The sequence below is a fragment of the Nicotiana sylvestris genome, chromosome 5, assembly GCF_000393655.2.
Source record: "Nicotiana sylvestris chromosome 5, ASM39365v2, whole genome shotgun sequence".
Taxonomy (NCBI): Eukaryota; Viridiplantae; Streptophyta; class Magnoliopsida; order Solanales; family Solanaceae; genus Nicotiana; species Nicotiana sylvestris.
Window position 1 is genome coordinate 78,453,501 of NC_091061.1, and position 72,089 is coordinate 78,525,589.

Consider the following 72,089-nt stretch of genomic DNA (forward strand, 5'->3'; position numbering starts at 1 on the left):
TTTTTAAGTAATTTGTCTTTTTTTTTTTCAATACCCTTTTGCTTTCTTGAGGAAGAATGCATATCTATATCCTGTAGGAGTACCCAAATGTACGATAGTCTCATGAACTGACCATCAAATGACCCCATTGAGGAATTGTCAAAATAAGTATGAGTAATTCATTAAGAGATATCCAGAAAGCAGGCTAAATTCCAAAACACTAGAAAGGCCAAAATGATAGCTATTAGACTGAACCTTCTAATACCACGAAAGAAGACTTTTCATCAGTATTTTCTTTTTAAATAAAAATATCAAAGCTTTTTATCTCTAGTATATATTCTTGTCTTTCTTCTAATAATCCAATCAATCCTCCTAGACATCCGTCAGTAGCTTTGATGCATTCAATTTGAACTTGTATATTTACCATCACCCCTTTAATTACTCCAACACAACTGTCCATTATATATATAACTACTGGAGTAATATTTATATCGCATGAAATGTAATTTCTTCTCCTTAATTCCCTAAACAAGTAGCTAGTAAAATGGATGAATATGCATCACAGTACTCAATGTGGATGAAGGGCAAAACAATTCCTCTGGGAGCTGGCTTTATATGGCCTCCAAGATGTTATTCATGTAGCTTTTGTAAGAGAGAATTCAGGTGTGCTCAAGCTTTAGGTGGTCACATGAATGTCCACAGAGGGGATAGAGCCAGACTCAAGCAATCCCTTAACCCACAAAACGAAGCTCTTTCCCAAAGTTTTTCAAAACAATCCCCAGCTAGAAATTCGAAAAGTGCTTCTTTAACTCTTTCTTCAAAATTCTCTCATCTTGCTTATTCTCCTGAAATCAAGGAATTAGCAGCTGGGCAAAAGATCATGTCATCATCTTCCAGTACTAATCAAGATTTGAGTAGATACAAAAAGTTTATTTTGTTGGATGATGATGGAAATTCTTCGTCAGTAGGCGTATCAGCTTCAAAGAGACAAAAAAGCTGCATGGTTTCATCATTGCCTATGCTCCATAAACCATGTTCGAGTCATGAAAAATATAGTTTCACTACTTCAGATTATAAAGTGGGGATCACGACCAGTTCCATGGAGGATATTGATCTTGAACTCAGGCTAGCTATAGGTGATCCACCAGCCAAGCAATTACTTACGCTAGGTTTAATTTAGGAACCAAGAAACATGACTAATCTATCTCTTTTCATCTCATCATATTTTTATTAGCTGGTTTTAGAATTTAGTAGACAAAATTTTAGTATGATGATTGGGCAAGTCATTCAGATCTTTTATGTGTTCACTTGTTATCAATATAATTTATTGTCTCTGTTAGATAAGATTTTGCGAACCATATCTCAAAGAAATGACCTTCTTTTTCCCTTTTATTATTTTTTTGGATTGTCCAATTACGAACCTCTAATTTTAATTTCTTATGCGTGTAATTAATTTCACATCAAAATTATGGGGCAAACATCCGAGTCGTCATTAGAAGAACTTGATCGATCACTTCATTGTAACGCAACCCATCGCCTCCCTCCTAAACTTCCAAAAGTAAAAGGGAAAATACATAAGTTGTACCCTAAACTTGACTCAAATGCATAGTTACATATTTTAACTATATCAGTGATCTTTTACTCCCCCTCTTCCCCGTTCTAATTTAAAATGAACTAATGCCACGTGAGAATATAATACTAGTCTCACAGTGTGAGGTGCTTTACATCACGATAGGGCCGCCTCAACTTCATGTCAAAAATCTTCTAAATTTTTATTTTTATTATTTTTCCTTTGTTTTTGTTTACTCACAAATTTTCCTTTTTCTTTCTTATTTATACACTAATTAGTTACAAATTAACCATTAAAATTCCTCAATAATTAAATCTTCTCCATCACCACAAACCACCTTACGCACCCCATCACTCTATCTAATCGGAAACAAATCACTCCACCCACCACTGATTCACTGACATTTAATCCCACCCCAGAAATAACAGCTAAAGAACGACGCCTAAATAATAATAAGCATTAACCTTTTTACCGCATGGGAGTATATATAAATTGAATGGTTACTTGACTTGTAGTTCCATTTTAAATAGAGTTTAATTTTTATACTTTTGCCTCATCTAAAGTTAACTGCTCAGAATAAGCGTAGTTAGAAATCTGGAAATTAAATAAGAAAAACAGCATACTAGTAAAAACTAAATTATCTTAATAGTGTAAAATTATCCTATAAGTTAAATCCTTTAAATTATCCCCTAATTAATTGGTTTCTAATAAAGTTCCAACATCAACTTTAAATAATATTGTAAATTGGACAAACCTCAATTTTCCTCTCTATGTAACTTATTGTCTATTTGGCCAACCTTCTCCAAAGCCAAAAACACTTTTTTTTCTTTCAAAAAAGTATTTTTTTTCTTCTAAAGTTGAAGTATTTCACCAAACTTGGAAAAAAGTGTTTTTGAGTAGAAGCAAAAGCATTTTTGGAGAAGTAGAAAAAATTAGTTTTTCTCCAAAAGCACTTTTGAGAAAAATACACATAGAAATACTATTTAAAAGCTTGGCCAAACAACAATTGTTGCATAGAAGAGCTTTTCAAATTAATTAACCAAACACAAATTGTTTCTCGCTGAAAGTACTTTTGTAAAAAGTACTTTAAAAAAAAATACTTCTCAAAATAAGCTGATTTTTAAAGTTTGGCTAAACATGGTATTATATTTTCTCTGTTTCAATTTATATGAACTTATTTAACTGGGAATTTAACAAATAAGAGAAGACTTTTGAACGTGTAGTGTAAAATGATGCACATATATTTGTGTGACTATAAATTATTATCTAAAGATAAATTATTTTCAAATATGAGAATGTGTCATTCTTTTTTGCACAAACCGAAATTTTTGGCACTTTTTTCGCTACTTTTGTTTAGATTTGCATGTATGCAATATTAGAAATATGCACTACAAAAGCTATAAAATGACAGTGGATTGCTAAGAAAGAAGCCAGCCAACTAACCAACCTACAACACCTATTCATCACAACCCCTACAAAATCATGGGAAAAAAAAAACAAAAATATCTATCAGAATATTGAAAAGGCCTATCATCATCACAAGTTAATACCGAAGGTTCTTACAGAATACACGGCGACTGCTCTCTTTCAGTACTGTGTCTTCTTCAATTCTTTAAAAAGATAATTGATGGAACACAGCTTTTGACTTAAGTGGGTTCTTGCATAGGTATTGAGAATGTAACTAAATACGGTGGAAATTTATTGATACCCCCAACAAAGCTTATTCTATAATTGGATGGGTTATTGATCAAGACTTTGGCTTCCTTTTGGCAAGTCTAGAAAAACGTTGCTAGCTCCTCTCACGCGGATTAATGAACTGAAGAAGGGAAATCAGAAGGTATGGAAGGGAATACTTCAGAATTTGGTGGGTGCAATAACAGGCGCATAAGTACATGAAGAGTAACTTAGCTTCTTTATTCATGTTTTCCATAAAAAGTAATCAAGTCGTAGGGTTCCATAAAAAGTAATCAAGTCGTAGGGTTTTCTTTGTTTTACTGAGGTGTCTGTGTTTTACTGAGGTGTCTGGTGTTGACGCTTTACAGGTACATCGTCACAGACTTGCACATGGGGCTTTGCAATGTCTGCAGAAATTCATTGCCCCTCTTTTTTCTCTTTTAGTTTCTTTTTGTGGACTTAATTCCTTTTCTTGTTTAATTTCTGAAAGTGCCTAATTTATTTTACTATATTCCAAAATAAATGATATATATCTAAATTCGAAAATAATTCAACTTTAAACTAGTTATTGTACTCATTTTGCTCTTAATGAGAAGCTTTTATAATTCAAAGAAAAGAAAAATTAACTAGAAAATTCTCCTTCTAACCCAATGCTCTCCGGCGCACGTTAGTACGACGTCCGACCACCGTGGATATGGCTCGGGGAAGAGGTAGACCTCGAGGAAGACCAAGGTTGCAACCTTTAGCTGGGGGAAGAAACCTAGCTGAAACTAACTTGCAACTAGAGAAAACTCCAGTAGCTACTATGGCGAATGTTACTGTTCCATTGGAAGATAATCAATAGAAGCAGCATGCAAGTGATGGAATGAAGCAAGCTGCAGCTAAGAGATTGGATCTGAGTGTTAGTCCAATCTTAAATGGCCAAAGTGACAAATCAATTGAGAAAACTGCAGATCTAGCGAGTACGAACAAGGATCTAGCGAGTACGAGCAAGTCAACACAAGATCTAGCACTAGTAAATGAGGAAAAAGGGGAGAAAGCAGCATGAACTTCACTCTTTGCAGGTAATCGCAGCTCTGAAAATGGTTTGAAACTGAGTTACATACCACCTAAAATCGTAGAAGGTAAGACAGTGGTACAATTTGAGAAAGAGGATGTGGAGAAGGAAGTTAGGAAATGGAAATGTGCTCTAATTGTGTATGTAATTGGGGAAACACCAGACTATAATTACATGTATAGATTTCTAAAACAGAGTTGGGATCAAGTTTCAGAGCCGGAAGTATTCTATCATGATGAAGGATACTATATTGTCAAGTTTCAATCAATGAATGATATGAATGAGATACTATACTCGAGTCCATACACAATGAACAATAAGCCACTTATTTTGAAGCCATGGACTGTTAATTTTGATTTTACTAAAGAATTTCTAACTAAAATTCCACTGTGGTTGATACTACCTAAGCTACCTATGAGTTGCTGGGGAGGGTAGTCTTTGAGCAGAATTGCAAGTGTTATTGGCAAACCATTGTATGTAGATGAATGCACCTAAAAACAAAAGAGGATCTCATATGCTTGGATGTTAATTGAGATTAATGTTACTAGAGCATTGCCGACAAGTGTCACAGTATGGGAACCAGATGGAAGACAGTTTGAACAAGCAATAGACTATGACTGGAAACCAAAATTCTGTGAAGAATGCCTGAAGATTGGTTACTCTTGTAAGACAGTTGAGAATGAGCAAAACCACTATGAACAACCTAGAAGAAGAAGGAGACCAGCTGCACCACTTGTTGCACAGGAAGGCCCTCAGCAAGCAGAGAAAGTGGTACAAGAGTGGAGAGTTAAGAAGACTAATGAGATAAATGATCTTCCTACTGTGGTAGTAGGAGCAGATCAAGAAGTAGAAAAGACAACTGACAAGCAGCCTATTGATCAAACACAATAGCCTATGGATCAAACACATCAGTCTCTAGCAAGAATTGGAGATCAAACACCTGGAAGGGAGATACAAAGCACTCAAAAAAGCCGTGAACTGAGTTGTATCAGGGAGTTCCCAGCTCTGGCTACTAGTATACTGAGAAGGAATAGAACAGGGGAGTACACAGGTGGAAATAGTGGGCCACCTATTAGAGTTTAATGACTTGGGTGATATGGAATGTGAGGGGAATAAATAAGAGATATAAACAAAAAGAATTAAAGATATATGTACAGAATAAGCAAATAAAGTTAGCTGTTTTTTTGGAAACTAGAGTCAAGAAGAACAGAGCCAATAGGGTATTCAAAAACATCCTACCAGGTTGGGCAATTCAGAACAATTATCGAAATGCAATTAATGGGAGGATTTGGCTGACATGGGATCCTAAGGTATATTGTATTGATGTTGAAAAAATAGATGCTCAATTAATTCATTGCACAGTAAGGGGGAGAAGGGATGGATTTGAAGCTTGCCTTACACTAGTGTATGGTTTCAACACAGTTGAACAAAGGAAAGCTCTGTGGAGTAACCTAAATGATATTTCAACACAAGTGACAAAGTCTTGGATAATTGGTGGAGATTTTAATACTATGTTGTATACTCAAGACAGAATGTATGGCAATCTAGTAGCAATGAGTGAAATGGTAGATTTCTCAGACTGTATTCATAACCTGTTTCTAAATGAACTGGCATGGAAGGGAGAGTACTATACCTGGTCCAATAAATAACAAGGTGATGATAGGATACTAAGTAGAATTGATAGGGTGTTTGGTAATGACTTGTGGATGTCTAACTGGGGGCATGTATGTACTGAATATGATGTGCCATTGATATCTGATCACTTTCCTATGCTGCTGAACATCAAATCTATGAGATCCAATATCAAACCACCCTTTAGATTCTTTAATGTATGGACAGATCATAAGGAATTTGGAAATATAGTGAAGTCCATATGGAACAAAAGATTAGCAGGGGATGATATGGAGAATGTATGGAAGAAGCTCAAAGCTCTGAAGCTTTTATTCAAGAGACTAAATGCTGATGAATATAAGGGAATAACCAAGAGAATTGAAAATGCAAGAAGTGACCTTGTTACAATCCAACAAAAGATGCAAAAGCCAATATAGTGACAGTCTGCTAGAGCAAGAGAGACAAACTCTCCAACAACTAGAGAAGTGGTCTCTAATTGAAGAGAGTATTCTGAAGCAAAAATCAAGGGTCAAATGGATTAAACTGGGGGATGGCAATACCAAGTATTTTTCTGCTATTGTAAAAGAGAGGAGCCATAGAAAACATATATTAGAGCTGACTACAGAGGATGGAAGGAAGGTTAATAATCAGGTTAGCATTAAATAAGAGTTTATAAGGTTCTATAAAAACCTGATGGGGGATTCTACAAAGACATTATCAGCAATTAACAAAGAAATAATGAAGAATGACCCTAAGCTTACTCATGAACAACAGCTTAGTTTGATTGCAGAAGTGACAAAAGATGAAGTATATAAGGGTCTATGTGCTATACAAGAGGATAAAGCTCCTGGGGTTGATGGATATAATTCATGTTTTTTCAAGAAAGCATTGCCTATATTGAAGCAGGAGATTGTGCAAGCAGTGCATAAGTTCTTTATCACTCGAAGAATATACAAAGGTATTAACTGTACAACAATTACTCTTGTTCCTAAAGTGAATAGCCCAACTATAGCAAGGGAATTCAGGCCTATTGCATGTTGTACTGTTCTCTATAAGATCATATCTAAAATACTAGCAAGCAGACTGCAGGGAGTAATTGCTAGTGTGATAAGTGAAGCTCAGGTAGAATTCATTCCAGGAAGGACAATATTAGATAACATAATCTTATCTCATGAACTTGTGAAGGCATATACCAAAAAGAATTCTTCCCCAAGGTGTATGATCAAGATTGATCTAACCAAAGCTTATGATTCTGTAGAATGGATATTCTTGGAACAAGAAATGATTGAGTTGGGGTTCCCTAGTAAGTTTCAATAATGGGTGCTTACCTGTATGAAGAATGTGACCTATTTAATTATCATCAATGGAGAACCTACTGAGCCATTCCCAGCTGCAAAGGGATTGAGACAGGGAGATCCCATGTCTCCTTTCCTCTTTGCAATTGCTATGGAGTACTTGAGTAGAAGTTTGAATGGACTGAAGAAGGAAAGGGAATTCAAATATCACCCAAGGTGTACTAAGCTTGGCATAACTCATCTGAGTTTTGCGGATGATTTGCTGCTCTTTGCAAGGGGTGACATGGCCTCAATCACTCAGTTACAATACTATCTTAATCATTTTTATGCAGCTTCAAGCTTGAAAGCCAACCAGGAATAGAGTTTAATCTTCTAAGGAGGTGTTAGTCAGTTGGAAAGTGAAGAGATAGTGCAGAAATTTGGTTACTCTAGAGGTATATTGCCAGTTAAGAACCTAGGAGTTCCATTAACCACTAAGAAGATGTCCATAGCCCAGTGGCAACCACTTATTGAGAAAATAGCGGCAAAAATTTCTTCATGGATAGCAAAAAAACTCTCATATGATGGAAGAATTCAATTAGTGCAATCTGTCTTATTTGGTATTCAGACTTATTTCTCAACTGTTTCTGATTCCTAGCAAGGTCTTGAAGGCTATTGAAGCATACTGCAGAAGCTATGTGTGGTCAGGAGTCAATGTCATTACAACAAGATCTCTGGTAACATGGGATAAAATATGTACTCCCAAAAGTGCTGGGGGACTAAACCTAATCAATCTCAAACTATGGAATAAAGCAGCAACAACAAAGAACTACTGGGATCTAGCAAACAAGGGGGATAAGATGTGGATCAAATGAATACATGTATACTATATAAAAGGCCAACAGATATCTAATATGCCAATACCAAAGCAGGCTTCCTGGTTAGTTAGAGAGATGGTGGAGGCAAGAAACTCAGTGGCAACAATTCACATTCAGCTAAGGAAGAACAACAACATAATCAGACAACTATATTTGGCTATGATGGGGCAATTGCCAAGAGTAGAATGGAAAATGCTCATGTTTGGAAATGAAGCAAGGGCAAAAGCTAAATTCACAATGTGTCTATACTTCCAAGAGAGGATGCTAACCAGTGACATATTGAACAAATGGGGGATGCAGGTGGACATGAAATGTATTATGTGTAAAGTACATGATGAGAACAGGAAGCATATCTTTATTGAATGTGAGTATGCTAAGAGTGTTTGGACAAAATTGCTAAAATGGATGCAGAGGCAACCAATCTGGGCAACCTCATGGGACCAGCACCGGAAATGGGCAGCAGAGAATGCAAAAGGGAAATCAAGTAAGGCAGGAGTATTCAGGATGGTTTATGCAGAAGCAATTCATGAGATATGGAATGAGAGAAATCATACGATATTTGAAAAGCAAAGCAAGAAAGCTGAAGAGTTAGCTAGGAACATAGCATGCATATGTAATGTTAGAGCAACAAATCAGAATAGGCAACTTATACAAAAATTTCAGTTCTGATTGTAAATGATAGTAGAGAGGAGGTGAGTATAGCAGATATATGTATAATTTGGAGAGATAGAGCAAATAGGACAGTGGGCTGAGTTGTAAGCCAACTATTGATTTGTAAAGATTCAATGGTGATTAATGGAAATTTCTAATTACAAAAAAAAAAAGAGAAGCTTTTATAATCACACAAATGACATGGTCCCGCAAAGCTTTTACCCTTAAGCTTTTAAGACCATAAATTATAAAAGTATTATTTTTTTAAGCTCCGTGCAGAGTCAAATTATCTCATCTAAATTGAAACGGAAGGAGTAATTTTTTGATGTTTAATTTCTATACACTGATAATATAAAATGTCACATAAATATAACGATCCATAATAAATGAAATTAGCTACTTGCAAAATAATGTAGACAAACTGTTACGACATAGTAAATTATACAGTAGTGTAATAATTTTTTACCTTGTTAATGTACAAGTGAATTAGTTGGACAATAAAGCAGGCACAACCTGTTATGACAGATTGAATTACACAATACTGTAATTGTTTTAACTTTTTAAAGTAAAAGTTTAATAAAGCTTTATAGTTCATTAATGGCCCCGAGAATTTAGAAATGTAACGATAGGCGTCGACTTTAACTACTGAGATATCAACTATAGCGTTTCTGGGAAAAAGAAAAAGAAACAAAGCCCAGAAGACTTAAATTTAACTACAACTTTCGTATGCACGAGACTGCTTCGTTCCAGCCCCTCTAATTTCTTATTGTTTAGTCCAGGATGATATTTTCTTACTTCTATGGGGAGGTAGATAATGGATTGGACATGTGACGTCAGACATAGAGGTCAATGCGACTTGATGGTTGAAGATATATATTGAAGAAATCCAAACTGAGATTTTCAAAATACGAATTTGCTTCAAAGATATTGATTGTAACTGAAACTGGTGGCAGTCATGCAAGTCAAACTGTGGCACCAACTAATTTAGCATTTGACAAATAAACAAATTTTATTAAAAAGGAGAAGTAACGTATCCCTTTAACTGATCATGGCCATGCAAGTAACTAATAGTTCTCTGATCACGCCCAATTCTAGTTCTAAAAAAGATAAACGGTCGTTGCAAATATAATCCGGTCTAAGAGTCCGGAGTCGAATCTCACAGAGAGCTAGATCAATATCACTAAGAAGGCAAGCTCGAACAATTTCTAAGTTATAAAGATTTAGATTCTTGTATATAACTAATTGTCACGACCTAAAATCCAACGAGCCGTGATGACACCTAACCCAACCCGCTAGGTAAGTCAATTAACAACTATCCGAATTAATGAGATTTATCAAGAAAAGAAATGATAATACAATTGTTTTTATACAGGAATTTTCCAAGGATTGGTAGTATAAATCATGAGCTTCTAAGATTTAGAGTTTACAAAGCTAGTGTAAAATAAATACATCATCTGTCTGAATTATACATAAACAAAATTTTCATAAGTCGAGAGCTGCCATGAACAAGAGGCAGCTATAACCGAAATGCGGGTACGCCTTCAATACTAGCTCCCATCATTCACAACAACGTCAGCATCCAAATCTGCACGCAAGGTGTAGAAGTGTAGTATGAGTACAACCGAGCCCATGTATTCAATAAGTAACAAACCTAATCTTAGGTTGAAAATAGTGAGGAGCTGGAACAGAAGTCAGAGTCCAACACCAATAGCCAACAACAGTTTATAACAAAATAATAATAATGGTACAAGGAATACTCATATATAAGATGCTCAATTCATTTACAGTTCCGAAAAAATAGGAATGCTTTTCAAGCATATTAGTGAAAATCCAATTCTTTTACCGAAATTACCAAAATATGAGTAGGTTTGTAAAATTTTGATTTTTTCCAAAATATTTCAACAACAGATAAGATGTTTCATTATCAAATGACACGAGAAAAATACATCTTTGCGCCTACATGTCAATGTATGCATGCCAACTGTAATACCATGAAGTGATAAAACCATATGCATACTCTCGGTTGCACTGGTTCCTGTCAATCACTCAATCCTCACAGTCACTCAGTCCTCACAATCACTCGGCACTCGCACTCAGTAGTTACCTGTGCTCACTAGGGGTGTACAGACTTCGGAGGGGCTCCTTCAGCCCAAGCGCTATAATAAGCCATTCATGGCATAAATCAAATAAACATATTGCGCGTGTGCAGCCCGATCCCATCATGAATAAATAATACCTTGTCACGACCCAAATCGAAGGGGCCGCGACGGGCACTCGGTGCCTTACTCAACTGAGTACCAACGTAACATATCTTTCTTATAATACTATTATGGGTAAATGAGCTAGAAAACTCGTCATGAGATAACAAGAGTGAAACATAATGGAATACTTAACATATGACGACCCAACATGATATGCAAACTTATACATGTGACATATAGGCCTATAAGGTCGACATGTCCATTTGTAAACTCAAAACATAAGCCGACAAGGCCATACAAGTATCCATACACCTGACATCTGTCTACAAGCCTATAAGAGTACATAATATCATAAAGGTTGGGACAGGGACCCGCCATACTAATCAATACATATCCAAAGTATACTGACCAAATAGGTAACTCCGGAGCAAGTGGAATGCACCAACACCTTCCGCAGAGCTAATTGCCTACTTGGAGGACTGTCAACCTATCAATCGAGACCTGCTGGCATTAAGCGCAACATCCTCAGGCAAAATGGACGTTAGTACGAATAAAGTATTGAGTATATAAGGCTAGAAAACATAAACAAGAACAATAATGTAAAGAGAGATAGAAGAGATACAACCTGTAACATCTAAGTGCCTCTGAGGGCTACTAACATGAAATTCATAATACATATATATACATAAACTTTTAAAAAGCATACGCCTCTATGGGCATCATCATCATCATATCGTACCCGGCCTCAAAGAGGACTCGGTAAAAACGTACCCGGCTATCATAAGGCTCGGTAGAATCGTACCTGGCCACGTGAAGCTCGGTAATCCCAACTGATCAGTGGTTGCATAATGTGTGTCGTACCCAACCGACTATAGTACGACTTGGTAGAGTAAAATAGATACGTATATATAATGCATGTAGGACTCATTGGAATCATATTCTGAACCTTTTTAAGTGACGTAAGGTCGATGTTCTCTGTACACCTTATTAGGAATAACTCTTCATCAAGAATCTTATAAGAATCAGGAAGTACCAACAACATTGATAACATAAGGATAAGAGAAGCAACCTCAACATCAATTGTTCCATAAGAAGGGAAAGAATGTAAGTACTGCTAGCTTCTAAGAGTAGAGTACCTTTGGAAGCTCGTTCATTACATTATGTACAATCGAAGTCAGGCAAAAGAAGGAAAGAGATAGCCTCACATACCTTGTATATGTACTTCCCAACCTCAAGCTATGCAAATGTCACTTCTCCTTGGTCTATAATAAGAGAAATGATACTATCGTTATCGTTTAAGCATCGTAACTATTATGTATCGACCACAACCTATTTTACGATGAAACGGACAACACCTCCCCTATATATATGACTTCACACAAGTCAAAACAATCACAAACAGCCCAACATACCCCTATCACTTCATACACAACACGACAACTATAATAGTGTCAAACAATCCGAAAATATTACGACCAACGACCAGCAAATAACCCTGCCATTATGTGGTATTTCTCCACACCCTTACTCCTATTAACTACATAAAAATAGTAGAAAAAAAGACAACCCAATAGAAACAAGAAACAGCCCACAAAACAGTCCCCCAAGTTCAGCAACTCAAAATTAATTTTTCAGTTTACTTAAACACGTTTCGACTTGTATTTTCTTTCAAATTGAGAAACACAACAAAAAGTACATAATTATACCTCTTATCCAATAAACCAGCCGTGAATTCAACTTAAAAATAAGTTCACAACCAGCCAACCATGACACAAGAACAAACAACATACCATTCTTTCGAAAATTGCTAGGTCTTTTCTTTACAATCGAGTTACAGCTCGCAAATGCATATATAATAGAAGGAGAAGCATAACCTTACCTTCTACTGAGTATAACCCACGAAACGTGGTCCTTCTTCATCAAAAATCAGTTCCTCAATGTGGCTACAAGAAGGATAAAGAGAAACTAGCAAGCTATCTAGACTTTTCGGCACTAGAATCACGTCGCAACACCCGAAATACCCTAGGGTTTGTGTTGGATTTTTGGGGAAGAGTTGCAGGGGTTCAATTGAGTTTTCAAGGTCTGAAATATGGGTGATATAAATGAGTTTATAATCCCTTAAAATTCCCCTCTTGGCCGACTTTGGGGCTTTTAATTGCGTCCTCTCATTTTGGCAAGTAGGTGATGCACCTACTTGTCACCTACCAATCTGCACAGTCTCGCAAAAATGCAAATATCTCTATATTCTGAGATCTTATTGACAAATGGTTTAAGGCGTTGAAAACTAGACTCACAGATCTTCAATTTGATATGCAGATCATCCCTTGATTCCAAGTATATTAGGAGAAAAGTGCAGCTACATTTGACCTAAATTTCAGCACATTATGAATGCAACTTGTGATGGCCTTTGCCAACTTTTTGTTCCACAACTCGCTTGACTTAAAAACATAACACACGACTATCATAAGACTAAAATAAATCATAACTTAACTTCCTCATAATGTTAATCGCCCTAGTTTCACCCCAATAGTATATGTTATAACATTCCAAACTTGTCAACTTTCGATGAAACTTATTTAACGAACCGTGTCCACATAGAACAATCGAGCCCGCAACAACAAAAACATGTATACTTGTACCAGGTAATCAAAGAATACTTCCCAAAAGCATTTTGCATTTCAAGGAAGCTATATATTCTTGCAAAAAATGGCTCCAAAGCCGAAAGGCACCCCGAACACTCGGGGACTGTCGTCAACAACTCGAAACAATGCGACCCCCAAGTTGGAGCTCCTATCTCATAAGCTCTCGATGAGGCAACAATGGGATCACTCAACAACTCCAGAGCCAAAAACCTCTCGAACACTCGGGGACTGGCGTCAAAAACTCAAGGCTACACGACCTCCGTGTCGAAAACTCCAAAATCATAAGCCCTCAATGAGGCAACACCAAGTTCACAAGTAATGGCTCCCGAGCCAAGAAACCCTTGATGACTCGGGGACTGCCGTCAATCGCCATCTCCATCGACTTATCAAAACCCGAGGCCGTAAGGCCACATGCGGGCAACCTCGGTCTCATAAGACCTATATAAGGTAATAACAATATCTGTAAGACCTCAAAGGCATGAAAAACTTGTAAGACCTTACTAAAGGCATAAACCCGATCTCAAAGTTTTGGCTATATATCGAACTTGTAAGACCCCTAAAAAAGCATACCCTCGATATAGACGCCGAAACTACTTCACGCGGGACTTAAAGGCTCTGACCAAACATAAATTACTCCGGTCACAAAGATGTACCAGCCAAACTAATGCGACTCGGGGATGCCCGACCGTCGCTATAAATCACAGGCCTTCAATTACTTCGAATATACTTCGGAAATAACTGGTTAAACAAGCTATCCTCGATATAGGTAAAAGAGCTTTGACCATGTCAGCTCCTAAATACTGGCTTCAAAATACTCAGCCTCCGAGCCAAACCTCCTGAGGTGCTCGATCATCACCATATAACGACTCACAATTGAGGTTTTTTATTAAACCATCAAAGAGTCAGGCAAATACTATTTCAAAAAATCCTTATCGAGGGAAAAATAAAGCCTACATAAAAGGTCGCATCGACCCAAGGCGTAAGAGTCACTGTCTCCAGCCCACATATATAAAAGGTCATACCGACCCAACGCATAAGAGCCTAAGGGCCAACTTGCAATTCGAAAACTTGAGGGTCAAATGAGCTCGAGTCGAAAACCGATTCGGAGACTGAACCTAAAACAATTAACTAAATATGCCTAAGAGCAAAAGCGTAAGAGCTCAAACACCGACCTACATAAAAGTTCGCATCTACCCAAGGCGTAAGAGCCACTATCGCTAGCCCCCATATATAATAGGTCGCATCGACCCAAGGCGTAAGAGCCATTGTCTCCAGCCCACATACACAAAAGGTCGTACCGACCCAACGCGTAAGAGCCTATGGGCCATCTTGTAATTCGAAAACTTGAGGTCGAATGAGCTCGAGTCGAAACCCAATTCAGAGACTGAACCCAAAATAATTAACTGAATATGCCTAAGAGCAAAAGCATAAGAGCTCAAATGCCGGCCTACACTAAAAGGTCGCTTCAGCCAAAAATGTAAGTGCTATTGTCGCCAACCTAAAATTCAACAACTTGAGGGTCAAATGATCTCAAGCCGATGAACGACTCGGGGACTAATCCCAAAACAGTTGACCTAAATATTCCTAAGAGCAAAGGCGTAAGATCCATTGTCGCTAGTTTATACATAAATGTCACATCGACCAAGCGCGTAAGATCTTACGGTCCAGATCGATGAGCCTCAAGGCCATATAGAGAATCTAAGGATTACCCTCAACTCAAAGACTAGTTCATCTAGCTAAAATTAAGGAAAAAAGAAATGCAGGAGAAACAAAACCACGAGGTTTCCTCTTTATACATACATGCTGAAAAATACAAGCTCCATTTACAAATGTGCTTTGAAAATGCTATATACAGAATCGAAAAGTAAAATCCACTCCCCCTTGGGGGATATGGCCCGTCGTCCTCATCTTCGCTATCCTCAGTGTCAGACAGAAGTAACCGAGCATCGCGCCCGTTCGCCCTCGCCCGCGTCAACTCTTTCGAGAGGTCAAATCCCCTAGCACGAATCTCCTCATGGGTTTTCCTCCGAGACTTACACCGAGCATATTCTTTGATCCTATCTTCACGGTCAAGGATCTTTCTCAGCTTAGCTTGAGCATCTGCAAAGTCCTCCAAATAGACCGCTACATTCTGGTCAGCCTTAGTTCGGCTCATTACAGCTTCAGCCCAGGTATCCACAACCTTGGCCTTTATCTTAAAGAGCTCAGTCTCGAGCTTCGTAACTATATCTGTTCGAACCAAGATATTATCAGGAGCTAAGTGAAGTTGAACCTCAAGGGTGGAAGCTTTAGCTAGAGCACCCTTCTCCGTCGAAGCTTGAGCGTCCGCCTGAGCCTTTAACTCATCATACTTGCACTTGGCTCGGTCAACCTCATCTCGAAGGTACTCTAAGACCTCTGCCTTTTTCTGCAACTGAAATAAATAAAACATTAGCCTCAGGAGTTAGAAGGAGTTACGCACACTCGCTCGGAACAAAAACTACCTACTCCTTCAAGTATCGAGCTCCGACTCACCTCATACCGTAAATATGCCAACTCGACTTCCCTTTCATCACAAAATAGCCTAAGGGATTTCTCCTCATCCAGAGCTTTCTGCAGCTTGGCCTCACGGCGAAGCAGCTCAGACTTTAGCTTATCGAAGGCCTGCAAAGGAAAACTCAGTAAGGAAGGGAAGACGCCAAACTCGAAAGGCATGTGCCAAAAACTCACCACAGAGTGAAGCCGTTGTGCTTCCTTGAAGGTAGAGTTCACATTTGCTAACCTAGCTCCCTCAGCTCCAAAAGAGTCAACCCCGGCTGAGGCACAGTCGCTCGGTGCATATGATCTTGGGTTTCTAGTATCCCTCGAAGTACCTCCAATGGAAAAAGCTGCCTCCCCAAAACCAGAAATCATAGGCATGGCAGGCTTAGTCAATACTTCCACTCCGTGCCCTCGGTCCAGGTTCACCTTACTTTGAGCACCATCGCCCTGCAAAGGTATCTCTTGCTTATTGTTATCATTCAATAGCCTAGAAGCTAGCAATCCTTCTTCCCTCCCAAGAGGGTACGGCCTCGCCTCAGAAGGCTTCCCGATGCCTACAACAGGGTTAGTACGTAGAAAGAGAAAGTGCTTTTCCAACTAAAAGAATGGAAGGGAACAGATAGCACAGCACATACCGTGGTATTTTGCCTCCCACTTATCCTTAGATAAAGCTCGCCACTTACGGTCATTGTAAGTCGAGTGGGATCGCCAACTTACCCAATCCGGCAGATAGGGAACCTCGCCCGACATCCACAAAATCGCTGCAGAAAAAGAAAAGAAGGCATATTTACAGAACACCCCTTCGCCATGATTGAAAAAATGCGAAGGAACGAGTGTACCACTTACGTGTATAATTCCATTCCTCAAGGAATGGCATAAACTCCATGGGGATAATATCAATAGTTCGTACTCGGATGAATCGACTCATCCACTCCCGACCCCCGTCTTCTTCGTCATCAACAACGAAAGGCGTGGTCGATCGGCATCGTAAGGTTAGGAGACCTTGATGATGAAAGGGCCGGTATAGCTTGATAAGATGGCTAAACGTAAATTCAAGCCTTCATTCTCCATAAAGAACCTCACCATCAACACTATCCGCCAAAATGATGGGTGAATCTGGGCCAAGGTAACCTGATACTTTCGACAGAAGTCAAGCACAACCCTATCAAGGGGGCCCAGTGTGAAAGGATACGTGAATACATTTAGAAAACCCTTAGCACGATCCATAATAATCTCATTTGGGAAAGGTACCTGCAGTACTACCTTTTCCCCCTATCCACAGTCTTTCCTCACCGACTCAAGGTGTCCCTCTAATCGAAGAAGTAAACTTCAAGGTATGCTCCTGTTGGTCCTGAGCATCGGGGCACTTTTCTGATGAAGAGTCCCCTCCCGAAGCAAAATACCCCGAGCTAATAAGGCGAGAACCAGAGGCGAAACTCTCTCCTCCTTGGCTAACGGATCCCGATGTAGCAGTTATGATTACAACAAAATTAGAGAACTGGAGGAGGAATTTAGGCCAGAGCATCAATACTGAAATAATGAAAGTCCTAACGCTGGAAAAAAGGGCAACTTCTCAGAATGGTGGAATATCTAGAAGGGTGGAAGCAACCCTATATATGGAAAAAGCAGCGACGATCTGCCTGCCTTAGAGGCCGATTAAAATACTGGCCGAAATCACTTTGGGGAGATGTGCCGGTGGGATAGCCTCAGTCACTTTGCAGCCCCGTCATCCATTTGACGAACACTGTGTGATGTTTCGGGGTCGGAGACCCCCACACCAACAATTCCCAAGATGGTACCCGATCTCGAGGACCTCCATCAATAAGAAGTTAGGCTCCAGGAAGCCTTTGGCGTCATTGCAAGTCCTGAGATGGTACCTAATCTTGAGGACCTCCATAAAAAAGAAGTTAGGCTCCAAGAAGCCTTTGGCATCATCACAAGTCACAACATGTACCCGATCTCGAGGACCTCCATCAAAAAGAAGTTAGGCTCCAGAAAGCCATTTGCATCATCGAAAGTCTAGAGATGGTACCCAATCTCGAGGATCTCTCCAAGGGGCCATCTGTCACACCTCCTTTTCACTACACCCCGTAAGGGCATAAAGGAGTTTTTCCAATTAAAGGACAATCGGAACGGGATTTAGTTATTAAGATTTCAGAGTCAGCACTTGGGAGATTAATGGTGTCCCAAGTCACCATTCGAATCCCGAACCGAGGAAAAATATGACTCTGTTACAGTCTGCGAACCAGAAATCCGAGTATGGAATTCTGTTAACCCGGGAGAAGGTGTTAGGCATTCCCGAGTTCCGTGGTTTTAGCACGGTCGCTCAACTGTTGTATTTGATCTTATCTGATTTAAAAACATGTTCTTGCTTATGTTTTTTTAATTTCGAACCGCTTTTATTATTATTATGAGAATTGCAACGTCGCGAAAATGTGTCTCGAACCGCATCACAATCAATGAACCCGCGGTCGTTGACACATTTCGATTCCGTTGAGATTTGGATTTGGGTCGCATCAATGCGCACCCGAGTTTAAGAAGGTAATTTATTAAAAACGCTCCTAAAGTATCTAACGCGTTATTATCTTTAGGGAAGGCCGTGAAATTCTCTAAACGGCCCATTCCGAATTCTAAGAAATTAAGACACTATTTATCGAGGGCCCCGCAAATCGTAGTTTTATTCGGCGAGGCTCATCTCATTTTGTTATTTAAGGGTATTTAAACTAAAAAAAACTATTTGTTATCTACTATGGCTCGTCTCCAATAATCAATAGATCTAGTTAGTTAATAAATTAAGAGGGCTCTTACATTTTAATTGGACGCAATTGGATTCTGATGACCCACAGATCGCAAGGAACGCTGGTTCACTAGTTCTAACATTTAATGGGGCCTTGAGTGATTCCCAAGAGCCTATTGAAGGAATTTCTCATAAGCTGGGCCGTTAAAGGGAGGCCCAATACGAAACTCATTGCAAGCTAGACAAGGACCCAGGATCGAACCTGGGCAGGGATACCACCAGCTTACAAACACGCCACTAAACGATTCCCAATTGATCCTAACTAACAATGACAATTGTGATCACGGAGCTTCAAATTTTTAAATATAGAACCAATCATTAGCTAATCATCTAACTCAAACAACTATGTTCAACTTTTTAAACAAAAACAAATTAACGTGCATGATTTCAGTAACATTTCCCAACAACAATTAGCAATCTCAACTATGATTATAAATTCAATACATTAATCAACAATCCAAACACCTACTGGACTTAAATCTGATTGAAATGAACCTGGAAGAACACAAATCAATTAACAGTTCACTAAGTGTCACAAGCCTACTAAAACTAAATGAATATCCCATACTTAGCAACTAAACAGATAGTTTTATCTTCATAACAAACTGATCCAAACATCAATAATATAAAAAGAAACTACACAATGGTTTTAAAAAAACTGATTTGTTTATTCCAATTTGACTCATATTCACAAGTTTCTCCATATTCAAGCAAACTTCAGCTCCATCACAATTCGAGAGCATACCTGGATGTGAACAAAATAGGAGTAGGAGAGAGTCAGTCAACAACAACAAAAACAGTCATCAGTTGACAAAATTGTCAGTTACATCACAACCTCAAGCCCAGAATCAGTACCCAGTAAACTCAGAAGAAAGAGTTCATTCGAACAACAAACCAACAGATTTGGAATTGAAATTTTAATCCAGATTCAATTCATTTCAGCTTATCAACGAAGAGCTACTGTTTCAGACTTAAAAACAAGCCAGAAATCAATAAAAGCTCTAGAAAATTCAATGAATCACTCGAGACTTTCTTCAACTCAATGAAACAGTAGAACTACTTTTTTTTTCAGATTGGGAATCGTATGCTCACTATTTCAGCCCCCATTTTTGGACTTTTCTTCTAAAGTTAAGATTTGAGAGAATTTTTCTTGAATTTCAAAATTTTCAGCCCCTGTCCTCAAGGCATTTGATGCCCTTTTATAGGTGACAAAAGAGGGTAAATCAGATTTTAGGTTTCTTTTTAGTCCCTCCCTTGTTTTCAGTTTAGTCCCTTTATTTTTGACTTGCTCAACAAGTAAATCCCTCTATTGTGCTAACACCTACACTAAAGTACCCTTCTAGAAAGCCCTAGGATGCTCTTCTACCCCCACAATACCTATACTACCCTTACCGCTACTTTAAAATTACTATTCTTATCAGAATTACCCTTTTCCATGCCTAAACTACCCTTGAAAGCTTCTAAAAGTTACTGATTCTACCTATATTCTCAACAGCTATAACCAATCTCCTAAATTAATTCAAAACTAACTAGGACTGATTAATTAGAACTCAAAAATTACTCAATTGAACTAACCAATCCCATTTATTCAATCACCCAAACCCAAACAACTTAGAAAAACCAGGAGAACAGGATCAGTCACCATTTAAATGAAATTAAACTAGCTTTTAACCAATAAGCTCACAATTGACCATTCGAACATTAAATTCAGAACTAAAAAGCAATTTGAAATCAACCTAAACATCTAGCTAACATTAATGGACAAAATGGTATTGAATCCAAACTAATCAATTATGCCGATTCTGCAAGTAAAATTATGATTAACTAACAAATGACACATGCATCAAACTAAACTAAAAATGCGAAGATGCTTTACTGATTAAAACAGATGGAAAAAGGAACAAGGAACAAAAAAGATTTAAACTCTACTAATACACAAAAATAAATTGTAAAATTAACAGAACACTTTAATGAAATCAAAACTATAAATAAAACTTTAACTATGGAAGTAAAAAGAACAAGAAAGCTCACTGAAGCACGAGAAACTCCGGCCTGCTGCTATCGTCTGAATCTTTCCAGATTTTTGACACATAACATCCCTAACCATGTGTTTTTTACAAGATAACACATGGTAAAGGATATTACGGTCTAAAATCACAAAGATTTTGGGTTAGGGTTTTGGCCAGAAATTCTTAGATCTGAAATTCGAGCCGCTTAACCAAGATTCGAAGGAAGTTGGTCATGGATTTAGGTTGAGGGAAGTCTGGGGATGGTGTGGTATGATTTTGGGCCGGTTTGGATGAGTTTGCGACTTGGCCGGAAAACTTCAATCGGAGATTCGACGTGCTCTGGCAATATTCGAGGGAAACCAATAGTAGGAATGGAAAGAGGGATTCATGGGGGATCTATGGTGTTAATTTGGGGTTGAACGACGTAGGTTGCACTTGCCGCCGGCGAGGATTTTGGGGCGGCTGGGATTAGGGTTTGCAAGGAGAGGTAGGGTGAGGAAGGCGAAGGACCGGGGTGGGGGGGGGTAAGTTTTCGGACAGTTATATAGTTAGGAGTGGGGGCTTCCTGGCCGTTAGATCATGAGACCTCGACGTCTTGGATTAATCGACGCCAAACGACGTTGTTTTGATTTTAGCGTATTGGACCGGAGGGTTCTGGGCTGTTTGGGCGTGATGGTTTGGGCTGATGCTCAATTCAGAAGAGGCCCAATTGTTTCTTGTTTGTTTTGTTTTCTCTTTTATTTCTTTTATCTATTTTTGTATTTTGTTTTCCACTTTGTAATTTTGTATTTATTTTTCTGATTTTATAAAATTGCAACAATTTAAAATAAAGTCCTAATATATTTCAAAATAAACTAATTAAATTCTAAATTATTTAAAACCTATTTTACGCCAAATTTACGATTAAAACAATTAAAATGCGAAAGTGAGCTATTTTTTAATTTTTCATGTTTGGTTCTAAAAAAACTAACCCCTAATTGATCCTAAACATATAAAATTATATCCTAAATGCAAATGCATATTTTTTGTATTTTATATGAATTAACATGCACAAATAAAATGCAACCATTATCAGAAAATGATACCAAAATGCACAAAAAATTGTAAAAATAAAAAATAAAGAAAAATTATTTTGTTGGAATTTTGGGAATTATTCATATATAGGGCAAAAATCACGTGCTCACAGCTGCCCCTCTTTGCTTAGAAACATGAAATGTTTTCGGGCAAAGATAAGTGAGCAAATACGAGCGATTTTTGCCCGTTTGGAAATTCCGTGTGAAACATTTTTTGAAAAGCTTGACCGCACCCTGCTTCAGAGGTTGCCTACATATCCTAGGCTAAACAGGAATCAGGTCAGTGTAGTTTGGGAATGTCTGGTAGCTGGGACTACCAGGAGCTGTGATTTCACTGCGATTGTTGTTGCTGCTGCTTGCTGACTTCCCTTATTACACCACGTCAAAGATAAAAGAAGCTGAACTAACTATGCTCTATTAATTACAAAAGTCCTATCTAGATTCTTCAAACTTTGCTCTTGTACTTCCTTGTTGCCTTGTTGTCTTGTGTTTTCTTGTTGCATCATTGTCTCGTGTTTTCTCGATAAAATTCCTTGTTGCTACTTCAACTGGTCAACTGAGATGTTGTTCCCTCTCTCCAAACTGCTGAACTTGAGTAAACTTGAACTCGAATGTATTCCTCTGTTATCCAGGCGGGCTCCTGACTGCTGAACTTGAAATTGAAAATACTCCTCTATTATCCAGGCGGGCTCCTGACTTCACAGAAATAGACAAAACGAAGAAAACTTTCTGCCCCAGTTTGGAAACTGGGCACATGTTACCGGATATTAATAGGAATTTGACTAAATCTAGACTTGAAATACCTCTGTTGCACAGGCGGGCTCCTGCTTTCCGAAACTTGAATTGTATACCTCTGTTCTCCAGGCGGGCTCCTGACAGCGACTACCTAAAAATTTAGCACTTCCATTCTCTCAGCGGGCTCCTGACTTCGCCTACTTAAAAATTTAACACCTCCATTCTCCAGGCGGGCTCCTGATTTCAACTACTCAAAAATTTAACACCTCCATTCTTCAGGCGGGCTCCTGACTTCGACTACTTAAAAAATTTAACACCTCCATTCTCCAGGCGGGCTCCTGACTTCGACTACTTAAAAATTTAATACCTCCATTCTTTAGGCGGGTTCCTAACTCCAAAATGAACAAAGAAATTGATTGAAAACTAAATTAGAATTGTGTCACCTCTGTTCTTCAGGCGGGCTCCTGATTGCTAAAAATTTGAATTGTATGTCTCTATTCTCCAGGCGGACTCTTGATTGCTAAAATTTGAGATGCATGTCTCTGTTCTCCAAGCGGACTCCTGACATTTAAAATTTAAACTGTATGTCTCCGTTCTTCTGGCGGACTCCTGACATCAAACTTGAAAAGTATGTCTCTGTTCTCCAGGCGGACTCCTGACTTCAACAGAATAATCAACCAACGACAATTTTTCTGCCCCAGTTTGGAATCCGGGTGTATGGGTGAGTGCTAAACTGAATCACATATTACTAAGAATTGAAAGCTAAATCCTATTATCCAGGGAGGTTCTGACAACTCCTCATAATTACAAACCTAAGGTATTATTCTCACTACATCATGTTATCTTATCCGGGTATTTGAATTATGTCTTATTATCCAGGAAGGTCCTGACAACTTGCATTTTATCCTAAACATGCAAACTTTGCAACCAAATTATATTTCCCTAGGCTATTCATGATTATCTTTGTATTTAATCAAACCGCACTTTGCGGTCAAACCTGATTACTGCTTGCTTTCCCTTTATGGAGAATTCCTCCTGAACAACTAACTTTCTGCCCCTGTTCCAATCAAAGAAAATCTCGTTAGTTTAAAATGGTGGTTAGTTGATGGCTTGCTGAAAAAAAAAATCCTTTCCCTGTATTGCTTTGTGTTGACTGACTTCCACGCACTGACCCTGAACCGTTTGATTTTTTGACCAAGTTTTAAATTCCCCAACCTCTGGCGACCTAAATGTTTTACACCCATGTTGTTATTTCACTTTTCTACCCATTTTGTTTGAACCATTGCATTTCCCGTGACATTTCCCAATCATTCCACCGATGAAATTTCCGTTAATTCCCTATATTCCACTTGACATCAGGTTGTTTTTGACATGCTCTAACCACGTTGTGCTTTACAATTTCAGAAGCTGGTAGCGAGCCTTGAAATCCTTTCCCACTTGCTTTTGAACATCACTGACATTAGAACATTTAGACGAACAAAACCCCCCCAAAAGAGAATGAAATGCAATGGTTTTACGGGTTAGGGATAGGAAAAATCCCAAAATCGGATGACTACTAAAAATGAAGTGAAGAAAAGAAACTTATCTGACCGGAACAGCTGGCACCAATGGTCATGACATGCATTTCGGACTAATCGGCCCAACCGATCCAACTAAACAACTCCCAATTGCCATACCTCATTGCTCAGGACTTCCATCAATTATTTGAATTACCCATACCCTAACCTTGTTCATCCTGCGGTGCCTCGAAACAATTTTCCACCCGCAACCTTTTTGCCAAATAACCATTTTCAACTCACTTTCGCCTCAAGGTGCCCGCGAGGGTTTTCACCAATAAGACTCTCTCATTTATTTTTCTCTCAACTCCCGTCGCCTTAGGATGCCTGTGAAGGTTTTCACCGATAAGACTCTCTCATTATTACTTTATTTTTCTTGCTTGAACCAGAGTGTTGCCCCTATCGTGAGTTATTCCTACCTGCTCAACTTAGCATTTCTCAAAACTGATCAGAAGGTCTTTCTTTGGACCGTAATGTAGGCTTTTGGATTGGTTTAGAAGAAAGGTATAACAAGGCTCAAAACAATTCAAATGGGTTCAAATTACAACTTTCGGAATCCAACTGTTCACAACAATCACAACTTCTGCCCCAATTTCTTGCTTGGGGATTTTTCGGATTTTTATTTTGGTATGACTGAACCTCGGAGTAAGGCTGCCTACGTACCCTTTCGGGATCAAGTCAAACGTAGTTCACTGTATCATAATTACCTTTGTTGTTGTGTGTTTTTTCTTTTCTTTTCTTTCTTTTCTTCTTCTTTCCCTTCTCTTTCTCTTTTCCTTCACTTTTCATTTTTCTTCTTTTTGTTTGTTTTTTTTTCTTCTTTTTCCTTCTTCTTTCTTTTTCTTTTCTTTTCTTTTCCTTTGCTTTTCTCTTTTTTTTTCTTTTATGTTCGGCACCTGTGTTCCTTGATAGTGTCATTGATTCCGAAAGAGGGGTATGAAAAATAAGTAAGGCTCAAAGGGGATGACAAGGGATAAAAATGTTTGGATAGCAGGACAAAATGCCTTCGTCATTTCAATCTTTAAGATATGCCAAATACAAACAGATACATTCAGAAATAAAGAAATCATACATAATATCTCTTGACTGCATCGGAATTGATGGCCATTTCTATACATTTTCCTTCTACATTTGTCAAATACAATGCCCCGTTAGACAACACTCTGGTTACTACAAATGGTCCCTGCCAGTTTGGGGCAAATTTTCCTTTTGCTTCAGCCCAATGAGGCAAAATCCGCCTCAGTACTAACTGTCCGACTTCGAATTTCCTTGGACGCACTTTCTTGTTGTATGCTCTGGCCATTCTTCGTTGGTACAGTTGACCATGACACACTGATGCCAATCTCTTCTCGTCAATCAAACTCAACTGCTCAAGGCGGCTTTTCACCCATTCATCATCATCGATCTCAGCCTCCGCAATGATTCGCAGAGACGGGATTTCCACCTCTGCAGGTATTACTGCCTCGGTGCCATATACCAATGAATAAGGAGTTGCCCCCACCGAGGTACAAACGGTGGTGCGGTACCCTAATAATGCAAAAGGTAATTTCTCATGCCACTGTCTAGACCCTTCAACCATCTTCCGGAGTATTTTCTTGATATTCTTATTGGCTGCTTCAATCGCACCATTTGCCTTGGGACGGTATGGAGTAGAATGCCTATGGGTAATCTTAAACTGCTCACGTGTCTCTTTCATCAAATGGCTATTAAGATTAGCCCCATTATCCGTGATGATTACCTTCAGAATCCCAAACCGACAGATGATATTTGAGTGCACGAAGTCGACCATAGCTTTCTTAGTCACAGACTTGAACGTCTTAGCTTCCACCCATTGGGTAAAATAGTCTATAGCTACCAGAATAAACTTGTGCCCATTTGACGCTGCTGGATCAATTGGCCCAATAACATCCATGCCCCATGCGACAAAAGGCCATGGTGCTGATATCGTATGTAGTTCTGATGGTGGAGAGTGAATCAAATCTCCATGCACTTATCACTAATGACATTTGCGCACAAAACTGATACAATCACGCTCCATAGTGAGCCAATAATAACCTGCTTGTAGAATCTTTTTTGCTAGAACGTACCCACTCATATGCAGTCCACAAACTCCGGAATGTACCTCAGTCATGATAGATGTAGCCTGTCTCGCGTCCATGCATCTCAACAACCCGAGATCTGGAGTTCTTTTGTACAACACTCCTCCACTAAAGAAAAACCCGCTTGCCAATCGCCGAATCATTCTTTTCTGATCACCGGTGGCCTGTATCGGATATACTCCCGTCCTGATGTACTCTTTGATATCATGGAACCACGGCTTGCCGTTGATTTCCTCTTCTATCATATTACAATAAGCATGCTGATCACTGACCTGAATCTGCAACGGATCAACATAAGCCTTGTCTGGATGATGCAACATCGACGCCAAAGTAGCCAAAGCGTCGACAACCTCATTATGAATCCTTGGAATGTGCCTGAATTCTATAGCCTGAAACCGCTGACAAAGCTCATGCAGACACTGCCGGTACGGTATAAGCTTTAAATCCCATGTTTCCCATTTTCCTTGAATTTGGTGTACCAGTAGGTTCGAGTCACCCATGACCAAGACTTCCCGTACAAATGCAACGTGATGCAAACAAGCGTTCCTACTAGGGATCCGGCATGAATTCACGTTATTCTGTGTTCAAAAACCTGGGTCGGTGTTCTAAACTGTGTACCCGAGCGGATAACTCGAGTCGAGGAGGGGGCAACTTACCGGGAACCAAAAGGCCATCCAGCTTCGTAACTTGTCCGGCCTCTTTCTTATTTCAAGGTATGACACTAACAGAATAGGGAGTCTCAACCAGTAAGCACATCCCCGTAGGTGAAGAGAGAAGGGTGTCGGCACAGTTTATATACAGTTCAGATAATATGAAAGCGGTAACATTTAGCACATTCAGCACAAGACATGTAGGACAATCAGATACAATTAAATACAACAATATATCTAAGCTCGAATTCTGGTCTGCGAAACTAGAGATTCTGGGTTCGATCCCCAGCAGAGTCACCAGAGCTGTCACACCTCCTTTTCACTACACCCCCGTAAGGGCATAAAAGAGTTTTTCCAATTAAAGGACAATCAAAACGGGATTTAGTTATTAAGATTTCAGAGTCGCCACTTGGGAGATTAATGGTGTCCCAAGTCACCATTCGAATCCCGAACCGAGGAAAAATATGACTCTGTTACAGTCTGCGAACCAGAAATCCAAGTAAGGAATTCTGTTAACCCGGGAGAAAGTGTTAGGCATTCCCGAGTTTTGTGGTTTTAGCACGGTCGCTCAACTGTTGTATTTGATCTTATCTGATTTAAAAACATGTTCTTGCTTATGTTTTTTTTAATTTCGAACCGCTTTTATTATTATTATGAGAATTGCAACGTCGTGAAAATGTGTCTCGAACCGCGTCACAATCAATGTACCCGTGGTCGTTGACACATTTCGACTCCGTTGAGATTTGGATTTGGGTCGCATCAATGCGCACCCAATTTTAAGAAGGTAATTTATTTAAAATGCTCCTAAAGTATCTAACGTGTTATTATCTTTAGGGAAGGCCGTGAAATTCGCTAAACGGCCCATTCCGAATTCTAAGAAATTAAGACACTATTTATCGAGGGCCCCACAAATTGTAGTTTTATTCGGCGAGCCTCATCTCATTTTGTTATTTAAGGGTATTTAAACTAAAAAAAACTATTTGTTATCTACTATGACTCGTCTCCAATAATCAATAGATCTAGTTAGTTAATAAATTAAGAGGGCTCTTACATTTTAATTGGACGCAATTGGATTCTGATGACCCACAGATCGCAAGGAACGCTGGTTCACTAGTTCTAACATTTAATGGGGCCTTGAGTGATGCCCAAGAGCCTATTGAAGGAATTTCTCATAAGCTGGGCCGTTAAAGGGAGGCCCAATTCGAAACTCATTGCAAGCTGGACAAGGACCCAGGATCGAACCTGGGCAGGGATACCAGCAGCTTAAAAACACGCCACTAAACCATTCCCAATTGATCCTAACTAACAATGACAATTGTGACCACGGAGCTTCAAATTTTTAAATTTAGAACCAATCATTAGCTAATCATCAAACTCAAACAACTACGTTCAACTTTTTAAACAAAAACAAATTAACGTGCATGATTTCAGTAACATTTCCCAACAACAATTAACAATCTCAACTATGATTATCAATTCAATACATTAATCAACAATTCAAACACCTACTGGACTTAAATCTGATTGAAATTAACATGGAAGAACACAAATCAATTAACAGTTCACTAAGTGTCACAGGCCTACTAAAACTAAATGAATATCCCATACTTAGCAACTAAACAGATAGTTTTATCTTCATAACAAACTGATCCAAACATCAATAATATATAAAGAAACTACACAATGGTTTTAAAAAAAACTGATTTGTTTATTCCAATTTGACTCATATTCACAAGTTTCTCCAAATTCAAGCAAACTTCAGCTCCATCACAATTTGAGAGCATACCTGGATGTGAACAGAATAGGAGTAGGAGAGAGTCAGTCAATAGCAATAAAAACAGTCATCAGTTGACAAAATTGTCAGTTACATCACAGCCTCAAGCCCAGAATCAGTACCCAGTAAACTCAGAAGAAAGAGTTCATTCGAACAACAAACCAACAGACTTGGAATCAAAATTTTAATCCAGATTCAATTCATTTCAGCTTATCAATGAAGAGCTACTGTTTCAGACTTAAAAACAAGCCAGAAATCAATAAAAGCTCTAGAAAATTCAATGAATCACTCGAGACTTTCTTCAACTCAATGAAATAGTAGAACTACTTTTTTTTCCAGATTGGGAATCGTATGCTCACTATTTCAGCCCCCATTTTTGGACTTTTCTTCTAAAGTTAAGATTTGAGAGAATTTTTCTTGAATTTCAAAATTTTCAGCCCCTGTCCTCAAGGCATTTGATGCCCTTTTATAGGTGACAAAAGAGGGTAAATCAGATTTTAGGTTTCTTTTTAGTCCCTCCCTTATTTTCAGTTTAGTCCCATTATTTTTTACTTGCTCAACAAGTAAATCCCTCTATTGTGCTAACACCTACACTAAAGTACCCTTCTAGAAAGCCCTAGGATGCTCTTCTACCCCCACAATACCTATACTACCCTTACCCCTACTTTAAAATTACTATTCTTATCAGAATTACCCTTTTCCATGCCTAAACTACCGCTGAAAGCTTCTCCAAGTTACTGATTCTACCTATATTCTCAACAGCTATAACCAATCCCCTAAATTAATTCAAAACTAACTAGGACTGATTAATTAGAACTCAGAAATTACCCAATTGAACTAACCAATCCCATTTATTCAATCACCCAAACCCAAACAACTTAGAAAAACCAGGAGAATAGGATCAGTCAACATTTAAATGAAATTAAACTAGCTTTTAACCAATAAGCTCACAATTGACCATTGGAACATTAAATTCAGAACTAAAAAGCAATTTGAAATCAACCTAAACATCTAGCTAACATTAATGGACAAAATGGTATTGAATCCAAACTAATCAATTATGCCGATTCTGCAAGTAAAATTATGATTAACTAACAAATGACACATGCATCAAACTAAACTAAAAATGCGAAGATGCATTACTGATTAAAACAGATGGAACAAGGAACAAGGAACAAAGAAGATTTAAACTATACTAATACACAAAAATAAATCGTAAAATTAACAGAACACTTAAATGAAATCAAAACTATAACTAAAACTTCAACTATGCAAGTAAAAAGAAACAAGAAAGCTCACTGAAGCATGAGAAACTCCGGCCAGCTGCTATCGTCTGAATCTTTCCAGATATTTGACACATAACATCCCTAACCATGTGTTCTTTACAAGAGAACACATGGTTAAGGATATTACGGTCTAAAATCACAAAGATTTTGGGTTAGGGTTTTGGCAAGAAATTCTTAGATCTGAAATTCGAGCCGCTTCACTGAGATTCGAAGGAAGTTGGTCATGGATTTGGGTTGAGGGAAGTCTGGGGATGGTGTGGTATGATTTTGGGCCGGTTTGGATGAGTTTGCGACTTGGCCGGAAAACTTCAATCGGAGATTCGACGAGCTCCGGCAATATTCGAGGGAAACCAATAGCAGGAATGGAAAGATGGATTCATGGGGGATCTATGATGTTAATTTGGGGTTGAACGGCGTAGGTTGCACTTGCCACCGGCGAGGATTTTGGGGCGGCTGGGATTAGGGTTTTGCAAGGAGAGGTAGGGCGAGGAAGGCGAAGGACCGGGGTGGGGGAGGGGGTAAGGTTTCAGACAGTTATATAGTTAGGAGTGGGGGCTTCCTGGCCGTTAGATCATGAAACCTCGACGACTTGGATTGATCGACGCCAAACGGCGTCGTTTTGATTTTAGCGCATTGGACCGGAGGGTTCTGGGCTGTTTGGGCGTGATGGTTTGGGCTGATGCTCAATTCAGAAGAGGCCCAATTGTTTCTTGTTTGTTTTGTTTCCTCTTTTATTTCTTTTATCTATTTTTGTATTTTGTTTTCCACTTTGTAATTTTGTATTTATTTTTCTGATTTTATAAAATTGCAACAATTTAAAATAAAGTCCTAATATATTTCAAAATTAAACTAATTAAATTCTAAAATTATTTAAAACCTATTTTACGCCAAATTTATGATTAAAACAATTAAAATGCGAAAGTGAGCTATTTTGTAATTTTTCATGTTTGGTTCTAAAACAAACTAAACCCTAATTGATCCTAAACATATAAAATTTTATCCTAAATGCAAATGCATATTTTTTGTACTTTATATGAATTAACATGCATAATAAAATACAACAATTATCAGAAAATGATACCAAAATGCACAAAAAATTGTAAAAATAAAAAATAAAGAAAAATTATTTTGTTGGAATTTTGGGAATTATTCATATATAGGGCAAATATCACGTGCTCACACCATCTATGTCATTGCAAGACTCGAGATGATACCCAGTTTCGAAAGCTCCTCTCAAGGAGAAAGTAAGCACTTAAAACTCCACTCATATGGGCTTGGCCTCGGGGTACCATCTAAACCCGGGCAGTCCCTCATCTGGGATCTATCTACAATGCCTTAAGGCTATCTACACTAAGTTAAAAACAAGTTTCCAGACGGCCCGAGTTTGAGCAAACACCCACTCGGGGATTGTTCTCGAAAACCTAAAGGCAGTCTCCATTCTCGAGCTTCCGAGCGAATCCCCACTCGAAGATTATCGCAAGGTCTAAAGGCTAAGACTCGATTAAGGGGTTTGAATCCCTACTCTAATTCAACTCAAAGTTAGGGTCCCAACGACCAGAGTTTATCGGTCCAATTCAGGCTCGATCTAAGGAACGACAAAGGGTTCCGAGGGGAGCCATGTTAACTAATCAAAGGTCAGAAAAAATACTCACATCTGGGCTCGATATTTGCACCAACCGATGGAATCATGCACTTAGATTCTACACAAGCATAGATAAAGAGAAAATAGTATATATCAGAGACAAATTAAACAAATATTTTTTATTCATAAACATTCGATTACAAAATCCCACGAGGGGTCCTTGCATATGATTACAAAAGCCCATGAGGGATCCTTACACAAAAACAATAAGTAAAAGGGTACATATGCAAGATAATCCTAGAGTCTACTCTCGATGGTTGACCCTCGATGGTAGTATCGTCGAGCACCATCCCTCGGGTATGCATCCTCGGCGGCAGTATCTTCGACCGCCACCTCCTCAGGGGTCTCATCTCAGTTCTCTAAAATGGTATCTCCAAGGGGAAAGATGAATAAGAGGAAATTAAAGAGGCACAAAGGGATAAAAAAACGCCATAGCCCGCCAAAGAGCAAAGGTTTCGCCAGGCCAGGAAGATCACGGCCCAATAGAAGACTTGGTGGGCGTCAGCCTCACTTGCATGGCTACTTGGAGTCCACTTCATGGGAGATTGTGCCGTGCAAGCTACTGTCCAGAGGTACCACTTTACCCCACGAAAAGCGAAAGGGGTGAAGTGCCACACCAGGCCGGGGGTAGGAAGGTGAGCAGCGGTGTATAGTCCAAATACCTTCCCATAAAGGAAGAGATCAGCCTCCCTATCTCCTTGTCTTGAGCTAATAGTGACAACAGTAACAACAACATCAGCAGCAACAACAACAACAACAAGAAGAAGAAGTTGGTGTAATCTCGCTCGATAAGGAGGAGCCCCGGGAAAAGGCCATAGCATAACTGATGAGAACGCCACCAGGCAACTTTGAGGCCACAGGCCTCAGACATGGGAAATGATAGTGGATGAGGATGGAGAGGAGCAATGGGAGAAAGGCTGATTGAAGAACACTTGAATAAGGAATTGGTTCCAGAAAGCCTCCATTTATAGAGAAAGGGTAGAGTAACTGATGGGCACAATCAATACTCTTTTGAAAAATGCAACCGACGACGCCATCAATGTCCTCAAAATACGTATCGCCAGGCACAATTAATGCATTTTAGGAACTAAATCAGTGGCGATATTATCGCTTAGAAGGATGAAGATCGACAGTGCATTGAAAGGCGCTGAAAAGACAAGTCAGCGGGATGCCTCGGTTGCCACAGAAGCCTATGTCATGGGTATGACATCATCAGTATAACATTATCGTGGGAAATTTGGAAAGATGGTTATGAATGTCGTTTCTTATTTTTCTACTCTAAGAAACGCGAGGGCTATCTGTATATGGTAAATTCACGGTCTAGTTTTGTCCCTCGAGGGCCATCGATGCTCAACCTCGGGACAACATGAGACCGACGGTTACGGAAATAAAGTGGGGAGTTCCCAAGGCATGAAGTTAGAGCCGACAAAATTTGCTAGGCTAGTCTGAGTACGTATCGTGGCATTAACTAGGTATCCCATCTCCATATCTTTTATAATAAATGCGCTTGTACTATGTTGGGATTCCCCCTCTTATATAAAGGGGATCCTAGTCATTTTGTAGACATCTATCGCTCCATACTAAATATACTAGAACATTCTTTTTGCTCTCTAACACATTCTCTTGGTCTCATTATCTCATTTATTGTTCATATTTACTGTGTTCTATTTATTCTTCATCATTTATTGCTTAATATTGGCCATAAAGAGCCATTTTTGATTTATTTATAATTGTTAGTCTCCATCGACCACCTTCAATACCTCCCAACCGAGCTTTAGACTCGACCCTGAGGACCTCGAATAGACAATCTCGCGGCCCCAATTGACAGTGATTCGGTTTGATTAACATCTCGTTTCTTAGCTCTTATCTCATTTCTAAGTCTTTCATATAGCATCAACTGCCTAACAACTAACATAAAAATAGATCACATATTTTTAGAACCACTAAATCAAATTTAATTGTTATTACCACTTTCACGGTAAATAGGAATACAACTTCAATGTTGATGCTTCAGACATCGTATCCGCCATCAGTAAAATTAGAGATACCAGGTGGCCAAAACCTGTACTATCTGATCCGTCACAGAGGAACCCCAACTTAGTGTGTGAATTTCATGGCACGTACGGTCATAGGACCAAAGATTGCAGACAGCTCCGAGAAGAAGTATCCCGGTTATTCAGCAAAGGGCACCTCCGAGAGTTCCTTAGCGATAGAGCCAAAAATCATTTCTGGGAAAGATAGACGAACAAGAAAAATGAAGCAGATGAGCTGCAACATGTCATCCACTTGATCATGGGAGGAGTCGACATCACATAAGAAACCACTATCAGAAGAACAAAAATATCCATCACTAGGGAAAATCGAACTCGAGGTTACATACCCTAGGACGCTCTCACGTTCAACGATGAGGACATCGAGACCTTGTCTCAACCTCATAACAACGCATTGGTAATTTATTTTCTTATAAATACATTTCAAATAAAATGTGTACTTGTGGATCCAGGTAGCTTGGCCAATATTATAAGGTCAAGGGTCGTGGAGCAGCTCGGACTTCTCGACAAGATTGTGCCCGCCTCTCAAGTCCTCAACAGATTCAACATGGTGAGTGAAACAACGAAAGGGGAAATCACCCTCCCGATCAATATGGCCGGCACAACATAAAATGCCAAATTCCATGTCATCGAAGGGGACATGAGGTACAACGCCTTGTTCAGAAGGCCATAGATACACTATATGAGAGCAGTACTATCATGACCCAAATCGATGGGCCATGACGGGTGCTCGAGTCCTACCTTTCAAACACCCTTAATCATGCGTCTAAGATACAAACCTGAATAACATCTGCTGAATTACGAGAATAATATACATAAAGTAAATCTGCCCAAAAAGGCATACATACATATACATGCAACATATGTAGGGAGAGCTAACAAGGTTGCTATAGATAACTATACATCTCAAAACTGGAAGCCGGCAAGGCCACATACTATCCAACTAGACATACTGTCTACAAACCTCTAATAGAAATATAACTGTACAAAGACGAGATTGAGCCACGTCATACCCAGATATATATATATATATATATGTATATATATATACACACATACACAAATATATCGTACCAAAATCAAAAGCATCTCAGGATCAAGTGGAGCACACTAACTCTCGCTAATCAAGGATCCTAAGAAAGGGGACCGTCAGCTTGCCTACCTGCACCTGTGGGCATGAAACACAGGCCCCGTGAAATAGGGCGTTAGTACGAAAAATTTATTGAGTATGTAAGGCATGAAAATTAGTATGTAAAAGACATAGATGAAACATGAAATAAAGAAACACGTCTTTAAATCTGAATTACTTTGTAAATTCTGAAACATTTATAATGTCATGCACATGTGTATAAATGTCGTGCCATGCATAGGTATGGGTATACATAATATCATCAAACCACTGAGGGCATCCAATCATATCGTCTCGGCCACTATGGGCAACATCATCAACATATACCAACTGATCAGGTGGTGGTGTGTATATAACGCCGTAACCTTTTTCCATATCCCATATACATATATTTACATATATACACGTATATAACGTTATCTGGTCATGGGTCAATGCACATGTATAAATGAGTGAAATGCATGAAAAATACGTAATAATCTCAATATTCCTTCCAGATAAACTTTTTCAACTGCGTATTATTCTGAGACACATGAACGGAAGATAATAAAAATTCTCATGGGGAATCAAGAATATAGATACTCTTAGTATTTCTGTGAATAGAGTAATTTATAGAAACTGTGTGTTTGCTTATTTCTTCTGTATAATTTGGACTATGCCAAAAGAAAGAAGGGATGACCTTAACATACTTGGAGTAGGGAAAACTCCATATAATATTCTTGGCGAAAATTGCACCGTACTCTTCTAGAACCGCAAAATTCCAACAAATTCTCGTTGGAAGCTTTTGCTTTTTTGAAGCTTTTTGGGAATGAAAATTTGCTTCTGTTTCTAACGTTTTTCTTGAAGAAGATTACATATCGAAATGAGTTATGAATGTATTAGCTTCTGTTTCTAACGTTTCTTTTCGACTAAGAATGATCAACAATGATTCATGGTGTTCTGATCCTAAATGAGATAAGACTCATAATGAAGTCTTATTTTGGTTATTTTACTTTAACCTTAGGTGGCCACATGGACTAAATGACTAATAGTCATTTTTAGTCATGGTGGAATTGTGCCACGTTTTGGATGAGTGTATTTTATAAATTTTTATCCACTTATTAGTTAACTGGATAATGTCTCGTTACCTGGTAATTAACCAATTATCCGCATAATTTAGAAATTACCATAAAATACTTCAAATTCTACTTGTTTTTAATATACTTTATACTTTATACATTATACTAATGTGGTCATATGATACCTTGCATGGTACTCGTTCATAATCATCGGGTATTATCGCTCAACCCATATTTTATCCCAAATTGGTCACTTTCAACGAACTCGTTTTCTTTAATTCATGTACCCTTTATTCTTCATGAAACTTAATTATAACATGTTATAAATAGCATAAATACGTTAATATCAAGATAATCTCATCCCTGAGTCTATGGCAATTAACTGAAGATGAAACTTTTAACGTACGAAAACGCGAGATGTAATATCATTCCCCCCCAAGAAACATTCGTCCTTGAATGTTCAACTCCCCATGATCTATATAACTTTGGCAGGGTCGCCTTTTTAGCAACACTACTACCAACTCTCCCTGTAGAAGCATAATAATCCAACGCCACACATGACTACAATTATCAATAACGACAATGGCCTCACACGAGCAGCGATAATAACCAATAAAAAAATTTGTACACGTACCTTATGGTTATGATGTCTCAGTCGGACCCTTCTCTGGAGGAGGAAATAAGTAGGGATATCTAAACTTCATGTCTTCTTCGGCCTCCCAAGTCATTTCTTCCAAATTGTTGTTCAACCAAAGTAATTTCACGGAGGCTACCTCCTTATTCCGTAGCTTGCGGATTTGTCGGTCTAAGATGGCAACCGAAATTTTCTCGTATGACAAGTCCTCTGTAATCTGTACATTATCCATGGACACCACTCGGGTAGGATCGCCAATGCACTTCCGTAACATAGATACGTGAAAAACGGGATGGACAGACTCTAACTTCGAGGGCAATTCTAACTCATAAGCTACTTCACCCACTCTCCGAATGATCCTATAAGGCCCAATTTATCGGTGCGCTAAGTTTTCCTTTCTTTCCAAACCTCATTACACCATTCATAGGTGACACGATTAAGAATACCCAGTCATGAACCCCGAACTCTAAATCTCATCGCCGCACGTTAGAATATGACTTATGATGACTTTGAGCTGTCAACAGTCGATCCCGAATAAGCTTTACTTTTTCTATGGCTTGTTGAACCAGGTCTGGCCCATGTAACCCAGATTCTCCAATATCAAACTACGCTATAGGCGACCTACACTTCCGTCCATAAAGAGCTTTGTATGGAGCCATCTGAATACTGGAATGGTAGCTATTATTATATGCAAATTCAATAAGCGACAGATGATCATCCGATCTACCTTTGAAGTATATCACACAAGCTCGTAACATATCCTCTAGTGTCTGAATAGTACGCTCAGCCTGTCTATCTGTCTGGGGATAAAATGTTGTACTAAGACTTACTTGAGTCCCCAATCCTTTTTGGAAGGACCTCCAGAAGTTAGCTGTAAATTGAGCTCACCTATTAGAGATAATAGATACAGGGACACCATGTAGTCGTACTATCTCCTTAATATAAAGCCTTGCATAATTTCAATTCGTTTAGCGTCTAAGCTTTCCAACCCTTTTGGTACTTGTTATTCATGATCTTAAAGATTTGTAACCTCCAAGATAACATGATGAAATTACATTATGTACTTTAAAAAATGATCTCATTTCCGAGCTTACATCAATTAGCTTACAATGTACTCTCACGTATGAAAACATGGGATGTAACATCATTCCGCCCTTTGGAACATTCGTCCTCGAATGTTGACTGATGCATTTATCAGTCTCATAACCTGTAGCTCTTACGAATACTTTAATATTGTCCTTTCCATCTAGGCAACTATTTTGTTTTTAAATTCGAAGGCTAGGGATTTCCCCCCTTTAGGTCTCTTTCTCACACCAATGACTTGTCGTCGGAATTCTTCAAATCTCGTAGCTGTTGCGACCTTCTATCATGCAGACTGTATGTACACCTATGCAACTCTTCTCTCCTTCTTCCTTTAGCTTTTAGCAAATCTCTTGGCCTCACTTTGTGAATATATATAGAACTATGGCAAGTTGTCCCTCTGGGCATCTATTGGTATATTTAAGTTCTTTGCTTGGTACTTTGTCTAACTTATGACTATTGATATATCTTGTTTCATAGCCTCAGTTATCTATGCTTATGGATTTACTACAACTAGGTAGGTCATACCATACCATAACTCTTACTTCGATTTATTATTACCGAGGTCTGCCACCCAGCTCCGATTTTCTTTTTCGCTGCTTGCCATATATGTATAAATCTAAGTCCTCTAATGCTTCCTCATTACTGTTCATCTTAATATTGACGGTCTAATCTCATCTCATACTTTGCAAATTTTATCCATCCAATGGTAATTCGCCTTAATGTTGATCCATAATCTACCACTGATAACTTGAAACCTCTTACGTAATACATTGTTACTAGGGCTCGTGTCTCATCGGGGAACATCTGAAGTGATTTGCCCGATCCACCTAGGGACGATACTATACTTCAATATTTCATAGCATCCTAACATGATTCATCTTATGGGGGTATTCTAATACCGTGCAATTCCTAAAATAGCTTCTCTTTAAATTATTCCTCAATCAAAGGCCTAAAGGTCATCCTCTTATCTATCACAATTATACCTTTATTCTACTACTGGGACAACAATTCATGTTTCCTAATTGCTCCTAGTCTTAGACTCCTCTGTGTTCATTCAGGCTGTACCGAGCATTTTATTACATAGGGAAACCATCAGCTCCCTTATTTTGATGGGTTTGATCTCGAGGACTTGCATATTTTCGTCACATTCTCACTCACTTTTTCATATCTTTACTCTTATCTACCTAAAACCTTTTTGCTCTACGATATATTACCTAATGACCTACACCTATCTATTTATACTACTCGTAACCTTCCTTTAACTTTCTAGCACCATAAATTTCCTTTTGTACCTTCTCAGTTGTCTTTAAATGTAAGCAATACCTTTTCCTGGTCGTTCTATCACTTGTTGCATGAATACTTGACTGGTCTTATTGCCCACGAATACTGTAAGTTCCTGCACCTTATATGATCTCAAACATCACCTTTGATTTTTTTTTCATTCATTAGCCACGATAGGTGCCACTTCCTTACAGAGCGGATACCATATTGTAGTGAGACTGTTGTTACAAGATTATTTACTCTTTAGCTCGCTATTCTTAGGTGGAAATCTTTTTCCTTATTTCCTCAGCTAGTCTTTTGTTGTAGTACTTTTTGGAGACCTTCTGGCTCTTGTGAAGTTGCGAGCTTGTTATATCGTATATCCGAAGGAAATTTTCGTTATTCTTACTCACCTATAATAATCCTTAGTTACATAACTTCGTGCCCTTGTGCTCGTAGGGTTACTTCTAAGCAAAAATTTAGATTGTCTCCTTAGTGGCAGTCTCTCTTATTTTCAAAAAACTTAAACGGTACCTTTAACTGCCTTAACTCCTATCTGAAATTTTTTAGATTATTACGATCTCATATCTGCGAGACTGAATTTCATATCTGTGAGACTGAATTCCCTATGCTCCGGTTCACTACATTTATCTTGCATGATCTTTTGATTTATCTGTGACTCTTGTCTAGCCATAACCGGGCTCTTCCGGAATCAACTACTAATTACTCGTTGGTCCATTCTCATATATATATATATATATATATATATATATATATATATATATATATATATATATATATATATATATATTCTACATAATATCTCTTGGGATATATCCTTTGTCTTAACTTACCTCTACCCACTAGTTCCTGATGTATCAAGTGTCCATTCACACTTATTTATCAATAACATCCTGGCCGGAAACTTTTACTACCTCTCCACGGTGTCGTGCATGTATAATGTTCTGGAGTCGCAACATATATGTAGGAATTGAATAAATGCAACATCATCCCTTTCTCCTTTTTACCTCATTCTTCCTTTACCATTCCATACTTACCTGATCTTTTTAACTCCAACTTAATAACATATCACACCATATACCCACTTTAGAGGAGTACTACGATGATCTACCTATATATGTTTTACCTCTTCATCTTTAGCATCTTTTCACATCATCAATGAACCTTAATCGCCTTATCGTAACCTTCTGTACCAGGGATAAATAAATTGCTTACGCACGAAGGTGAAACCTAGCGTAACTGGCACACTTAGTCCCTTAAGATTAACTCTGCTCAGAGTGCTTGCTTTAGGTAAGTGACTTCCTAAATGACCTTCAAAGGTTATTGTCTGTTGTCTATTCTATTATTGTTGGAACATGATCTCTAAAATTATCACGATGTCAACCATTATCAAATACTTCGGTCCCTAATTCATGTTCGGTTTTATCTTGTTTGCTAGACCATACTAATTTCTGTTACTACATGGGGTCCAACTTTGCCTCCTGATAATCACGTTGGACTCACCAACTCATTTCTCGAAATGAGGATACGACCTTTGGCCTATACTCTATTATTGTCTCAAGACATGTCACCTCTTGTCTTTTCCTTCACTTGACTATAGATTCTATCATCATGTCATATTTTGATTTACTGTTATCCCCATTTATCACAAATTACTCATAATACTTTATTTACTCACTTCTTATTCTCCGGCTAATATTTTTTTTGTCTATCACTTTATTTTGATAACTTCAGCAAAACATTCTTTCACTTTTAGCTCCCCTTACTTCATCTCACTGGCTCTTCAGGTCACCTAGCATTCTCTCTTTACTAGGAACGAGAGCCATACAAAGGCAAATATTTATCCCTTCTAGGATTACAGTGCCAATATTCTAAATTTTTCCAGACATTCTATTAATCATATCTAAATGTACTATTCTAGATTTCACCATCGGGGTGTCTCACACGGAGAACTGTTACCATATTTGCAATATCCTTCAGAAATGTTTGCTAATGATAATAATCCATCTACCATTTTGGGTTACTCTAACCCCAATTGGATCTTGATATCCCCTTCTTCTCTTAAACTATATCTGTCAACTCCATAGAGCATAACTGAGATGGCTGTGGCCAATTGTACATACCTCTGTTACTGTTGAAGGTAACTCAAAATGCTTATATTTCTCTGTCTGAATTGCAAATACAGATAATCTTCATTAGCTAAGTACCTCGTACTTTTTTTTCAAGTTGTTTCTTTCACTTATTGAAACTTGTATCCACCTCCTAATCCTCTCGTCGCTCTTTACCATATGGGTGGATATATATTCATGTCTTGGGGCTCCTTATCAAGAGGATCACACATCTTAGTACACACATGATCTGCTAAAGACATTACATTTACGCATCATAAGCTTAATGCAAAATCGAGTTCCTCTGATCAGCTCTTCCACAACCACATTTAATCTCTTACCAATTGTCTTTCTGGATGTAGGGATCGTTGTATTATGAATAAGATAGAGTTTAGGAAATTGAGTTCTTACAACTGAGCTCTTCCACACGATCTAGAACAAGAAGAAAGAGTGACAGTCCTAAATTCCCTGTAGCCTTCTGCTTATAAATGTGGTGCACAACACACCCATAAACAAGACTCTACTAGACATGGCTTGTAGACTCCCTAGGAAAGAACTGCTCTGATACCACTTTTGTCACGGCCCAACCCGAATGGGCCGCGACGGGCACCCGGTGCCTTACTCAACCGAGTACAACCGTAACATATCTTTCTTATCATACTATCATGGGTAAATGAGCTAGAAAACTCGTCATGAGATAACAAGAGTGAAACATAAGGGAATACTCAACATATGATGACCCAACATGATATGCAAACTTATACATGTGACATACGGGCCTATAAGGCCGACATGACCATTTGTAAACTCAAAACATAAGCCGACAAAACCATACAAGTATCCATACACCTGACATCTGTCTACAATCCTCTAAGAGTACATAATATCATAAAGGTTGGGGCAGGGCCCAACTATACTAATCAATACATATCCAAAGCATACTGACCAAATACGTACCTCCGGAGTAAGTGGAGTGCACCAACACCTTCCGCTGAGCTGATAGCCTATTTGGAGGACTGTCAACCTATCAATCGAGACCTGCAGGCATGAAACACAGTGTCCCCAGCCAAAAGGAACGTCAGTACGAATAAAGTATCGAGTATCCAAAGCAGGAAAACATAAACAAGAACAGTAATGTAAAGAGAGATAGAGGAGATACAACCTTTAACATCTAAGTGCCTCTGGGGACAACTAACATGAAATGCATAATACATATATATACATAAACTTTTAAAAAGCATACGCCTCTGTGGGCATCATCATCATCATATTATATCCGGCCTCTAAGAGGACTTGGTAAAAACGTACCCGGCCATCATAAGGCCAGGTAGAATCAAACCCAGCCATGTGGAGCTCGGTAATCCTAACTGATCAGTGGTTGTACAATAAGTGCCGTACCCGGCCGACTATAGCACGGCTCGGTAGAGTAAAATAGATACATATATATAATGCATGCAGGACTCATTGGAATCATATTCTGAACCTTTCAGAGTGATGTAAAGTCGATATTCTCCGTACACCTTATTAGGAATAACTCTTCATCAAGAATCTTATAAGAATCAAAAAGTACCAACAACATTGATAACATAAGGATTAGAGAAGCAACCTCAACATCAATTGTTCCATAAGAAGGGAAACAATGTAAGTACTGCTAGCTTCTAAGAGTAGAGTACCTTTGGAAGCTCGTTCATTGCATTATGTACAATCGAAGTCATACAAAAGAAGGAATGGGATAGCCTCACATACCTTGTATATGTACTGCCCAACCTCAAGCTATGCAAATGTCACTACTTCTTAGTCTACAATAAGAGAAATGGCACCATCGTTATCGTTTAAGCGTTGTAACTATTATGTATCGACCACAACCTATTTTACAATAAAACGGACAACAAAGCCCCTATATATATGACTTCACACAAGTCAAAACAATCACAAACAGTCCAACATACCCCTATCACTTCATACACAACACGACAACCATAATAGTGTCAAACAATCGGAAAATGTTATGACGAACAACCATCAAACAAACCTGCCATTATATGGTGTTTCTCCACACCGTTCCTCCGATCAACTCCATAAAAATAGTATCAAAAGAGACAACCCAATAGCAACACGAAACAACCCACAAAATAGTAACACTAGTTAAGCAACTCAAAATTAATTTTTCAGTTTACTTAAACACATTTCGACTTGTATTTTCTTTCAAATTGAGAAACACAACCAAAAGTAAATAATTATACCTCTTATCCAATAAACCAGCTATAAATTCAACTTAAAAATAAGTTCCCAACCAGCCAACCATGACACAAGAACAAACAACTTACCATTCTTTCGAAACTCGCAAGGTTTATTCTTTACGATTGAGTTACATCTCGCAAATGCATAGATAATGGAAGGAGAAACATAACCTTACCTTGTACTAAGTATAACCCACGAAACCTAGTACTTATTCATCAAAAATCAGTTCCTCAATGCGGCTACAAGAAGGAGAAAGAGAAACTAGCAAGCTGTCCAGACTTTTTGGCACTAGAATCACGTCATAACACCCGAAATACCCTAGGGTTTGTGTGGGATTTTTAGGGAGGAGTTGCAGGGGTTCAATTGAGTTTTCAAGGACTGAAAGATGGGTGAAATAAATGAGTTTATAATCATTTAAAAGTCCCCTATTGGCCGACTTTGGGGCTTTTAATTGAGTCCTCTCATTTTGGCAAGTAGGTGATGCACCTACTTGTTACCTGTCAATTTGCGTAGTCTCACAAAAATGCGAATATATTTATACTCTGAGATCTTATTGACAAACGGCTTAATGCATTGTAAACTAGACATAGCTCTTTAATTCAATATGTAGATCATCCCTTGATTCCAAGTATATTGGGAGAAAAGTGCAGCTACATTTGACCTAAATTTTAGCATATTATGAATGCAACTTGGGATGACCTTTGCCAACTTTTTGTTCCACAACTCGCTTGACTTAAAAACATAACACACGACTATCATACGACTAAAAAAACTCATAATTTAACCTCCTCATCATGTTAATCACCCTAGTCTCACCCAAAAAGTATATGTTACAACATTCCAAACTTGTAAACTTTCGACAAAACTTATTTTCTTCAATTCGTTTAGCGCCTAAGCTTTCCAACCCTTTTGGTACTTGTTATTCATGATCTTAAAGATTTGTAACCTCCAAGATAACATGATAAAATTACATTATGTACTTTCAAAATTGATCTCATTTTCGAGCTTACATTAATTGGCTTACGACGTATTCTCACGTTTGAAAACATTGGATGTAACATCATTCCCCCCTTTGGAACGTTCGTCCTCGAATGTTGACTGATGCATTTATCAGTCTCATAACCTATAGCTCTTATGAATACTTTAATATTTTCCTTGCATCTAGGCAATTGTTTTGTGTATAAACTCGAAGGCTAGGTATTTCCCCCTTTTAGGTCTCTTTCTCACCCCACGACTTGTCGTCGAAATTCTTCAAATCTCGTAGCTGTCGCGACCTTCTATCATGCAACATGTATGTGCACCTATGAGACTCTTCTCTCCTTCTTCCTTAAGCTTTTAGCCAATCTCTAGGCCTCACTTTGTAAATATATATAGAACTATGGCTAGTTGTCCTTCTAGGCATCTATAAGTGTACTGAAGTTCTTCGCTTGGTACTTTGTCGAATTTACGACTATTGATATATCTTGTTTCAAATCTCAGTTATCTATGCTTATGGATTTACTACAACTAGGTAGGTCATACCATACCATAACTCTTACTTTGATTTATTATTACCGAGGTATGCCACCCAACTTCGGTTTACTCTTTCGCTGATTGTTATATTTGTATAAATCTAAGTCCTTTAATGCTTTCTCATTATTGTTCATCTTAATATTGATGGTCTAATCTCATCTCATACTTTTCAAGTTTTGTCCATCCATGGGTAATTCACCTTAATGTTGATCCATAATCTACAACTGATAACTTGAAACCTCTTACGTAATACATTGTCACTAGGGCTCGTGTCTCATCGAGGAACATCTGAAGTGATTTGCCCGATCCACCTAGGGATGATACTATACTTCAATAACATCATTTCAGAGCATCCTAACATGATTAATCTTATGGGGGTATTCTAATCCCGTGTAATTCCTAAAATCCCTTCTCTTTAAATTATTCCTCAATCAAAGGACTAAATGTCATCCTCTTATCTATCACAATTACACCCTTATTCTACTACCGGGGCAGCATTTCATGTCTTCTAATTGCTCCTAGTCTTAGACTCCTCTGTGTTCATTCAGGCTGTACCGAGCTTTTTATTACATATGGAAACCATCAGCTCCCTTGTTTAGATGGGTTTGATCCCGAGGACTTACATATTCTCATCACATTCTCACTTACTTTTTCATATCTCTACTCATATCTACCTAAAACCTTGTTGCTCTACGATAGTTTACCTTGTGACCTACACCTATCTATTTTATACTACTCGTAACCTTCCTTTAACTTGCTAGCACCATAAATTTCCTTTCGTGCCTTCTCAGTTGTATTAAATGTAAGCAACTACTTTTCATGTTTGTTCTATCACTTGTTGCATGAATACTTGGCTTGTCTTATTGCCCACAAATACTGTAAGTTCCTGTATCTCATATGATCTCAAACATTACCTTTGATTTTTTTCATTCATTAGCCACGATAGGTGCCACTTTCTTATGGAGTGCATACCATATTGTAGTGAGACTGTTGTTACAAGATCATTTACTCTTTAGTTCTCTATGCTTAGGTGAAAACCTTCTTCCTTATTTCCTCAGCTAGTCTTTCGTTGTAGTACTTACGGAGACATTCTGGCTCTTGTAAAGTTGCGAGATTGTTATATCGTACATCCGAAGGAAATTTTTGTTGTTCTTACTCACCTATAATAATCCTTAGTTACACAACTTCGTTCCCTTGTGCTCGTAGGGTTGCTTCTAACCTCAAATTTTGATTTTCTCCTTAGTGGCACTCTCTCTTATTTTCAAAAAACTTAAACAGTACCTTTAACTGCCTCGACTCCTATCTGATAATTTTTAGATGATTGCGATCTCATATCTGCGAGACTGAATTCCCTATGCTGTGGTTCACTACATTTATCTTGCATGATCTATTGATTTATCTGTGACCTCTTGTCTAGCCATAACCGGGCTCTTCCTGAATCAACTATTAATTACTCGTTGGTCCATTCACACACACACACACACACACACACACACACACACACACACACATATATATATATATATATATATATATTCTGCATAATCTCTCTTGGGATATATTCTTTGTCTTAACTTACCTCTAGCCACTAGCTCCTAATGTATCAAGTGCCCATTCACACTTATTTATCAATACCATCTTGGCCGAAAAATTTTACTGCCTCTACCCGGTGTCGTGCTTGTATAATGTTCTGGAGTCGCAACATATTCGTAGGAATTGAATAAATGATACATCATCCCTTTCTCCATTTTACCACATTCTTACTTTACCATTCCATAGTTACCTGAACCGCTTAACTCCGACTTAATACCATATCACACCATATTCTCCCCTTTAGGGGAGTACTAAGATTTAGTACTATGACGATCTACCTATATAGTTTTACCTCTTCATCTTTAGTGTCTTTTCACATCATCAATGAACCTTAATCGCCTTATGGTAACCTTCTGTACCAGGGATAACTAAATTTCTTACGCACGAAGGTGACAACTAGTGTAACTAGCACACTTAGTCCCTTAAGATTAATTCTGCTCAGAGTGCTTGCTTTAGGTAAGCGACTTCCTAAATGACCTTTACAGGTTATTCGTCTGTTGTCTATTCTATTAATGTTGGAACACGATCTCTAAAATTATCACGATGTCAACCATTATCAAATCCTCCGATCCCTAATTCATGTTCGGTTTTATCTTGTTTGCTAGACCATAGTAATTTCTGTTACAACAGGGGGTCTAACTTTGCCTCCTGATGATCATGTTGGACTCACCAACTCATTTCTCGAAATGAGGATACGACCTTTGGCCAATACTCTATTATTGTCTCAAGGCTTGCCACCTCTTATATTTTCCTTCACTTGACTATGGACTCTATCATCGTGTCATATTTTGATTTACTGTTATCACCCATTTATCACATCTTACTCATAATACTTTATTTACTCTCTTCTTATTCTCCGGCTAATATTTTTTTTGCCTATCACTTTATTTTGATAACTTCAACAAAACATTCTTTCACTTTTAGCTCCCCTTGCTTCATCTCACTGGTTTTTCAGGTCACCTAACATTCTTTGTTTACTAGGAATGGGAGCCATACAAAGGTAAATATTTATCCCTTCTAGGATTACAGTGCAAATCTTCTAAATTTTTTCAGACATTCTAGTAATCATATCTAATTGTACTATTCTAGATTTTACCATCGGGGTGTATCACATGGAGAACTGTTACCATATTTTCAAAATCCTTCGGAAATATTACCTAATTATAATAATCCATCTACCATTTTGGGTTACTCTAACCCCAATTGGATCTTGCTATCCCCTTCTTCTCTTAAACTATATCTGTTAACTCCATAGGGCATAACTAAGATGGTTGTGCCCAATTGTACATACCTCTGTTACTGTTGAAGGTAACTCAAAATGCTTATATTTCTCCATCTAAATTGCAAATACTGATAATCTTCATTAGCTGGGTACCTCATACTTTTTTTTCAAGTTGTTTATTTCACTTATTGAAACTAGTATCCACCTCCTAATTCTCTCGTCGCTCTTTACCATGGGTGGATAGATATTCATGTCTTGGGGCTTCTTATCAAGAGGCTCACACATGATCTGCTGAAGACCTAACATTTACGCATCATAAACTTAATGCAAAATCGAGTTCCTCTGATCAACTCTTCCACAACCACATTTAATCTCTTACCAACTGTCTTTCTAGATGTAGGGATCGTTGTATTATGAATAAGATAGAGTTTAGGAAATTGAGTTCTTACAACTGAGCTCTTCCACACGATCTAGAATAAGAAGAAAGAGTGATAGTCATAAATGCCCTGTAGCCTCCTGCTTATAAGTGTGGTGCACAACACACCCATGAACAAGACTCTACTAGACATGGCTTGTAGACTCCCTAGGAAAGAACTGCTCTGATACCATTTTTTTAGGACCCAAAACGAAGGGGCCGCGACGGGCACCCGGTGCCTTACTCAACCGAGTACAACCGTAACATATCTTTCTTATCATACTATCATGGGTAAATGAGCTAGAAAACACTTCATGAGATAACAAGAGTGAAACATAAGGGAATACTCAACATATGACGACCCAACATGATATGCAAACTTATACATGTGACATACGGGCCTATAAGGCCGACATGACCATTTGTAAACTCAAAACATAAGCCGACATAGCCATACAAGTATCCATACACCTGACATCTGTCTACAAGCCTCTAAGAGTATATAATATTATAAAGTCAGGACAGGGCCCCGCCATACTAATCAATACATATCCAAAGCATACTGACAAAATAGGCAACTCCGGAGAAAGTAGAGTGTACCAACACCTTCCGCTGAGCTGATAGCTTACTTGGAGGACTGTCAACCTATCAATCGAGACCTGCGGGCATGAAATGTAGCATCCCCAGGCAAAAGTAATGTTAGTACGAATAAAGTACCGAGTATGTAAGGCAGGAAAACATAAACAAGAACAGTAATGTAAAGAGAGATATAGGAGATACAACTTGTAACATCTAAGTGCCTCTAGGGGATACTAACATGAAATGTATAATACATATATATACATAACCTTTTAAAAAGCATATGCCTCTTTATTGTATCTCAAAGAGGACTCGGTAAAAATGTACCTGGCCATCATAAGGCTCGGTAGAATCGTACCCGGCCACGTGGAGCTCGGTAATCCTAACTGATCAGTGGTTGCACAATAGGTGCTGTACCCGGCCAACTATAGCACGACTCGGTAGAGTAAAATAGATAGATATATATAATGCATGTAAGACTCATTGGAATCATATTCTGAACCTTTCGGAGAGACGTAAGGTCGATATTCTCTGTACACCTTATTAGGAATAACTCTTCATCAAGAATCTTATAAGAATCAGGAAGTACCAACAACATTTATAACATAAGGATAAAAGAAGCAACCTCAACATCAATTGTTCCATAAGAAGGGAAACAATGTAAGTATTGCCAACTTCTAAGAGTAGAGTACCTTTGGACGCTCGTTAATTGCATTATGTACAATCGAAGTCATGCAAAAGAAGGAAAGGGATAGCCTCACATAACTTGTATATGTACCGCCCAACCTCAAGCTATGCAAGTGTCACTACTCCTTAGTCTATAATAAGAGAAATGACACTATCGTTATCGTTTATGCGTCATAACTATTATGTATCGACCACAACCTATTTTACAATAAAACGGACAACAAAGCCCCTATATATATGACTTCACACAAGTCAAAACAATCACAAACAGTCCAACATACCCCTATCACTTCATACAAAACACGACAACCATAATAGTGTCAAACAATCCGAAAATGTTACGACGAACGACCAACAAACAACCCTGACATTATGTGGTATTTCTATACACCCTTCCTCCTCTAAACTCCATAAAAACAGTAGCAAAAGTGAAAACCCAATAGCAATATGAAACAGCCCACAAAATAGTCCAGCAAGTTCAACAACTCAAAATTAATTTTTCAGTTTACTTAAGCACGTTTCGGCTTGTCTTTTCTTTCAAATTGAGAAACACAACCAAAAGTACATAATTATACCTCTTATCCAATAAACCATCTATGAATTCAACTTAAAAATAAGTTCACAACCAGCCAACCATGACACAAAAACAAACAACATATCATTTTTTCGACACTGGCTAGGTCTATTCTTTATGATCGAGTTACAACTTGCAAATGCATAGATAATGGAAGGAGAAGCATAACTTTACCTTGTACTGAGTATAACCCACAAAATGTGGTCCTTCTTCATCAAAAATCAGTTCCTCAATGCGGCTACAAGAAAGAGAAAGAGAAACTAGCAAGCTGTCCGGACTTTTCGGCACTAGAATCACGTCGTAACACCCGAAATACCCTAGGGTTTGTGTGGGATTTTTAGGGAGGAGTTGCAGGGGTTCAATTGAGTTTTCAAGGACTGAAAGATGGGTGAAATAAATGAGTTTATAATCCTTTAAAAGTCCCCTATTGGCCTTCTTTGGGGCTTTTAATTGAGTCCTCTCATTTTGGCAAGTAGGTGATGCACCTACTTGTTACCTGTCAATTTGCGCAGTCTCGCAAAAATGAGAATATCTCTGTACTCCGAGATCTTATTGACAAACGGTTTAATGCGTTGGAAACTAGACTCATACTTCTTCAATTTTATATGTAGATAATCCCTTGATTACAAGTATATTGGGAGAAAAGTGTAGCTACATTTGACCTAAATTTCAGCACATTATGAATGGAACTTGTGATGACCTTTGCCAATTTTTTGTTCCACAACTCGCTTGACTTAAAGAAATAACACACGACTATCATACGACTAAAAAAACTCATAACTTAACCTCCTCATCATGTTAATCACCCTAGTCTCACCCAAAAAGTATATGTTATAACATTCCAAACTTGTCAACTTTCGATGAAACTTATTTTCTTCAATTCGTTTAGCGCCTAAGCTTTCCAACCCTTCTGGTACTTGTTATTTATGATCTTAAAGATTTGTAACCTCTAAGATAACATGATAAATCTACGTTATGTACTTTCAAAATTTGATCTCATTTCCGAGCTTACATCAATTGGCTTACGACGTACTCCCACATACGAAAACATGGAATGTAACATACCTGCTACGACGTGCAGCCCGATCCCATCAATATCCTCACAATCAGGCCCTCGGCCTCACTCAGTCATCAATCTCTCCAGTATTTTGTTCTCACAATGTCATGTAAATCAGCCCAAATATGATGATGTGATGTATCAATAACTGATGACAGAGACTGAGATATGATATGCAAATGAATGCCTATGACTGAGTATGTAATTGCAATGTAAGCAAATAACTCAATAATAAAATAACCTTGGTGGGTCCCAACAGAATTAGCATGTAGCCTAGACATTGTTTCTAACATGGATTACAACTTAATAGCTCTAGTGCGTGGAGATTTTATGGTTACAGATAAGATCAGGTAACTACACAGTACCACAGGAATACAAAGTCACAATTCACACAGTGCACGCCCGCACACCCGTCACCTAGCATGTGTGTCACTTCAACACCAAACACATAACACGAAATTCGGGGCAACATATCCTCAGCACCAAGTTTAGAAGTGTTACTCACATTGAACAAGCCAAATTCAATACCGAACAAGCCAAACGATTCTCCAAAAACATCATCCCACGTGTACTGACCTTCGAACGGTTCAAAACTAGCCAAAAGCAACTCAAGAATATCAAATAATGCCAAAGAAAATATACCCAATCAATAAGGGTGGAATCTTTAATCAAAAGCCCAAAGTCAACTAAAAAGTCAAACTCGGTCTTGCACCTCGAAACCTAACAAAATTGATAAAATCAAACAACCCATTCAATTACGAGTCCAGCCGTACTAGTTTCACTCAAATTCGACTCCGAATCGATGTTCAAAACTCAAAATTTTACTTTATGAAATTTTAGACAAAACCCCTCAAATTTCAATTTAAAATCATCAATCAAATGCCAACAACGAAGATGGATTAATGAAATATAATCAAAACCAAGTAGAGAATGCTCATCCCAATCCATGTGGTGAAAATCGCCCAAATCTGAGCTCTCCAACTCAAAATATGACCAAATGAACAAATTATTGATATATATATATATATTTCTACCAGTTGTTCTGCCTTGTTTTGTGTGCCAAATAATCTTAAAACTCACTCTTGATGTCTCGAACAAATTCCTTGTAAAATTCTAGTCAAGTTAGGCTTTTGAATAACACTATTTGACCTTATAATGAAGGAGATATGTTGGTTTCAATATTTGGAAATAGTGCAACTTTATAAATACACATTCAGTGGCATTTTCGTAATTAATCTGAAAAATATGGTGACCCAATTCTTAGTAAAATGATCATAAATTCCTCATACGATGTCGAAACTTGATGATTACAGTTGCTATGATTCCAAAATTACGATACGGATCTAATGCTTCAATCAAAACAGAAATAGGAGCTCATTTGCTTAATGTGGTAACTTTTATGCTTGAAGAAACTATGTCTAAACATAAAAAAACGAGCACAACACAATCCAAACCTATCTGAAACTCATTTGAGCCCCTCGGGACCCCGTCTGAATATACCAACAAGTCACATAACATAATACGGGCTTACTCGAGGCCTAAAATCACGCATAACAACATCTAAACCACGAATCGTACCTCTAATCGAATTTAATGAACTTTGAATCTTCAACTTCCTAAACTCGCGCCGAAACATATGAAATCAACCCAGAATGGACTCAAATTTTGCACACAAGTCCCAAATAACATAACAAAGCTATTCTAACTTCCAGAACCACAATACATATCTGATATCCTCAAACCAACTCTCGGTCAAACTTATGAACTTTCCAAACCTTCAAATTTCCAACTTCCTTCATTTAGCGCCAAAACTCTCTAGAAACATCCAAATGCAAATCCATGAATACGCCCGAGTCTGAAATCACCATCCGGACCCAACAGAACCATCAAAACTAAAATTCGAGGTCAATGCTAAAAAGTCAAACTTGGTCAACTCTTCCAACTTAAAGCTTCAATCATGAAATTCATCCCTCCAAATCAATTCTGAATAACCTAAAACCAAAACCAATGATTCACACAAGTCATATTACATCATATGGAGCTACTCATGCCCTCAAATTACCGAGTGAAGTGAAAATGCTCAAGATGATCAGTCGGATCATTACACTAATTAACTATTAAATTAAAGTAGTAAATTAACAACTAAAGATACTAAGGATTGGAGACTAAATTATGGAGGTCTAGAGTTATGATTTTCATAATTATCGGAATCCTTCCCGCTACATCTTCTATAATTTCGCCTAATTGTTCTCTACGATCGTGAGTACTTCGGGTGTCGTAATTCTTTTTCGAGCAACTACTATAATTTACTACACATATGTTCTTTCGAACTATGCTAGCAGGCAATAATTCACCGCTCACTACGATTGTACCAAGGTTTCGTTATTTCGAGTCTCGCCTTTAAATCCTTCTTATTGATTTCTCACATACTATAGGAGTGATATTGTTCAACAACTACCTAAATGTGTACCATTTTGTAAGCAATATAGCTGAAATATTCTCAAGGCATGTGGGCACATAGACCACGAATAAGATAATCAACTCAAATGTTATCGCTCTATGTCCTGGCATAAAACATATCAAAAAGCATAGACACTCAAGTTCTTCCATTCATTATCAGTTTTACAAAAGAATGAATAAGGAAAATTATTTTACATTTTTCTTTAGACTTTAATCCCTAAAGAAAACTGTCAAAGAAGTCCATCATCGGGAAAAGTCAAAAAGTTTGGCAATTTTTTTTAATAAGAAAAAAATTACTACCCGGTTCAAAGAATCATCCCTTAAAAAAGAATCGTGTCAATAAGAAAAATCAAGGGGGATTATTTCTATCTAATTATTTTTCTCGATTTCCCGTTTTCTTGTTTTTCAAATAAACTAGCAAACTGAAAGCCCATAAAATCATCCAGATAATCTCCCCACCCCACACTTAAAATTGGGCATTATCCCCAATGCACATCATAAATAACAAGAGGGTGAAAGAAACTCTCCCGTATGCTAAAGACCGAAGCATTAACGGATCATAGGATACTCATACTTCTCCCGGGCAGAGTCCTTTGTACGGATACCCCACATTTAGTTCAAACCATATATCTTCTTATTGCATCTTTCCAATGGATGTTATTGTCATGCTCCTACTCCGACAAAGTCAAAAATAACACTACAAAAATAACACAATAGAAATACAAAAATATAAACTAGAAATAAAAGAAAGTATTAAAGTTGGGTTGCCTCCCAACAAGTGCTTGATTTAACATCGCGGCACGGCATGAACCGCTTTTTGCCTCCACCTCAAGCTTATGAATTGAATCCTTGCTTTGGCATCAAGTTTTTGGCTATGCTCCAGGGGTGGTGGAACAAATATAATTGGCCCAAGAAACCAATATAGTATTTTGCACTTCTTGGCCTTTAGGTGAGGTGGGTAATCCTGATTTTTAACAAGAAACATTCCAGAATGTAGGCACTTTGTTCCTCATTCCTTGATTCTTCAATTGGCTCGGATGACTCTATTTCCATATCATCATCTACACACAATGAGGAAAAGCGCATGGAGTGAGGACAAATGTGCTCAAACTGAAAATTTACAGGCTTATTCACATCCTCTTCATGACACAAACTAGAGTCGTATAAAATTGCATCTTGAATATTCTCGGTTGACTCTAGTACCACTATTTCAACATGGGCATCCTCAAATTTTAGTTGGATAGATTGTTGGTGCTCTACTCTGACCTTCTTTGTTAGAAACTCACTTTTTGCTCTAATTCACGCTCTTCTTGGCTACTATCCACAATATTGGCCTGTTGAGCATTAAAATCTTCAACTAGTTGACTCACTTGGGCCTTCAAGTTGTGAATAGTTGCCTCTTGCCTTTTTATATGCAACTTTCTTTCATCATTTTGTTCCACAAGACATTTTAACATATCCTTGATCTCTTTCACGTTATCATTCTCGGGTTCTTTGTTCCTATTAACTTCACAGAAAAAGTACGATCAACATAGTAAGGGGTTAGGGGAGGATAGGAAATATAAGCACAACCATAAAAGTAAGCATCTTGACCACCACATACATCACACAAATTCAACAAATAAGATTGAGTTGGTGCACATAACCCGTTCTTAGGAACATTTTGATAATTTTGCCACGAGTGATTTCCTTCACAATATATGTAAGGTTCGATAGTAGAATTACCAACAACTAAACTTCCGTAATTCCACGATGTCACGTTTCTCAAATAAACAAGTAAAATAAAATAAAATTAAAAAAAGAACAAAACAAAATAAAAGTTCAAACTTGAAACCTAGCAATATATCCAACTACAACTACACCGTTAGTTCCCCACCAATGGCGCCAAAATTTGAGCACGGCCAACTCTTTTAAACCCCCCGTATCAATTTCTCACATATGTTAGGAGTGCTGTTGTTCAATAGCTACCTAAATATGTACCCTTTTTCAAGTAATACACAATGAATATGCACATTCAATTGATGACCATTCAATCAACAACAATCACGTTGTTGAACAAACAGATAAATCCAATGGTTTAACTATATAATAGCATAATGAAAATTCATTCCACAAAAGGTTCCATCAAAATCCTAGATAACAAATTAGCTATTCATAATACTATTGTGCACGGTGAAATTGGAGGACCGATTTGTCGTTGACAAATTGCTTCAGTAGGTCACCTCGGAGGCTCGGGACCTCGAGCCAGTTACTTCCCTCAAGATTTGTCGATACCCAGCTGAGGATATCATCGGCCGAAAACCCGACGAACATGGGAAGCTCCCGAAGAATGCATCCGGAGTCGATTAAGTCTATTTGGGCAGCCTAACATTGGCCCACGCATACGTCATGAAGCTAGTTATCTGTTCCATCCCGCTTCCTTTATCACTCAACGTATCTTGTACTAAGTTTGGTCTCCCCCATTCTTAGAAAAGGGGAGTCATTAACACTCTGTAAGGCAAGCTCCAACTACTCTGTGCAATATCAATAATATCTCTCTCTCTTTCTTCTCTCTAACTTACTTGCTCGAGGCCACTTTAGCATTTATCACTTTCTTACTTGTTCTTCATTCATTGCTTGGTCTTGGCCATAAAGAGCCTTGTTTGATCATATCTTAACTGTTATCCCATTCCCGACTACCCCCGATAGCTCGAGATCGAGCCGGATATCGACCCTGAGGCCCTATATCGACCAGTTCGAAGCCCGAGCAACAAGCCCTTCAGTTTGATTACTGCCCCATTTTTAGCTTGTATCTCATCGTTAAACTTCATATTCTTAGCATCAACTGCTCTAAACAACTAGCATAAAAATAGATCACGTATTTTTAGAGTCCCATTTTACAAATTTAATTGTTGTTACCATTTTCACGGTAAAAAGTTTGGCGCCCACCGTGGGGCTAAAAATTATAGTGATTATTTTTTTGCTAGCTTCATTACACAAACACAAGTTATCTTTCACGTTTTTTCTTGCTCGAGATCTTTGATTTCTGGTCAAAATGTCTGGCTCGGTAAACAAAGTCGAGAACGACAACCTCGAAAATCACGGGGAAAATGGCATGGCTATTTCGGTTATTGACGTGCTACCACAGAGTCCCGATAACGTGCCCGGACCGATTCTAGCGGATGCAGATTTACAGGACGCCCAACAGGTCGATGAAACCTCATACACCGACATGAGCATATGGCATAGCGACTGAAAAGAAGCCCAAAAGACACCAGCTCGGGATGCACATGAAGTCAGTATTCACGATATTTTTGAAATGTTGCAGGCATACTAGTTGGCCATAGCTCAGTTACAAAGCCATCCGAAGACTCCCAGCACAATAGCACCGAAAACAGCTCCCCTTCCAAACAAGTACCCGAGAGATCAAGCAATAATGGATCGGTAGCCGACCCTGCCATAGTAAAGATGCTTGAGGAACTCACCAAAAGGATCGAATCGGGTGAAAAAATGATAGCAACCAACAATAAGAAGGTCGAGACCTACAACTCTATGGTCGATCAGATCCCGGGTGCCCCCGGTCCTCAAGGGCGTGGATTCAAAGAAGTTCATACAAAGGCCATTCCCCGAGGCAGCGGCCCCGAAGCATATTCCAAAGAAGTTCAGAATGCCGGAACCCCCTAAGTACAATGGTACCACCGACCCTAATGAACACGTTACTGTCTACACCTACGTAGTAAAAGGAAGCGATATAAAGAATGACGAAATCGAGTCTGTATCACTGAAAAAATTCGAGGAAATACTCTCGAAGGGGGCCATGATATGGTATCACAACTTGGCTCCTAATTCCATAGATTCATTCGCCATGCTAGCAGACTCCTTTGTAAAGGCACATGCCAGAGCCATCAAGGTAGCGATAAGGAAATCTGTTGTTTTCAAAATAAAGCAAAGAAAAAACGAGATGTTGTGGGAATTCGTGTCCCACTTTCAGATAGAACAGATGAAGCTACTACTAGTCTCCGATGACTAGGTAGTGCAGGCCTTCACCCAAGGCCTGAACGAATGAAGCTTAGTGGCTTCAAAACAGCTGAAACAGAACTTGATCGACTATCTGGCCGTGACCTAGTCGGACGTCCACAACCGGTACCAGTCGAAGATTAGAGCCGAGGATGACCAGTTGGGAGCCCCTTCGGGCTCAGTATACCCAAGCAGGCTCATGGAAAGGAAACTGAAACCAAACAAAGAAAGGTATCAGCCATACCTCGAGGATAGGAGGAATGCCCCGAGGCGCAACCTACCTCGCAATGATCGGAGGGTGGATCGAGGACAAGACCCTCAAGGGCTCATCAACAGAACCATGTTCGATGGGAACATAGTGCCAACGGGTGCGACCCATCTGTCAGAATACAACTTCAACGTCGATGTGTCAGACATCCTGTTTGCTATTAGTAAGATCAGAGACGCCAAGTGGCCCAAACCGATGCAGGCAGATCCTTCACAGAGGAATTTCAACCTAGTATGCGAGTTTTACAACACGCACGACCATAGGACCGAGGATTGTCATCAACTACGAGAGGAGGTTGCTCGGCTACTCAACAAAGGACATCTTTGGGAATTACTTAGCGATCGAGACAAAAACCAATTCCGAGAAAGGGAGGCAACCAAGAAGAATCAGTTAAATGAGCTGCAACATGTCATCCACATGATCATGGGGGGCGCCGATGCCCCGCAGGAACCCGTAATGAGAAGAACAAAAATATCCATCACCAGAGAAAAGCGGACTCCAGTATATATCCTCGAAGACGCCCTAACGTTCAGCGAAGAGGACACTGAGACCCTATCTCAACCCCACAACGATGCCCTGGTAATTTCCTTCCTTGTAAATTCTTTTCAGATAAAATGTGTACTCGTGGATTCAGGTAGCTCGACCAATATTGTTAGGTCGAGGGTAATAGAACAACTCGGACTGCTCAATCAAACCATGCCCGCCACTCGGGTCCTCAATGGATTCAACATGGCAATCGAAACGATGAAAGGAGAAATCATCCTCCCGGTTATCGCGGCCGGCACGACCCAAGACACCAAATTCCATGTCATCGAGGGAGACATAAGGTATAACGCCTTATTCGGGCGACCGTGGATAAACTACATGAGAGCAGTGCCATCCACCCTTCACCAGATGATAAATTCCCAACAAAGGACAAAATTAAAACCATCTACGGGGAACAACATGCGGCAAGGGAAATGTTCGCAATACACAATGTGGTACCAACATTCGTATCTCCACCCCGAATAAACCAAAGGGCGAATCGGGCCTCACCCTCTATCGAACTTGACAATACGAAGTAGAAATCCATACTGCATTTTTGCCTCAGGCAATTATAACAAATCAATCCTGATGCATCGCCAGCATATCTCACTTCAAGGTACGACCATCTCCCTTTTTGTTTCAAATTTAGAACTAACCATTATGCAGGCACCCGACCGGAGCTGTCATAATGCTAACACTGCCTGAAGACCTCAAGGCTCTAAAAATGCACCCGTTGCACTCTTTTCCTTCGACTGAGTTTTTGTCCTAAAAAAGAAGGGGTTTTACCGGAAGGTTTTTAACGAGGCAACGTCTGCGAGCTGCTCAAGGAAAACTCCGCAAGTTGCAGACAACTTTGAACAGTAAGAGCCATTCCCCCATAAAGCTACCCGCTCGAAAAGGTCTTGAAGCGCCAAATGGGGTTCCTGTAGGAAGCAATGTACTAGGCCAAACGGTCTAAAGAACTGTGTCCATATAGTTAGGCCCCCGTGAGCAAATACGTGTACTATTATACCAAGCAATCAAAGAATATCTTTTGTCAAATACACCTTCGCAAAGTAAGGTAACAATTCTTTCGCTGAAAACGTCCCGAACACTCGGGGACTGGCGCCAGCAATTCAGCGCTCAGACGGCCTCCGGGCCGAAACTCCAAAATCACGAAACCTTCAGGTAAGGCAATGCGGAAATCGCCAAGCGTCACAAACATCAAAGGTACCTTAAGTACTCGAAGACTACCGCCAGTCGCCACGCACCTAAAAATACGAGGCCGTAAGACCCCGAGTGAGCAAACTCGGTCTAGCAAAGATCTGCTCAACACAACAACACGTATTTAGATCAATAGATCAAAGGTGTATCGGTCACCAAAAGCACCTCGTACTCCAAAAAGAAAGTTCAGCATGCTCACGGTAGGGGTCCCTCCACCGAATGCGTCCCGAAATACTCGGAGACATAGCGTCAACAATTTGGCACCCGCGCGACCCCAGGGTCAGAACTCCGGGCTCATAAGGCCCCAACAAGGCAACTCCGTGCTCACGAATAATAGCCTTCGAGCCTAAGGAGACTGTCGTCACTCACCATAGACTGGAAAATCCGAGGCCGTAAGACCCAGAGTGGGCAGACTCGGCCTAGCGAGATCTATCTTACATAGCAACAAAATTGTAAGACCTCAACAGGCATGACAAAATGCAAGACCTCAACAGGCATGGAAAAACTGTAAGACCTCAACAGGCATGACAAACTGTAAGACCTCAGCAGGCATGACAATTTTGCAAGACATTACTACAGGAATAAAACTCAATCCCGAAGTTTAGGCTATACATCGCAATTGTAAGTTTCCCGAAAGGGCATACCATCGGTGTAGATGCCTAAACTATCATTCGGGATCAAAAATGGCTCTTGCCAAACATATATGACTATGGTCAAAATGGCTGCACCAGCTAAATTAACGCGACTCGGGGACGCCCAACTGTCATTAACAAAATCACAGGCCATTACTTCGAATCTACTTCGAAAAGCACCGGTTAAAACATGCGTCCCTCAGTAGGCAAATGAGCTTTGACCATGTCAGATCCAAATCAAAAGGCTTCGAGCTACTTATCCTATGAGGTAAAAACCTTCCGAGGTGCTCAAACATCACCGCTAACGACTTGAAATCGAGGTTCTTCCCAAACCGATGATGGGTCAGGCAAAATTATTACAAAAAGACCTTAACGAGAGGAAAACAAAGCCTATAATATGCCCACGGGCAAAAGTGTAAGAGCCATTGTCACCAGCCAAACGAGCATCCGAGCCACACACTAAAAGGTCGCAACGAGCAATAGTGTAAGAGCCACTGTCGCCAGCTTGCAAATTGAAAATTTGAGAATTAAAATGAACTTGAGTCGCAACCCGCTTCGGAGACCGGATAAAAAGTAGTTAATTACACATGCCTAAGGGCACAACATAAGTGCCATTATTGCCAGCCAAATGAGTCTCAGGGCCATACACATAAAAGGTCACTCCGACCCAAGGCGTAAGAGCCATTATCGCCAGCCCATGCTGACGTAAAAATCGAGGGTAAATTGAGCTCGAGTTGAAGCCTGACTCGGAGATTGAACCCAAAGATGGTTAAAGTACTCAAGCCTAAGGTTAAAAAATAAAATCCGCTATCGCCGACCTAATAAACATCGGGGCCATATTGCAGGTTCAGAGATTTCTGTCAATCCAAAGGTTGAATCGACACGAATGAAATCCTGACGAACAAGAGTACAGAAGATATCCCGTCTTATTTTTACATATTGGCGGTGAAGCACAATCTCAACCTACAACATATTATGAAAGCTATATACACAAAGAAGAAAGTAGTGAATAGACGTTCCCCATTCGACAACTATGGCCCGATGGGCTCCTCCTCGCTGTCCTCAGCATCAGATAGAAGGAACTTGGCATCATACTCCTCTCCTTTGGCTTTCTTGATCTCCCCCGAGAGATCGAAGCCCCAGACATGAATCTCCTCGAGGATTTCCCTCCGGGATCTACATCTCTCATATTCCTTGATATTGCTTGCACGATCAAGGGCACTCTTCAGCTCAGCTCTAACAACGGCAGCGCTCCTCGAATAGGATGCCACTTTCTGTCTCGCCCTGGTATTGCTCATCACAACCTCGGCCCAGACATTCACCACCTCGATTTTTGCCTGAGCAGAATCATTCGCACGAACAATCTGGATTTGCGCCTCAAGAGCAAAAGCCTCGGCCTGAGTCCTCAGTTCACCACAAGTATTCCTAACTCGGTCGGCTTCGCCCATAAGGTACTCCTGAGCCTTCGTCTTTTTTCTGCAACTAAAAAATAAGCAAAAGCCTAACCTCACAGGTTAAAAAAGTGAAGTACTTACTACGAGATGTCACCTGCCCCATCAAATAGCTCTCGTATTTCGAGCTTCGGTACGCCCCATATCGCTAATGCATCAACTCAACTTCCTTCTCCATGCTAAGGAGCCTAAGGGACTTGTCCTTATCCAGAACTCTCCAAGGTCTAGCCCCATGGTGGATCAGTTCAAACCTGAGCCTATCAAAGTACTACAGGAGGAAAACTTGATAAGGAAGGGAAGATACAAGATGCAGAAGAACTGTGCTGAAGCTCACTGCGAAGTAAAGCTGGCGGGCTTCCATGAAGGCCGAAGCACATTCCTGCTGGCCTACCCCCTCGGCCTTGGAAAGAACTGATCTCGGTTGAAGCATGATCACTCAGAGGAACCACTGCTCTGGAATCAAAAACATCAAGAACAACAGGCTCAGACGATGTTCTCTCATCGGATACACGGACCCATTTAGCCCCGCTAAAAGCTCCATCACACTACGAGTGCATATCCTATTTATCGCATCGTCCCCTGGCTAGGAAGCCTACAACTCCTCCCCCCCTATCCGAAGGAGCACAGCCTCGCCCCTGGGGGACCATCCAATACCAACAATGTATGTATAAATACAACAGAAGAAAGAAGACACAACTACTAAGTTCGCTCTCACCATAGGCAGAGCTAGAAAAGCGTGTCACCTAAAGAATACTGCTCCATTCTCCAAGCAAATAATACGGGTTCCTAAGGTATAAAACCAGTGGTTAGCACCCGAGCAGAGCAACTTGTCCATGGCCTATCTCTGCCGCCCCCGGAAACAGTAATGAAGGGCGTGATCAACCGGCACCATGGAATTAGCAGACCCCGATGCCCCCGAAAACCGGAGGGGGAGCTTCTCCCCCTTGTCAGATTAATCCTGTCATTACCGCCATAGCAGCCGCGAAGTTGAAAGACTAAAGGGCGAAAAGAGGTACATGCATGTTGATACTAGAAACATGGAGCAGAAAATGGCAACTGCGTGAGACAGGATAACCCTTGGAGGGTGGAAATAGCCTCATATCATACATTGGAAGAGCGGTGACAATTCGAAGCCGACCAAAGATGCTAACCAATAGCTCCATCTCCAGCCTCGAGGCGATACCTGATCTCGAAGACCTCCATCATAGTAAGGCGGAGCTCAAGAGAGCCAACAACGCCTTCACCAACACAAGGGTGGCACACAATTTTGAAGATCTCCACCAAGGGAAACCAGTCTATGAAGAAATAAGCGTTTTTGAACATCACCCGTACAAATGGGGCTCTAGCTGCTGTCCAGGATGGTCCGAGTGCGAGCAAGCCTTCGCTCAGGGGCTGCTTTCAGGAAATCACCAGCATCCCCCATCCACGAGTCCCCGAGCAAATTTCTTCTCAAAGGTCATTATGAGGCCCAAAAACAATATCCTCGCTTCCACGCAAAGTCAGGGTACTAGCGGCCCGAGTTTATTGGCCTTATTCGAGTTCGGTCCGAGGAATCGCGAAAGGCCCAACGCGAAGCCGGTTCTGTGAACTAAAGGCCGGAAGGAATACTCACATCCGGGTTCAGTGTTAGAAATGACAAAACAAGATCGTGCATTCAGAGCTTCCACAAACAAAAAGAAATACAGCAAGTATCAAAGGCAGGGGTCAAGGAAATATCTTTGTATTCATAAAATGTTCGCTTACAACGGCCCTCGAGGGGTCCTTACATATGATTACAAAAGCCCACAAGGGGATCCTTACACAAAAATAAAGAAGTTCAAGGGTATGCATAGAACAAGAGTCTAAGAAACTAGCCTATTCTCAAAGTGCGCCGTCTCCGACATCATCTCCTCAGGCGTGTGACCTCAAAGACAATATCTTCCAAGTCCTAACCCCTCGGGGACCTCATCTCAATCCTCCCGAAATGGCATCTTTAAAAGGAAGGATATAAAGATGAAAGTGAGGGAGAAGAGCAAAATGACGAAGGAGAAGCCGGAAAAAGACAAGAAGTGGCTGGGTGAAAAATTTGGCTAGTACGAACTCCGCCAGCACTACCATTGTAAAGCCACTTCTTGACACGTTGCCTCGGCCCGGGAGGCATCAACAAGAAGAGACTTTCTCCATACCCCTAGGAATCCAAAGGGGGTGTAACACGCCAAGCCGATGAAGGAGAGTGAGCAGCGGTGTATAATCCAAGTATCTCCCTGGGTCGGAGAAAATCGGTCCTCAACTTCATTGCCCTGAGCCAATGGAGGCAGTAACAACAACAACAACAACAATAACATCACAGCAGCAGAACTTTGTCCAACCGAAGAAGGATCGAGAGTTGGGACATAGCGCGCATGACATTGACAAGAGACCTTGAGGCCGTGGGCCTCAAACATGGCGAGACGACAAAAACTAAAAATAGCAAAAAAGGAGGAAATGATGGGTATCAAGGAATGCTTGGATGAAAAACTGATCATAAGAAGCCCCATTTATAGGGGGCAAAGTAACCGACGATGCCATTATCGCCCTCGAAAAGCGTAACAGCAGGCACAATCAATGCATTCATGGAAGTTGAATCGACAGCAATATTGTGACCTAAAAAACGAGGAGTCACGACACATCGGATGACCCTAAAAGAGCGAAAGGGTAAAATGCCTCGACACTTGTAAAAGGGGCTACACCAACAACACAACATCATTACGGGAGCCCGTGAAATGGGATGTCAAAATCATTTTGTTATCGCTTGCCTCTAAGAAACACAGAGACTATCTATGCACGGTGAAATCGGAGGACTGATTTCTCGTTGACAAATTGCTTCAGCAGGTCGCCTTGGAGGCTCGGGACCTCGAGCTGGTTACTTCCCTCAAGATTTGTTGATACCCAGCCGCGGATAACATCGGTCGAAACCCCGACGAACACGGGAAGCTCCTGAAGAATGCATCTAGAGTCGATTAAGTCTATTTGGGCAGCCTAACATTGGCCCACACATACGTCTATTTGGTCTCGCCCCTTCTTATAAAAGGGGAGTCGTTAACACTCTGTAAGGTAGAACTCCAACTACTCTACACAATATAAATAATCTCTCTCTCTTTCTCTCTCTCTCTCTCTTCTCTCTATCTTGCTCGCTCGAGGCCACTTTAGCATTTATTACTTTCTTACTTGTTCTTCATTCATTGCTTGGTCTTGGCCATAAAGAGCCTTGTTTGATCATATCTTAACTGTTATCCCATTCCCGACTACCTCCGATAACTCGAAATCGAGCCGGATATCGACCCCGAGGCCCTACATCGACCAGTTCGAAACCCGGGCAGCAAGCCCTTCAGTTTGATTACTGCCCCATTTTTAGCATGTATCTCATCGTTAAACATCGTATTCTTAGCATCAACTATTCTAAACAACTAGCATAAAAATAGATCACGTATTTTTAGAGTCCCATTTTACAAATTTAATTATTGTTACCATTTTCATGGTAAAAAACTATGCAAGACTGCAATACTATAATTCATAACCAATACTTGAAATAGGAAGAAGAAAGTGAAAAACTCGTAGAAGAATTCTCTACCTTGATCCTTGTGTATACTTGCCTCCTTAGTTCCCCCATTCAAAAGTGAGTTTAAGGACTATTTATTTATATGAGACAAAGTTTTCATGGGCAAAATAATACAAGCCAACTCCGGAACAACCTTTTTAGGTTAGCTCGTTCTCTCTCTCCTGCGCACGTGAGAGTGAACGAGCGAAGTTCTTCTATTTTTCTTTTCCTTCTAGGTATCTCGTGCACTTCCATGCCTTTTTATCTTAATCCACTATTTTTTAAGCCCCCCTAAGCTAGATCATTCACTCTCTTGTGTGCACGTCAGAGTGAACGAGCGAAGTTATTCTTTTGTCTCTTAGTCCCGAATCAACTTCTTTTTCTCACTTTTCGTCCAACTTGCTCCTACACATAAGAATGCACGTAATTAGCATAATTCACCATAAAAACTCATGTAACCTCGTGCAACCACACAAGTTATGAGATGAAAGTACACCGAAAAATATGTATTTTTAGCCGTTTATTATTCTCTCAATTATTTGATTATACATTATTAGGATTAGCATCTAAAAGAGATAAATATCAGAAAAAGTATATTATAGAAAAGCGTAGTGTAACGATCCAACCAGTCTTTTGAGTTCTAGCATCCTATTCTATGATCTAAGATTTGATTATGTTCATATGATATTTTAGGACTTGCATGTATGATTTGTTCGGGTTTTGAGAGGTGGGGAGAGATTTGAAATTCTTGGTTGAAAACTAAAGACTTTAAGTTAAGAGAGTTTAACAAAGTCAATATTTTAGGTAAACAAACTTGGAATAGAAATTTGAAGGTTCGGATAGGTTAGTATAATAATTTTTAACTTGTGCGTATGTTTGGATCGGGTCTAGGATGGCTCGTGTTTGATTTGGCCCTTAAAAATGAAAGTTAGTAATTTGAAGATCTTAAAATTTTACAAGTTTGACTTTGTGTTTTTGCACTTCGATTCATCTTTTTAGACTTTGGATAAGTTTATATAGGTTATTTGGATTTGTTGGAATGGTTTAGAGGTGATTCAAATAGTTTGAAAGTGATCCAGACCTATTTTGTGAAATGTGAAGCTTGTAGAACTTAAGAAAGTTCATATTTGGTTTGGATCTTGATTCTTAGTTATGGTATTTCTAGATGTGTTTTGAGCCTTTTGATAAGTTTGGATAGGGTATATGAACTCATTGGAATGACTGGATGGGATTCGAGGGGCTCATGTGATTTTCGGTGCGTTTGGAGAGAGTTTTGGAAGATTTGAAATTGCAAAAATGGAGTTTTGCCGCACCTGCCTAACTTTATAAGGATATTTCTCTCAATGTATAGGGAATTTTGGGATGATATTCAAATAAAAGTTGTACTCCTTTGAATCTAATTTTTAGAAATTTAGATTTTTCATCATTTCGATATTTGCACAAAAAATTATGACCATTTTAGTGAAGGAGGGCAACACCGTTATTTTTGAGTAATTCTGCAATTGTTATATATAATCCCATTTAGTCCTTATTTTTATTATTTTGGGAGGTGTCTTCTGAGAGAAATTTCATCTACTAGTTTGTGGTAATTGATTCTTTATGGTAGGCTATAATTACGTATTTAGTCGCTTATTGCACTCTAATTTACTGCACTTTAATGGTATTTGAGCTTTAATCGCTAGTGTTTGGTACTTATTGTGTATTTTATACCTTGTAGGAGTGAGTCCGAATGATGTAGATGTTATGGAGCTAATTAGAGCTTTGAAGTCTGAGTAAAAGCCCAAGGAATTAGGCCGGGATCACGTTCGAGGGTCGAGGACCAAGTCCAGTTGTCAAAAAGTGAACAAACAAATTTATTCTGAGAAAAGCCACTACCGTGCTGCATGGGGCACCGTGAGGCGTGGAGTGGAAGTGCAAAAGTGGTCTGACAAGCAAAGTGCAAGATCTCTGTATTTCCTCATTACCGCGCCGCATGGAGCGGTGCGGTGTGCAACACGCGACTATGCAAAATTGTCAGGGTGATTTCAAAGTTCAGCTAGGAAATGGTAGTTTCGTCCGAACTTGTTTCTACAAGGTATATGTCACGACCCAAAACCCACTGTCCGTGATGGCACCTAACCCAACCCGCTAGGTAAGCCAACTAATAATTATCCAGTTTCAACCATATTAATAAGGAAATTAAACAGAAAAAAATTATCTAAATTTTATACATTTCCCAAGGACTAAAAGAACAAATCATGAGCTTATAAGTAGGGCTGCCTATCGGGCGGATAGGGCGGTTATTTACTCTTAACGGTTTGACTTATCGGTTATCGACTTTTAAAAGTATTAATCCGCTAGCCACCCAATAAGATATCGGGCATATAGGTATCAGTTAGCTCTTATCGGGCGGTTATCGAGTGATTTATCGGCCTAATTCGTGAATTATTCTAGGACACGCACTTGGTGCTACTTCATGCCTTCTCTCTCTTTAAGTGTGTTCAACATATAAAGAAAAAATTATATGGATTAAAAATAATATTATATATATATATATTCTTAACGGGTTAACGGATTATCCGTTATGAATTGAATAATCCGCCCCCAAACCGATAAGCGATTAATAAAAAAAAGTCAATTTGTTCCCCGTCCGTTAAACCGTTAATCTGATACCAATAAGCCATTAAGCTTCGGTTTTGCTTCGGTTTTCAGTTTCGGATCGGTTTTGAACACCCCTACTTCTAAGAATAGAACTTACAAAGACGATATAAAGTAAATACATCTTCTGTTTGAAAAGTACATAAACAAAGTTTTATAATCTAGGCTACCAAAAACAATAGGCAGCTACAACTGGGACGCATGTACATCTTCAAATCCAGCTCCCCTCGAACTCAACAACAACATCAGCCAACATCTGCACGCAATGTGCAGAAGTGTAGTATGAGTACAACCGACCCCATGCACTCAATAAGTAACAAACCTAACCTTAGGTTGAAAGTAGTGACGAGCTAGAACATGGTCGGGTCCAAAATCAATAGCCAACAACAATTCATAACAATGTAGAGCATATAAATAAGGAAATAACTCAGAGATAAAATGCTCAACTTTTTCACAGTTTTCTAATAATAGTTCCGCTTTTCAAGAATAACAGTAAAAACCCAAATCATTTACCGAAATCGTGGAAAAATATGTTATAGTTTGAAAACTATAATTTTTCCAGATAGGAATTCTGAAATACCTATCTATGCCCACATATCAATGTGTCTAAGAAAGTCATAATGACGTGATACCGTACAACATGAGGAAAAATGCATCTTTATGCGTATATGTCATACGTGCATGCCAATGCCATGTATCTCAGAGATAAATCATGTACTCACACTCTCACAGTACAAAATCTCATTATCTTACACTTTCCACTTATCATGCTCAACCACTCGGTACTGTATATGGCCCATACGGTCCAGGGAAGATCCATCGCGGAATATATACATCACTGACCATCAGTAACTCAGTATCGAGGAAGATCAATCCAGACTCATGGAGAAGATCCATCTCCAGGTATATAAATGCTTCGGACAAGATCCATGTCCAGGGAAGATCTATCCCTCAATATAATCAATCGCGCTCACTAAGGGGTGTGTACAGACTCCGGAGGGGCTCCTACATCCCAAGAGCTATAATTTGCATGGACAACTCACGTGCCATAGTATCAATATCAGAATTCGCATGGACAACTCATGTGTTATAGTATCAATATCAGAATCTGCACAGACAACTCACGTGCTGCACGGACAACTCATGTGCTATAGTATTAATACCCCCAGACTTAGGCCCTCGGCCTCAATAAGTCATCAATCTCTCCAGTCTCACTCACGGGCTCACAATATTATGAAACTAGCCCGATAATAATGATATGATGTGTCAATAAATAATAACTGAGACTGAGATATGATGTAAATGCATGAATATGACTTAGTACAAAATATCAATGAAATCAGTGAGGTGACAGCAAGAAACGATCATTATGGGTCCCAACAATATTGACATAAAGCCTAAACATGATATCTTGCATGATTGATAGCTCAATTACATTATCACATTGTGAAAACACAAATATCAACAAAATAAGACCACTATACAGTGCCCTGAAAATAATGGAGTCAAAATTCACTGGGTGCATGCCCACACGCCTGTCACCTAGCATGTGCATCACCTCAACATCAATCAAATAACACGTAATTCGGGGTTTCATACCCTTAGCACTAAGTTTAGAAGAGTTACTTACCTCAAGCAAGCCAATTCCAATATTGATCAAGCCAAGCGATGCTCCAAAATGCCATAACACGCATAGCAGCCTGCGAACTGCTCAAAACTAGCCAAAAGTAACTCGAATACATCAAATAAAGCCCAAGGGAATAATTCCAAATGATAAATATCAAATCCTTAATCAAAATCTAAAACCAGCAAAAAATCACAACTGGGCCAACGCCTTAGAACCCAACAAAACTCACAAAAACCCATTCAATTACGAGTCTAACCATACTAGTTTCACTCAATTCCAACTCCAAATCGATGTTCAAAACTCAAAAATTCATATTATGAAACTTTAGGCCAAAACCCCAAATTTCCTCTTTAAAATTCATCAACCAAAAGCTAAAATCGAAAATAGATTCATGGAATATAATCAAAACCGAGTAAAGAACACTTACCCCAATTCATATGGTGAAAATTACTTCAAGAATTGCCTCAATCCAAGCTCCATAGCACCAAAAATGTAAAAATGGCCGAAACCCTCGAAATAGAGTACTTTATACTTCTGCCAAGACACCCTATTTCGCGAACGAGGGAACACCATCGCATTCGCGATGAACAGAAGTTTTAGCCACAAATAATTCTCTATATGTTAGCGGCACAAGCCTCCGAACGTGATACACACCGAAGACAGAACTACATGAACGTGGCCCAAGCCTTGAGAACATGATCAAGAAAGATCCTCCAACCTAGCTCCCAGCTTAACTCTACGCGAATGCGTTCCCCGTTACGCGAACGCGAAGAAGTCTTGCCCCAACACTACGCGAATGCAGGACATACGTCCCGTCTGCGAAGAACAATTTGTTGCTTCCATCAAAATACACTACGTGTTCGTTATACTGGCCACACGAACGTGATGAAGGGGTGTGACACTAGAAACCAGCTGAATACAACAACGAAAAATAAAGGAAAAATGATCTGAAACATGCCCAAGACCCTTGGGACCCCGTCCAAACATACCAAAAAGTCCTCTAACATAACATAGACCTACCGGGGGCCTTAAAACATACACAACAACATCGAAACGATGAATCACACCTCAATTTGGAATAAATGAACTTTGAAACTTTAAACTTCCACAACCGATGCCGAAACCTATAAAATCCCGTCCGATTCACCTCAAATTTTCTACACAAGTCACATTTGATATTATGGACCTGCTCCAACTTCCGAAATTGAAATTCAACCTCGATATCAAAAAGTCCACTCCCGGTCAAACTTTCCAAAATTCCAACTTTCGCCATTTCAAGCCAAATTCTACTACAGACCTCCAAATCACAATCTGAATGCGCTCCTAAGTACAAAATCACCCAACAAAGATGACGGAACCATCAGAAATCCAATCCGAGGTCCAATACTAAAAAGTCAAACTTGGTCAACCCTTTCAAATTTAAAGCTTCTAGCTGAGAATCATTCTTCCAAATCAATTCCGAATAACCTGCAAACCAAAACTGCCGATTCAAATAAGTCGTAATACATCATACGGAGCTACTCATGCCCTTAAGCAATCGAGAGAAGTTCAAATGCTCAAAACAACCGGTCGGGTCGTTACATCCTCCTCCACTTAAACATATGTTCATCCTCGAACATGCCCAGAGTTATTCTCAGAGCCATCAAACCACAATGTAACCTTACCATGCACATACCTGGGGATGGTCCCACATCACCCTATCCCATATAAGTCTGATAACACCACATAACTAAAATTTCTTGATTCAACCTAGCCCATAAACTTTAGAACGCAATTTCCAACATCCAGAATTTCCCATAAGATCAGAATTTCGCATCAACATCTTGTATAAGTCTGAACAAGCTGTACCAAGCCGTAACCATAACTCAAATACTTAAAACTCAAATACCACATAACTCAAATTCTCGTAGCGATATTTTCTAATCAGAGTAGCTGCTCCAAATAACCCAATGCCGGTAATAAACCTCTTATCAAACAAAGCATCGTTCTAACACCTTCACACACTGCCAATAATGAAAGAAACATGCAGAGACCCATAGCCATTCACTATATCAACAGGTCATGGAGCTCCCACTCTGTCGATAAGAACTATAACAAATATCTAAGCCGACTTTTGATATTATCCTTCCAACCATGCTGCAATCAATCATGAAACGCCCAAATACCCATCTCGCTCAAATTCTACAATAAAACCCAAATAGAATCGCACCATGTGTGCATATAACCAACGAATCACAACTCCTCGTAGCATAGAAGAGTAACTCACAAATCATTTCAGAATATGAGTAAGCTCAACAATAACCGAATGGCGTATCCCTCAACAACAGCAGTATAGATCCAACCAATCTGACTCAGTGTAGAATGCACATCCTAATTAGGCCTACTAATGGACCCCCATATCAGCTCTAGTCACCTATAGATAGATAACTAACCCTTCGAAAGTCTACAATGACTAAATCATAACATATACTATCATCTTGCTAGCTTCGGCGACAACTTTGCAGTCCATAACCATGAAACAATCTGCCCCTAAGAACTCCCAATCTCCAAATCCATAGAACACATGAATTACCCTATCTGATCCCAACTCCATTGCCCGACTATCTAACACATCTCTTATACATGATTATCCCACTAGGAATACTTCTAAAATTCTTCCGTGCCACATAGAAAAATTTGAGTATCAGTAGTGGAACAACTAGGAGAATGCCACAATACCAATGAGGTATCCATAAATCAAAACATATATTTCCCCTCCTGAAATGTATACTCTCATCAAGTCATACCAAATAGTAATATCATTTATCGAGTCATCTGAAATCATCCCTGCTT

The 72,089-nt window shown here is 39.2% G+C and overlaps 4 protein-coding genes across 4 annotated transcripts; 3 read left to right on the top strand and 1 right to left on the bottom strand.

The window, feature by feature from the left end:
* The first annotated feature begins 523 nt into the window (after positions 1 to 523).
* Positions 524 to 1,159, top strand: LOC104217218 (transcriptional regulator SUPERMAN-like). The gene has a single exon (XM_009767406.1). The coding sequence runs from the start codon at positions 524 to 526 to the stop codon at positions 1,157 to 1,159; it is 636 nt and encodes a 211-aa protein (XP_009765708.1).
* A 4,203-nt stretch (positions 1,160 to 5,362) lies between these two features.
* Positions 5,363 to 6,328, top strand: LOC138868874 (uncharacterized). Its single transcript, XM_070146450.1, has 2 exons — positions 5,363 to 5,861; positions 6,120 to 6,328. The coding sequence occupies exons 1-2, from the start codon at positions 5,363 to 5,365 to the stop codon at positions 6,326 to 6,328; spliced, it is 708 nt and encodes a 235-aa protein (XP_070002551.1).
* A 1,751-nt stretch (positions 6,329 to 8,079) lies between these two features.
* LOC104217219 (uncharacterized) lies at positions 8,080 to 8,712 on the top strand. The gene has a single exon (XM_009767407.1). The coding sequence runs from the start codon at positions 8,080 to 8,082 to the stop codon at positions 8,710 to 8,712; it is 633 nt and encodes a 210-aa protein (XP_009765709.1).
* A 6,557-nt stretch (positions 8,713 to 15,269) lies between these two features.
* On the bottom strand, positions 15,270 to 60,671 carry LOC138868875 (uncharacterized). Its single transcript, XM_070146451.1, has 7 exons — positions 60,572 to 60,671; positions 60,355 to 60,490; positions 54,649 to 54,862; positions 16,247 to 16,654; positions 16,052 to 16,180; positions 15,391 to 15,950; positions 15,270 to 15,273 (listed from the first exon to the last, which is right to left on the bottom strand). The coding sequence occupies exons 1-7, from the start codon at positions 60,669 to 60,671 to the stop codon at positions 15,270 to 15,272; spliced, it is 1,551 nt and encodes a 516-aa protein (XP_070002552.1).
* Positions 60,672 to 72,089: the final 11,418 nt, after the last annotated feature.

Coding starts and splice junctions, on each gene's coding strand:
- LOC104217218 (XM_009767406.1), top strand. CDS start 524: ATGGATGAATATGCATCACAGTACTCAATGTGGATGAAGGGCAAAACA.
- LOC138868874 (XM_070146450.1), top strand. CDS start 5,363: ATGACTTGGGTGATATGGAATGTGAGGGGAATAAATAAGAGATATAAA. Junction 5,862..6,119: donor AATGGTAGATTTCTCAGACT/GTATTCATAACC, acceptor ATGTATGGACAG/ATCATAAGGAATTTGGAAAT.
- LOC104217219 (XM_009767407.1), top strand. CDS start 8,080: ATGCCAATACCAAAGCAGGCTTCCTGGTTAGTTAGAGAGATGGTGGAG.
- LOC138868875 (XM_070146451.1), bottom strand. CDS start 60,671: ATGGCTCTTACGCCTTGGGTCGGAGTGACCTTTTATGTGTATGGCCCT. Junction 60,491..60,571: donor TGTTGTGCCCTTAGGCATGT/GTAATTAACTAC, acceptor TCAATTTGCAAG/CTGGCGACAGTGGCTCTTAC. Junction 16,181..16,246: donor CACAACGGCTTCACTCTGTG/GTGAGTTTTTGG, acceptor TTTCCTTTGCAG/GCCTTCGATAAGCTAAAGTC.